Source organism: Rhamphochromis longiceps, linkage group LG7, assembly GCF_057381845.1.
Source record: "Rhamphochromis longiceps isolate RC_006_pf linkage group LG7, R_longiceps_female_GT1.1, whole genome shotgun sequence".
NCBI lineage: Eukaryota > Metazoa > Chordata > Actinopteri > Cichliformes > Cichlidae > Rhamphochromis > Rhamphochromis longiceps.
The window spans coordinates 68,662,425-68,723,372 of record NC_140563.1 but is presented as its reverse complement, the minus strand read 5'-3'; the positions used below and the strand labels follow the sequence as shown (position 1 = coordinate 68,723,372).

Here is a 60,948-nt window from a genome sequence, read left to right as displayed (position 1 = left end):
TAACATACATATATATACGTGTATGTATATATATATACAAGGAGTGCAGAATTATTAGGCAAATGAGTATTTTGTCCACATCATCCTCTTCATGCATGTTGTCTTACTCCAAGCTGTATAGGCTCGAAAGCCTACTACCAATTAAGCATATTAGGTGATGTGCATCTCTGTAATGAGAAGGGGTGTGGTCTAATGACATCAACACCCTATATCAGGTGTGCATAATTATTAGGCAACGTCCTTTCCTTTGGCAAAATGGGTCAAAAGAAGGACTTGACAGGCTCAGAAAAGTCAAAAATAGTGAGATATCTTGCAGAGGGATGCAGCAGTCTCAAAATTGCAAAGCTTCTGAAGCGTGATCATCGAACAATCAAGCGTTTCATTCAAAATAGTCAACAGGGTCGCAAGAAGCGTGTGGAAAAACCAAGGCGCAAAATAACTGCCCATGAACTGAGAAAAGTCAAGCGTGCAGCTGCCAAGATGCCACTTGCCACCAGTTTGGCCATATTTCAGAGCTGCAACATCACTGGAGTGCCCAAAAGCACAAGGTGTGCAATACTCAGAGACATGGCCAAGGTAAGAAAGGCTGAAAGACGACCACCACTGAACAAGACACACAAGCTGAAACGTCAAGACTGGGCCAAGAAATATCTCAAGACTGGTTTTTCTAAGGTTTTATGGACTGATGAAATGAGAGTGAGTCTTGATGGGCCAGATGGATGGGCCCGTGGCTGGATTGGTAAAGGGCAGAGAGCTCCAGTCCGACTCAGACGCCAGCAAGGTGGAGGTGGAGTACTGGTTTGGGCTGGTATTCAATTCAATTCAATTCAATTCAATTTTATTTATATAGCGCCAAATCACAACAAAAGTCGCCTCAAGGCGCTTCATAGATACAGAGAAAAACCCAACAATCATATGACCCCCTATGAGCAGCACTTTGGCGACAGTGGGAAGGAAAAACTCCCTTTTAACAGGAAGAAACCTCCTGCAGAACCAGGCTCAGGGAGGGGCGGGGCCATCTGCTGTGATTGGTTGGGGTGAGAGAAGGAAGACAGGATAAAGACATGCTGTGGAAGAGAGACGGAGATTAATAACAGATATGATTCAATGCAGAGAGGTCTGTTAATACATAGTGAGTGAGAAAAGTGACTGGAAAGGAAAAACTCAATGCATCATGGGAATCCCCCGGCAGCCTATGTCTATTGCAGCATAACTAAGGGAGGATTCAGGGTCACCTGGTCCAGCCCTAACTATATGCTTTAGCAAAAAGGAAAGTTTGAAGCCTAATCTTGAAAGTAGAGATAGTGTCTGTCTCCTGAATCCAAACTGGAAGCTGGTTCCACAGAAGAGGGGCCTGAAAACTGAAGGCTCTGCCTCCCATTCTACTTTTAAATACTCTAGGAACAACAAGTAGGCCTGCAGAGCGAGAGCGGAGCGCTCTAATAGGGTGATATGGTACTACAAGGTCATTAAGATAAGATGGGGCCTGATTATTTAAGACCTTGTATGTGAGGAGCAGGATTTTGAATTCAATTCTGGATTTAACAGGAAGCCAATGAAGGGAAGCCAAAACAGGAGAAATATGCTCTCTCTTTCTAGTCCCTGTCAGGACTCTTGCTGCAGCATTTTGGATTAGTTGAAGGCTTTTCAGCGAGTTTTTTGGACTTCCTGATAATAATGAATTACAGTCGTCCAGCCTGGAAGTAATAAATGCATGAACTAGTTTTTCAGCGTCACTCTGAGACAGGATATTTCTAATTTTAGAGATGTTGCACAAATGGAAGAAAGCAGTCTTACATATTTGTTTAATATGTGCGTTGAAGGACATGTCCTGGTCAAAAATAATGGATTGGATTTATATAGCGCTTTTCAAGGCACCCAAAGCGCTTTACAATACCACTATTCATTCACTCTCACATTCATACACTGGTGGAAGCAAGCTACAGTTGTAGCCACAGCTGCCCTGGGGCAGACTGACAGAAGCGAGGCTGCCATATCGCGCCATCGGCCCCTCTGGCCAACACCAGTAGGCAAGTAGGGTAAAGTGTCTTGCCCAGGGACACAACGACCAGGACAGAGAGCCCAGGGATCGAACCGACTCCAAGGTTCCTCACAGTGTTACTGGAGGCCAAGGTAATGCCATCCAGGGTAAGAATCTGGTTAGATACCATATTTCTAAGATTTTCAGGGCCGAGTATCAGCAAAGATGAGCTTGTGGGGCCTTTTCGGGTTGAGGATGGAGTCAAGCTCAACTCCCAGTCCTACTGCCAGTTTCTGGAAGACACCTTCTTCAAGCAGTGGTACAGGAAGAAGTCTGCATCCTTCAAGAAAAACATGATTGTCATGCAGGACAATGCTCCATCACACGCGTCCAAGTACTCCACAGCATGGCTGGCAAGAAAGGGTATAAAAGAAGAAAAACTAATGACATGGCCTCCTTGTTCACCTGATCTGAACCCCATTGAGAACCTGTGGTCCATCATCAAATGTGAGATTTAAAGGAGGGAAAACAGTACACCTCTCTGAACAGTGTCTGGGAGGCTGTGGTTGCTGCTGCACGCAATGTTGATGGTGAACAGATCAAAACACTGACAGAATCCATGGATGGCAGGCTTTTGAGTGTCCTTGCAAAGAAAGGTGGCTATATTGGTCGCTGATTTGTTTTTGTTTTTGAATGTCAGAAATGTATATTTGTGAATGTGGAGATGTTATATTGGTTTCACTGGTAAAAAGAAATCATTGAAATGGGTATATATTTGTTTTATATATATATATATATATATATATATATATATATATATATATATATATATATATATATATGTACCATAGTGTACAGGAACATCTGTGCTGAGTATAACCTGGAAGTCCCGAGGTCAAAATGGGAGATGCCCCCAAGGGTGGTAGAGAATGACCGAGCTAAGATCCTGTGGGACTTCCAGATACAGACGGACAAAATGGTGGTGGCTAACCAACCGGACATAGTGGTGGTAGACAAACAGAAGCAGACGGCCGTAGTGATCCATGTAGCGGTTCCGAATGACAGCAATATCAGGAAGAAGGAACACGAGAAGCTGGAGAAATACCAAGGGCTCAGAGAAGAGCTCGAGAGGATGTGGAGGGTGAAGGTAACGGTGGTCCCCGTGGTAATCGGAGCACTAGGTGCGGTGACTCCCAAGCTAGGCGAGTGGCTCCAGCAGATCCCGGGAACAACATCGGAGATCTCTGTCCAGAAGAGCGCAGTCCTGGGAACAGCTAAGATACTGCGCAGGACCCTCAAGCTCCCAGGCCTCTGGTAGAGGACCCGAGCTTCAAGGACAAACCGCCCGCAGGGGCGTGCTGGGTGTTTTATATATATATATATATATATATATATATATATATATATGTATATATAAATAAAAGAATTGGGAGAATTGAACAATACATACATACATGCACACACAGACATACATATATATATATGTATGTCTGTGTGTGCATGTATGTATGTATTGTTCAATTCTCCCAATTCTTTTGATCTTTGGGCTGAAGGAAGGACAATACTCGGTGTATAAATGCTCAATCAACAATCCTTTATTCCATACAATTCAACACTTTAAGAGCACAAACCCTCCGGATGGGGAGACATGCATGCAGAGTGACACAGCAAATCTCAAACTGGTGGAGGGTTACTCAAGCTCTTATAGCCTCTAATGGGCAACACCTAGTCGTAAAGGCCTAAACATTCACATTCTTTCTCTCACACGGCGCCAAAGTTATGACCTCGGCTCATTGTTTTTCCTGCTCCCAACAAGGTGGTGGGGTGAACCTCCTGTGGAATGTGCTCTGTCTCCTCTGCTATCAGAACAGCAAGGCCCTGACTCTCTGCACACAATATTCTCTTCTTAACTCAGCAGTATAGTGCATCATAAAACAATATCATCCATTCACAATAAATCAGCAGTCTAATGTTCTAATATATGGTATACATATACATATGTGTATGTATGTGTATATATATGTATGTTTGTCATTGTTAACGTCACACCTAAAAACATAGCTTTTACTTTACGGTACAACAGGTATCATTTACTGTAATACCTGTTATATGCACGCGTGATACACAATAATAACACATAATAACCAATCAGACAGATTCATCAGGTAACATGAGAACATTCACTGCCTGGAACAGCGTATGGATGCTAGGGCTCCGGTGCACCGTCAGCCTCAGAATCTCCAGCTACTGGCTACTGTGCTGCTGTAGATGGAGGGCAACCAGCTATGTGATGGTGATTAACTTATTCACCACAAGGTGTCACTGCTGTGCTTCCCAACAACACTCACGCTACAAGGTGAGAGTCCCCTTTGTTGTGTCAGTTAGTGATGGAGACATATACAGGTATTTGCAGCAAACTATAATTGATTGTTCTTCTCTCCTAACTTCAGTGCAGCTTGTAGAATAAAAATATAAATGAAACTGTTAACATTAAAGCTAACAGCTGGCTGCTTTCACCTTTACTTTGTGCTACATTCCTGTTCATCAAAACATCATTGCAGACAAATAAGGTCTCCATGTACCTGACCTGAGTGCATCTCTTAGAAACAAAATATCACCTCTCATTCTATTGGCTGTACCTTCCAGTGTTGGGTAAGTTACTTTAAATTAGTAACTTAGTTACATTACTAGTTACTTCTATCAAAAGTAACTCAGTTACTTCAAGTTACTCGTTACTTTCAGAGTAACTAGTTACTAGGGAAAGTAACTTTGGTTTTACTCAGAATTCTCTTGTTAATGTGTTGCTTCCGTAACTGGATACCCAGCCAGACTGTCAGTCTTCTAGCTTGCTTACTTGCCACAGTGCACTGTGCCACCTACCAATAGAAAGGAAAAAAATAATGTGCACATTTCCACGAGAGAAATCCCACGCCTGATTCTATCCTATCCTGCTTTTTACATCCAACACAAAAACTGCAGTCGTGGTGCTTTCGATTGTACTCAGAACTCGGAAATTCTGCCTTCTGAATAGGAAGATGTAGGTAACACCAGACTGCAGATGAGCTGCTTACAGGGCTGGACTGGGACAAAAAATCGGCCCGGGGAATTTGACTAGAGACCGGCCGCCATTATAGGAAAAATCATAAAGCCTTTGAATGAAAATAAACCCTGTTGTGACAGTGATGTTCACTGTTCTGATGGTATATATGCATCAATCTATCAATCGTTTGTTGTAAGACTCAGATAATTATTTTTTTAAAAGCGAGACATTTTAAATGATAATAAGAAAGAAAAGTATTTCTTTGTGCCCCCCTCTCCCTGTTAATGCCCTACATGGCCCCCTGGCAGCACTTTGCTAGACCCGCCCCTGCACAGTTACCAGCTGTCAGCTACTTAGAAAAGGATCCTGGTGTTATTTGTCTCTCAGAAACAGTTCATAACTTCAACTCATTCATGTCACCTAAAAGGTAAACCTGTTTCTCCATCACCTGTTCAGCTCTGATGGTTCAGTAAGGACATCTCCTGGTTTCATCTTCATGTTTCCCTCTCACCACATATCCAAACCCACATCATGACCAGCAGCTTTACAGCTGTGGCTCCAGCAAACATCAGCTGATACTAGAAAGTAATATTAAATAAATTCTAACAACAGCTGATCAAGCTTGAACGTGCTGCTGTTGTTTATCCGCTGGTTTCCTCTTTCTGGCACAAAGTGGGCGATAAACAAACAACAGAGAAAAGCCGATCAGCTGATCATTGATCAGTTTCATGATTGAAGTAGAAACAGGAGAGGGAGGGGGGAGAATGAAAGAAGAAGAGGCAGCTGTGCAGCAAAGACACAGAATAACTGCAGCTTTGTCTTTTTCATTGTAGCTGAATTATGGGACAAACTGTTCCTTTTCACCTCAATAAGAAACGCGTAATATTTTCTCTGAATACCAGACGGGACGGTTGGCAACTCTAATAATTAATCTTATGAACAAAATAAAGTTCAACATCAGTAACATAGCACCCACCCAGCTGTATAGAAACTCCGTCATGCTAGCTAGCACGCAGTACGAAAAAGTCAGAATAACAAAAATAAACTCCACCTAAACTTGGTTCATATCTGACCCAGAGAGACTGCAGGTCATAACCTCTTACCTGAAGTTCAGTTCACACTCGGACCGGCGGCCGCCTCGGGTCTCTCCTCCTGTCTCCCCTTTCCCTCCTCCACCTGCTGCCTCCACCACTTGCTAATGTTATTGAATCTGTGGAAGCTCCGCGATGCCTCCACACGAAGTAACGAATAACCAGCATATTTAAATCCCAGTAACGAGTAACGCGTTCCTGGTTTTGGCATAATAACTAGTTACCGTGCTACTTACCACAATAATAACGTAGTTACTGTAACGCGTTACTTAATAACGCGTTAGTCCCAACACTGGTACCTTCATGATGTAAACAATGACGTGCATGCAGCGCAGGTATCGCCTCCAACTGTGCAGCCTTACTGGGTTTGCTGTGAAATATTTAAAGAGATCAAATATTTGCCGCTCACATCAAACTGGACTCTATGAACTAGAATTAGTTCAAAAACAATTGGTTAACATTTCTGTTTTTACATTTACGATTACCAACACACACCACAGAAACGTCTTTTCACAGAGGGCCACTTCCTGTGTGGATGAAGCAAACCGACAGCAGGCAGTTGTGATTCGCTGGCTGTGACTCACCTGAAGCGTTACAGGCCTCTCTGCTTGGACTGTTGGGCTGAGGCTCACCTGGGTCAGGATTGGACCGTCTGTGCTCAGAACATCGGCTCACTCTGATTCAATTCATGTCAGAACAAAACCAAGAACAGCTGGGTGGTAACTAAGTACAAAATACTTAAGCATTCCAGGTATCCGTGCTTTACTTTGAAGTATTCTGCTGATAATAAACGGGGCTAACGCAGATCGTTGTGTCTGTTGCTGTACGTCAGCACAGAGATGTTTCAGATAAATCACCTAAAAAACTCACAAGAATGAAATTGACATTCATTTTCCTCAACACCTGAGCAGCAACACTTGTGACCTCCACTGACTGGTAAATACCCAAACTCTTTACTCCTCTGCTCCTGTACGATGGGAGATTTTACCCTGGAGTCATCTTTGTTAAAACCAGCAGCAGTTTAATATTTTTAACTATGCTTTGAAAGTGTTTTCTTCAAATGGGAATTTAGAGTTGAAACGTGTTGTATTCAGCAGCCAGAGGCTAAATCCTGCCCTTCACTAACTTTAATACATTTTGACCTGCCAGGTTGTAGCTGTGGTCCGGTGCACAGAAGAGTGCACCTCTGCTGCATTTGCAATAAAAAGCTGACCAACGCAGAATGAAACTTAAAGGGAAGTTGGTGCCGGAGACAAAGAGAAACCTGTGCATGGATCTTCTCTCTTGATTTGTTGCAGGGAGGCTGCAGGGAGTCACTGAGCTCAAAGGAGTGTGTAGCTACGGCACAACAAGCAGTTTCTTTGAGCCGAATATAAAAGTGACGGAGCTTTATGTGCAGGTAAGTTGTAAGACTACGCCCGTTGTCCAGCGTGCTGTTGCCTAAATAACAAAGAAAACAATGACCCTGTCATGTCTGCGTCAGTCTTGAAAGGACAAACAGCATAATTATGCAGTTGCCACTTTAAAATAATCCTTCTTGTCAGTGGAAATTCTTTGTCATTTCCCAACGCGGACACTTGCAGCATGCTCTCATTTATGAGAAACTGGTGGAGTTTCTACGCCCAAAGATAACGATCTTTCCTCAAATGCATTCTTTTGTAAAAACAAACTCACAGTGAAGAATGTGAAGGTGGACACGTATCAGTGCCACTCTGTTAACCTGCTTAACCTGCAGTAACCGAACATTCAAGAGATTCCCCACCCCACCCCCGAATGCACAGACCGAGTGGATAGCTCACAAAATGTGTCTTTTTTCACAACAAATTCTCTCTTAATGTCCATGAAAGAACTAGAAAAGCTGATCGCGTCCTTGATTGTTAACGTGAGCTTGTCCATTGCTCAAATGAGCTGAGCTTTAAATCAGCAGAAATAAAAAGCTAAGTGTTTCTTTAATACAGCAGTCAAATGTGGAATCAGCTGCTGCCACTGGGTCCAGTTTTACACGTTTGTATGAAAGTATATTTAAAGCTCCAGAAAAGTTTCATTTACCCCTAAAGATGCAAAATGCTCTTCATGCTTCGTTAGAAACTGCATTACTTATAAATGTGGAAATTATATATTTATTATTATTTATTTTTAAAAAAGGAGAACACTGAGGTCGATTAGCTCAGAACTTTGTTTTATATCTTCTCTTTGAACAAGATAGAAATTTAGGGGTAACATGGCCTTACAAACCTATTACACACAGCCTATTCAGTTCATAGGCTGTGTCTATGAACTAAAATTAGTTGAAACAATTGGTTAACATTTCTGTTTTTACGTTTGACTACGCACGTTTAGCTTCATTTCTGCAGTTCCACAATAGTATGTGTGTTTTATCCCTGGTATGAAAAATGTTCAGCTGCTGACGGGACAGAGTTCTTTGGAGTCGTGATGCAAAAACAACCTTTATCTTCACGGCGATGTCACACAGACACACTGAACACTGATTCTGAGGAATGCTTGACTTAACAAACACTGGTTGTTGCACAATCACAAAGCAGAACATGAACATATTTCAGTCTTCTTCTTCCTCCTGCTCCCTTCAGGGGGCGCCACAGCAGATCATCAGCCGCCATCTCCTCCTATCCCAGCATCCTCCTCTGTCACACCAACCCTCTGCATGTCCTCCGTCACTGCGTCCTTTGAGGTCTTCCTCTTTTCCTCCTGCCTGGCAGCTCCATCTTCATCACTCTGTCCAGTATATCCACTGTCCTTCATTCCCTGCTTGGTCATCTCTTTTCACTTCCTGTGTCATTGTCTTTTATTTTCTTATCTCTAGTCTATGTCAGAGCGCCTGTTTCCAGGCCCCGTCTGCGGTCTCCAGTTCCTTGTGCCTTTGGATTTTCTCCCTTTTGGACTTTTCACTTTTGCCCATTGGGACTTTGTTTTGTTTTCTCATTGTTTGTTAAATCTCACCTGTTTTCCATGTCTGCATTTTCACATCTCAAAGTGATATTTGAGTCAATTTCAGGGCCTGTAAAGAAGTTTAATCAGTAATTCAGCTTCTACCAGGTTCTGACTGTGAGCCTCAATTACACATACAGTCGGGGAAGATGGCCCCGCCCCTCCCTGAGCCTGGTTCTGCTGGAGGTTTCTTCCTGTTAAAAGGGAGTTTTTCCTTCCCACTGTCGCCAAAGTGCTGCTCATAGGGGGTCACATGATTGTTGGATTTTTCTCTGTATGTAGTATTGGATTGTCTACCTTAGAAGAGGAAAGCAGGTATTTGTTAGACCTTTCTCAACTTCAACACATTCTGTATACATGTTCTTCTACATGAGGTGTATATGTACAGTGGCAAGTGTTCATATTTTCTGCTTGTGAAGTTGTGTCTCATTGTTGTTTTTTAAATTCTTCAAATGCAGTCATCACTTCAAACTATTCACAGTAAATGATTTTTTGTTTCTATGGGCGGAGTCTCCAACTTTGTGATTGCAGCCTTTTCTTAGAACATAAATCTGTGTGTAATCCACCAGTTTAACGTATCCTTCCAGTTACTTTGGAAGCTCTCACACTCAGACCTCTGAGCCGAATCTGAAACTTCCTTTTTGAGAGATTTCAGGTTCAGCTCATCAGAGCTTCCAGATGAAGTTCATCCCAGTTTAATTCTGATACCACTTACAGGGACGCTTCCCCTGCTCTTTGTGATAAATCCTTAAAGTATTTTTCTGGAAAGATCTCAGCTTTAAGGGCTTCTCATCCATCTCATTCATCATCAGTTTTAGACCCAGTTCCAGCCTCTGAATGCTTGACTGTCTTTCAACAGTTTGAGCCAGTGTCTTATTCTGCTTTAAAAGATATAATTGATCATCTCAAAATCTCTGGTTCCCCGCATGATATTCTTCCTTCTCGTTTCTTTAAGGAAGCTTTACATGTTATTGGTCCTTGTATCTTATCTCTGCTGAATGCATCATTGTCATCAGGTTGTGTACCGTCTGTCTTTAAGCATGCTGTTGTGCAACCTATTATGAAAAAGAAAAATCTTGACCCTAATGCTCTCACTAACTACAGGCCGATCTCCAAACTCCCTTTTATTTCCAAAATATTGGAAAAGGTAGTTCTAAAACAACTTCAGGCCTTTTTAGATGTAAATGGTATTAATGAAAAGTTTCAGTCTGGTTTTAAACCTCGCCACAGCACAGAGACAGCCTTACTTAGAGTTTTTAATGATCTTCTTTTAACTGCTGACTCTGGATATTCTGTGGTCTTAGTTTTACTTGACTTGACTGCTGCTTTGGTTAACCACAACATTCTTCTATCAAGAGTGGAACATGTTGTTGGTCTCAAAGGTTTTATCTTGGTTTAAATCTTATCTCTCAGAGAGGTCGTTCTCTGTTGCTATGGGGCAACACTCCTCGGCTTCTGCCCCTATTTATTGTGGTGTGCCTCAAGGGTCCGTGCTCGGTCCTGCTCTCTTCTCTTTGTACATGTTGCCCTTGGGATTAATTTTTAGTAAATACAACATCTCCTTTCACTGTTATGCTGATGATATCCAGATTTATTCACCTTTGAAATCTGATGTGACTGCTTCTTTGCAACCTCTGTTCAACTGCTTGCATGAAGTTAAAATTTGGTTATCACATAATTTTCTTACATTGAACGAGACCGAAATCATAGTCTTTGGTAGTCACACTCCGCTAAACCAGTTAGCTGATGCCCTAGGCCCTCTCGCTAGCCATCTCTCGCCCACTGTAAGAAACCTGTGAGTGTTCCTGGAGGGCTCTTTTAAACTTGAGAAACAGGTCTCCACTGTGGTAAAAAACAGCTTTTACCAGTTGCGTCAGATATCCAAAGCAAAGCCGTTCCTTCCTTTAAAGGACCTTGAAAAGCTTGTCCACGCATTTATTACATCCAGATCGGACTACTGTAACTCCCTCTACTCGGGCCTCCAACACTCCTCTCTTTGCCGGCTTCAGTTAATTCAAAATGCAGCTGCGCGTCTTTTAACAGGTACGAGAATTCATGAACACATAACTCCAATGTTAGCCAAATTACATTGGCTCCCTGTTAAATATCGCAAAGATTTTAAAATTCTTTTGTTCACTTTTAATATTCTGAATAATTTAGCGCCCAGCTATCTGAACTACTCCACTCATACAATCCCAACAGAGCAGATCGTCCAATCACAGGCTCCTAGCACAACCTAGGTCTCGAATGAAGTCGAGAGGTGACCGGGCCTTTGCATCCGTGGCACCCAGACTCTGGAATAACCTCCCTGTTCATGTTCGTACTGCCGAGTCGATCCAGTCTTTTAAATCACGTCTTAAAACTTATCTTTTTACTTTGGCTTTTGATTCTAACTAGTTGGTCTAGCTTGTTGTGTTGTTACCTATTGTTTGTTGTCCTGTTTTATTGTTTGTTTTAATTGTCTCATGCTTATACTGACTGTGAAGCACTATGGTCAACACTGTTGTTTTAATATGTGCTATATAAATAAATTTCGATTTGATTTTGATTTGAATTCAGTCTAGTTAAGTTTACTTCTCCATGGCACCGTTACAGTTCTGTTACCTTTCTTTCCTTACAGTTCACCATGGATAAGCTGGTCTCCGAACTTTTCGGCCTCTGCCCAACCATCATCGAGATGTATGACAATATGAAGGACAATGACGAACGCTGCAGGCGGATTGCTGACAGGGTCAGAGCTTTGGAGGGACTGGTTTTAACCGTCAAAGAAAGGGGATCAGGCAGAAACTCTGGCGCTGTGGAGAAAGCGCTGAAGGAACTCCACACCATCTTGAAACATGCTGAGAAACTGGTGTCAAAATTCTCAAAAAATAATCGGCTTAAGCAGTTCATGATGTCAGGCAGCATTGGAGCAAAGTTCAGCGAGGTGAACCAAAGACTCACTGAGAACTTCCAGATGCTTTCTGGAGCTCTGCAGGTTGAGCAGAGCGACATACTGCACAAGGTGTATGAAACTGTTTTAGGGCGCCCCTACACACCGCTGCCTAACCCCCCATGTCCTACGTTTTCCCCAGCAGCACCGCCTATCCCCTCTCCTCCCGTGTCTGCCGCCTACATCATGGCACCCATGCGGGCTTCGACGCCTGTTCTGGCCCAGCCTTTCTGCAAAACTACAACAGTTCGCGTTCTTGTCTCCAATAACATGCCCCCGATGCCCGTCATTAGGACCATCAGCCCTGTTTCTGTCGTCAGAACTGTTTCACCGATGGGTTTTCGGCTCTACTAGTTTGGCCAGTCGCTTTGCATGATTTGTGATCAATAATAATCCCTATTTAATCCTCATGGGCCTTCATTCCTCCTGGAAGGTCTTCTTGACTGGGAAGCTGTGAAGGTAACTTTCATTCTCGAGAAATTCTTTTGTAAAAGAAATACTACTTTTTTTCACGATTAAATAGATTTGAGAGGGATTCAAAAACAAACAATTTTAATAAAGTTTTGTGAAACAATGAAATTATTCCTTGCTGAAATGAGTGCACACATATTTATTCTCTTTCACATTGTTATGTAATTTGTGTCCTCTTGTCCTAGTGCTAAATGAATCTCTAATAAATCAAGGAGCCTATGTGTGTCTGTGTGGTTTTCATCTAATTTAACAATCGTTCATCTGATCTGCTTCAAACTGTGCAGTCTGAGGATGCAGCGTGGTGATCAACAGTCATGTCATGGTCCTGCGGCCATGACTCAGTGACTTTGTGTTTATGTTCTTTATTTTTATTATTCTCTTTATTATTCTTGGGCTGTTTTGGGATGGTTTGTGTTTTGGGACTTTAGATACTGGGTTTTGGGTTTGTGCTCCCTCTATTGGTCCCTGGTGTTAGTGTTCCCCTGTCTCGTCAGGTTAATCAGGTCCAGCTGTGTCTCCCACCTGTGTGTGATTTCCCAGTGTCTCTTTGTGTACTTATAGTGTGTGTTTTCCTCTGCTCCTCGTCGCGTCGTCTGTGTTCATACCCTGTGAAATCCCCTGCGTGCTCTCCCTGCTGTTCTCCCTTCATGTTCAGGTTTGCCACTCCTTTGTGTAGTTTCACCCAGTTTAGTTCATCCTTAGTTCTGTTTTGCCATCTCCACTTTATGTTTGATATTGTCAATAAATCGCCTTCACATCTGAGTAAGTGCTGCATTTGAGTCCTCCTTTCCACTCTTCACACGGCTGCTGCCCCGGACCGTGACAAGTCATTGGCTAATAACGTAGCACTACACCCTCTCGTCCAATCGCATAAGCCCATGAAATGTCCCCTGGCTTCACGGACAGGGTTTACGTTGGAATAAGTTGGACAAATCTTTTAAAAGTTGCCAAGAAATATCTCCCACTAATGTTTCTGTCGCATCGGTGAGCTGAAACGCCAAACTAGTCGGATCGAGTGTTCAGCTGTTGCAGAGAAACACTGAGCCGGATGAAAAACCTTTCCTGCGTTTCTGTTTTCTTCTTCTTTTCTGGAATTAAAATTCACAGTGAAAACACCACAAAGATCAAGAATAATACATTCGTAGGACTTTTATACTTTTACACATCACATATAAATCAAGTTGAAGAATGAAGCACATCATGAGCTAGTTAATTATAATAATCTCAAATATTTTAAACTTTGTGATTTCAGAGGTTTAACAAAGTTTCCTATAATGTGTGGTCTGATCTTCATTGCAGGACACAGTAGAACGTGTTATTTTCTTGGGCTGAATTTGATGCCACTCCTTTCTGTGTCTCCTCCAGTGTCTCCTCCTGCTCTGCTAATTTTGCCTCCAGCTTGGACATTTTTTTCTCGTTTATCCAGCTTCATCTCCCGATCGATGTGTAGAGCCCCAGACAGCGATATGTAGTCATCAGTGAGGCTCTTGTTCAGATTTTCAAACTCTTCCACATCTGATTCATCTTGTGAGCCTCTGTGAATTTGATGTTCAGTAGTTCAGCTTTCTGCAAAGTCTCTAGGAAATTCTCCAGAGCTTTTTTCACATCAGACAGCTGAACTTCCTTCCTCTGGTCGAGGAAAAACACCAGTTTCCACAGAGCTTCAAGTCTTTTCACGACGAGGGGAGCCTGGATCTCCAACTTCCTAACTGGCAGACCACAGGCAGTAAGGATGGGTGGACATGTCTCAGCCTCCACCACTCTCAGCACTGGAGCCCCCCAGGGGTGTGTTCTGAGCCCCCTGCTGTACTCTTTGTACACATATGACTGTGTGGCCACTACCAGCTCCACCACCATCATCAAGTTTGCTGACGACACCGTCGTGGTGGGCCTGATCTCTGATAACAACGAGACGGCCTACCTGAAGGAGATTAGGAATCTGGAGAACTGGTGCCAGAGGAACAACCTCCTTCTAAACGTCAGTAAGACAAAGGAGCTGATAGTGGACTTCAGCACTAAGCAGGAGAGGAACTACCAGACCCCCGTCATCAACGAGTGCCCAGTGGAGAGAGTGGACAGCTTCAAATACCTCGGAGTTCACATCACGCAGGACCTGTCATGGTCCTGTCACATCAACACCGTGGTGAAAAAGGCCCGACAGCGTCTCTACCACCTCAGACGCTTGAGAGACTTCCAACTGCCCTCCAAGGTGCTCAGGAACTTTTACTCCTGCACCATAGAGAGCATCCTGGCGGGAAACATCTTAACCTGGTTCGGGAACAGCACCATGCAGGACAGACGAGCTCTACAGAGGGTTGTGCGGTCAGCTGAGCGCACCATCCGCTCCGAGCTCCCTGACCTGCACTCAATCTACAGCAGGCGGTGCTGGACCAAGGCCAGGAAGATGGTGAAGGACCTCAGCCATCCCAACAACAGACTGTTCTCTCTGCTGAGGTCAGGAAAGCGATTCCGCTCCCTGAAGACCAACACAGAGAGACTGAGGAGGAGCTTCTTCCCGCAGGCGATACGGTCTCTCAATCACGCCACCACACAGTACTGACCCACACATACAGTTCTTACACACACACTGGACTTTCTGGACTTTGTTTTCACTTCATTACTTAAATCACGCTGCTGTTATTGTGTATATGCTGCTGTTATTGTGTATATATTTATTTATATTTCTTCATACATTCTTATATAGTTCTATATTGTGTATTTTGTTGTACAGTTATTTTATTTTCAACTTTAATTTATATATTTTATCTTATTCTCCCAGTTAAATTTACCCTTCATTCTAATTTGTGTTGTACAGTTATTTCATTTTTAACCTTAATTTATATTTTATTCCTTCTTAGTTAAATTTACCCTTTTTAATCTTTCATATTTATTTCCTATCTTATTCATAGCCTTTTCCTTTTTTGTTTTCTTTCGGTCACGAGCAGTTGTCCAAGCATTTCACTACATATCGTACTGTGTATGACTGTGTACGTGACAAATAAAATTTGAATTTGCTGGACATTATCCTTCATCTTCTCAATTGTTCTGTGAACATCCTTGAATGTCGTCATTATTTCCTTGTTCAGCTGAAGAGACATGTGCCAGGGAACAAAATGTTTTTATTCAGCCCTCAATGAGTCACATTCAAATTATAATGACTAGGATTGCTGAATCTCTGAACCTCACGTTGAGCGCACATGGACTCCTCAGCGACCACTTTCACAAAGAAAACAGTTTCCTGCTCTGCTTTTGAACGTCTGGTGTCCTGGTGCAGCCACAACAACCTGGTGCTGAATGCCCAGAAGACAGTGGAGATTATTGTGGACTTCAGGAAGCACACAGCTCCACTCCCCCCCATCATCCTGACTGACACCCCCATCACCTCTGTGGACTCATTCCGCTTCCTGGGTACCACCATCACTCAGGACCTGAAGTGGGAGCCCACCATCACCTCCGTCATCAAGAAAGCCCAGCAGAGGATGTACTTCCTGAGGCAGCTGAAGAAATTCAACCTGCCAACACGGACGATGATGCAATTCTACACCGCAATCATCGAGTCCATCCTCACCTCCTCCATCACCGTGTGGTACGCTGGAGCCACTATCAGGGACAAACAGAGACTGCAGCGTGTTGTGCGCTCTGCTGAGAAGATGATTGGCTGTCACTCTAAAAAGTAATTAATGGGATCTTTAGTCATTACTTACATATATATGTTGTTGTGAAATGAAAAATCAAGTTCATAAATACTGTTAGACTTCCTAATTAAAATTTTTATTTTATTGAGTTCGGGTGACACATAAATTATGCCTCTTTACTCAATATATAATCGTGATTTGTCTGAATTTAAAATCTTCTTTTAATCAAAAAACAATATAATTTTAAGTTCTGTCGATGTAAAATACAACTTGATGACGTGTAAACAGCTCACAGTTCCCTTCTTCTACACAAGCGGACATATTCAACAGCACGTGTTCAAGGTTTATCAAGAGCTGTGTTCATCGCGAACGGTGAGTAATTTTATGCGAAATTACACATATCTGCAGTCGCTCTGGATTTTGTTAGTTTACTTTAAAACAACGACGTAACATACATAACATACATCTTAGCTTGCCCCCGCGTTTGTGTGTTTTAATATACACACAGCAGCTAATTCCGCGATAGCATAAATTGTTGGGCTCTTTTTGGAAAATTTAACACTGACGTTACTCTAATGCAGACCACTGTAATTGTCTTATAATTTTTAAAAGATAGCGGACGTTGTTAGCCCCGGCGCAAACTACTATGCTAACGTAGCTAGCCAAGCTAAGTTGTGTTCACTGTGATTTTATTTTTGAAATGTGAAATTTATTTTTTGAAGGGAAGCATTTTATGTTAGTAATTGTTAAGAAACGCTTCTAAATTTTCGTAACGTTATGGGGTGAAGTTCAACCCCATTGGCTTCTGCGCAGGAAGTGCGGTCGCCATTAGTCCGGTGTGTCTGTTGACTGCTAAGAGCGGTTCTTCACCGGCTGCTCGGCCTATTTTCACAGGTAAAAGACCAGACTTAAGTGCACTGTGCCGCATATGGTAGGCTAGTTAGCTGTCCCTAATTTTTGGGTACTTTCCGTGTTTTGTAGAGACGTAGAGGCGACGTGCATTGGCACTGGCTGTAACATTGATATGCCTCAATAAAGGTTGAAAGTAAGAAAAAAATCAATAGCGGGCCGCCATCTTGGTTGGGTCCCCATTCGCCACCAGTGCATTTTTTCTACTGAGGAATGTATTCACCCATGGTAAATAAGGAAAATGTTTAAATATTTTTCCAAACAGATAAGGCAAGAAAGGTCAATAATCCCACATATGGTTTCAGTAGTATGCCAGTTTTTGCAACACTAGAGTGCACAAAAATGACCATAGCTGCTGACTCAGCATTGATTCCAATTTGGTTTTGGAGAATGAAATGAAAACAGATCAAGTGGGATTATTGACATTGTAGCTTGTGTATAAAAAAGTTTGGGTTTTTTTTCGTATTTACTTTCAGAAATGATTCTGTCCTGTCATGCCACACCTTATGTTTGCTTTTGTTGATAAAAAAAAAACAAAAAAACTAATATATATATATATATATATATATATATATATATATATATATATATATATATATATATATATATATATACACATATATATATTACGGAAGCGTAGAGCTGCCACCCAGGCAAAAGAAAAATACAAGTGTATCACGTTATAACGTGAAAGGTTTATTGTTCTAACAAGATACTTTTCACGTTTGAACAACATAATATCACGTTATTACAATATACATAATTATCACGTTCGTACAATATAATTATCACGTTCGTACAATATAATTATCACGTTCGTACAATATAAATATTATATTGTACGAACGTGATCATATATTGTACAAACGTAAAAAAAAAATACCATTACAATAACATTTTTTATTGTAAGAACGTAAAACGTGTTGCATTCGGAAACCCAAATCCATGGTAGTTGTGGAGAGTGCACGCTCGTCAGAACTGGCACTTAACTTTGAATGCCCTGCTTTCAACATGGACACAAACACTGATAGCCCACTTCTGAGATTTCTTCGGAATCGTGGTGTACCTGAGGACTGTCTCTTACGAATGCTACAAGAACACGTAAGTGCACTCTTGAGGGGGAAACTTGTAAAACTCGCTTTTTACGAAGTTACAGCGTCTAAAAATGTGACATATTGCTAAGTTAGCAACCACAGCGGTTTTCGCTTCTCTCGCTTTGACTGCGTAAGGACGTAACGGTAGGCTGCATTGGTGTGGATCTTTAATATGGAATGGAGAATGTAAAACAAATTAACCCGCTGTATAAAACTGGGTCGTTGTATGACCACATGTTACTACTTAACCCGTATGCAGATTCCAGGTTTCTTAAATATATCGCTATATTATGTGATGCACAATGTTTCCTTGTTTATCTAAAAACAAATGAATTAAACTGTGTTTATATTGATATTTGTCTTCAATTAAAAAAAAACAGTGAGTTCAACCCTTTGTGCACTGTGCAACTGAAAGATACGTGAATACTAATTTACTTTTTCAAAGGTGGGCGTTGTATATACTGTAATATTTCTATTAATAACATGTTAGAGAATCTCATTAATGTTGCTGCCATAGAGAGAGGAAAAGAATAAATGCTAAATATTGATGGCTGCCACTAAAATAATAACAGACAATTATCAAAACACATGTGAAATGTACATACATTTTTTTAGTGAGGTACCTCATGTGGTGTGGCAGCAGGTATACCTTGTACTTCTGTATAGTAATAAATATCCCTGTTATTACAGATTGATGCCACAGTGATTGATTTCATGGATGACAAGACCCTGTCTGATTACATCCCAACATATGGTGACCGGATAGCTGCCAGACGGTTCTGCTTGGAAAAATTGAAGGAAAAGATGGGAATCAATGAAAATGAGAAGAAACCTGATCATGAGGAGGCATTTGTTTCTAAGAGAAAAAGAACATATGCAAAAAACAACAAATGGGCTGAGAAAAAGACTCGAAAAATTGAGTTAGGGTGAATCCATGAAGGTAAGCAAGTGAGAAAGCGCAGAGGAGGAGGAACAAGGACCTTTGATGTGCCCAAAGACTCCAAAAAAGCTGACATATTACAGTATGCTAAAGATCTTTTCTTTCCAAGTGGAAAAAGCAAATTTGGAAGAAGGGAGGTGTTCAGTCATGACATATTAGACTATCAGGAAGAGGCCGTATTTGATGAAGATGTCACAGTTGGAGAACTCTACTCAGCACTTAAAATGGGAATGTTGAGATTTTACTTGTGCACAAGAAGATTTTCCAATGATGAAGATGATGAAGAAGTTTATGATAGAGGGAAAACACATGTAAACAATGTTACACAACTGACTGACTCACATCAAGGAGATGAAGAAGCTTCTCACACTGTTGTGATCTCATCATCAGAATCTAGGAATGCTGATGAAGATGTATTATTAGACACATCTGAGGTAATGATTGGACCCTACCTTGGAGAGCCTCTGCCTTGTCAACTTGATGACACTGTAATAGATGAACCATTCCTGCAGTTTGAGGAAGATGATCTGGTCATCACATCCATTACACTTCCTCCAACAAACACAGCAGTCAGTAGTCCAGAAACATCTATAAGCAATGAAGCAATAAGCTCTGCAGGATCATATGATGTTGTCTGTGTTACCATCAAACTTCACAGGGTTACTATTCTGGAGGAGATGATCAGCCAGTTCAAAGATCCAACACTCCTCATACACCCTCTAAAATACACCTACATTGATGAAAAAGGAGCTGACGCAGATGGCGTATCAAGAGATGTGTATGCTGCATTTTGGTCAGAGTTTGTGGACAACACAGCTGAAGGAGAGGAGTTCAGAGTGCCATCACTGTCTCCTAAATGGCAGGAAGAAGAGTGGAAATCCATGGGTAGAATTTTACTGAAGGGATTTCAAGACCATGGATATTTCCCTTGTCGCCTTGCTCCTGTTTTCACAGTGGCACTCATCTTTGGTGAGAATCAAGTATCAGATGATCTGCTGTTTGAAAGTCTTCTCTTTTACCTAAGTCAATCAGATAGGGATCTGATAACAAGGGCACTAAAAGAAGAGCTTTCAGATGAAGACAGGGATGAAGTGCTGGATCTCATGGATCGCCTGGATGTATCAGTGCTTCCAACCAAAGAGAACTTAAAAGGCCTTCTTCTGAAAGTCGCACACAAACAATTAATCCAAAAACCAGCATATGCCGCAGAGAAAATGTCCTTAGTTGCAAGCTACTTCCTAAAAGAAGCTTTTCAAAGCCCACAAGATGTCCTACAAATGTATGAGGATAAAAAGCCAACAACGAGAAAGCTTTTGAAGTTGCTTACTGCCTCTCCCACCACTCAAGCAGAGAAGCAGAGCTTCAGATTTCTGCACCAGTACATCAGAGGACTTGACGATACAGGGCTCAGAAGGATGTTCAGGTTTCTTACTGGGTCAGATGTCATCTGTGTTGACAAGGTTGAGGTACTGTTCACGCCTGTGGATGGACTGGCACGACGACCTGTGGCACACACATGCGGCCCTCTTCTGGAACTACCATGGACATACACGTCCTACCCAGAACTACGAAATGAACTGGACAATGTTTTGGCTGCTAAAAGCTCTTATGAGTTCAGCATAGCTTGATTAAAGTCCATCATGTTTAAACCAAAGAATGAAAGGTTTGCACTAACAATGACTGGCTATGAAGCTCTAAAGTTTGTTAAACCCACAAACAGGGAACACATCATTGTATAAAAAAAGAAAGAGCTTAAATTTCAGGGAAGTGTTTTATTTCATATTTGAATTTATTTTCAAAAATTGTGGATAACATCAATTTGTTTCCACCATGAAAAATGTAAATTTCAGTTTAAATTTTCATACTTAAAAGTTTTACTAGTTTAAATGTTAACTAATTATGTTTAATAAGTTCATATGGTTAGCAGCAAGTGGTGAACTATGCTTATTATTAGTTCTTATCATGTGTCAAGGTCCTTTTCCACAGGTCTGTGGTGCAGTTTTGTAGGATACAAGATGTCTGCTAGAGGGGATGTTTTGTTTAGTAATAATTCAAAAGACTTAATATTAATTATTTTCAAGTATATTTTTTTTACCTTTCCACCAGTCATTTGTTCAGAACATATTTTAAGGGAATAACTTTGGAAGGCAATGTGTTTGATGCAATAGTTGACTGGAATAAAAGACAGAAAATTGGCACATAAGTTAAGTTTTGTAGTGTTTATCAAGAGTCCGTGTTTTCTTCTCCTTGAACACAAATAAAAGGGAGGTTAACATCTAACACTATTTGTTAATTATTAAATAATGCAGAATTTGTACATTTACCAGTTTACAAGAAACTGTTCGTGGATGAATAGCAGTTGCACAATGTGTTCAGTAAAATTGAAAACAATATTTCATGAATGATAATGTATAGGATCAGCAGTTTAAAAAATGTTTTTTTGACAGTCTTAAAACAGAAATCAGATATAATAGAAATTCCGTTAAAAAATAATTGGAAATGCCAAAAGGTTGGAGTACGCAGATTTGGTTAAATATATTTAGACATGCTTGCTTGCTACTATCTTGAACCGAAAATCCAAACAAAATAATGATTGTCTTTTCTATTGTTTATTGCACAAATAAAACATTGTACCCAAAAATATATGCGTAAAAATTCCCAAAGCCCAATTATATTTAGGTTTATAAGTCCTTCAGTATATAGGCTCTCAGGAAGAGATACAGTTCAATGGATTCATCTGCTGTGCTTGGTGGAAGTAAGAAGTTCTCTGACATTATAAGGCAACACAAGCTGAAAACGGTTTCATCACAGGTATAAGGTCCTCTCTGTTGACATTCTTGCTTACAAGCATCCACTGCCTCCCAAGAAACCTCTTTCAGATGATCCTGTCCTCCAAAGAGATGAGGGATGGTGTACATGAGAATCGGACGTCCACTTGGAGCAACTGCATTTCTGCTTCTGCGTATTATGTGGGTGTTCCACATATGTGCAACTTGCTGCAGCTCTTCCTATTCAATATTAAAAATTAAAAAATCTCATATCAGTAAAAGAACACATTTCTCTTGGCTCAACATGTTACCCAAAACGGCGCTGGCACGGCTGGCAGCCTTAACCCAATTTCCCTCGGGATGAATAAAGTACGATAAATCAATCAATCAATCAATCAATCAATCAATCAATCAATCAAAAGCACCACACAATGACAGTCGGAAAAACAGAGTTTATCAAAAATACTCAACAACAAGAATAACAGTGGTAGACACGTGATACTTTGGAAAATTTTAAGTAATTATTAAACGTGAATTGTTTTAGACAGTGCGATTTTATGTTTCTGGCCAGTGAAATATGCATTTTTTTTCATATCCTCAACGGAGTGATAATAGGGATGGTGCATGGTAGGTGTTAAAGCAAACTTTTTATTCTCTCTCCGTGTCTCTCTTTCTCTCTAACACACACACACACACACACACACACACACACACACACACACACACACACACACACACACACACACACACACACACACACACACAATGACTCATTAAAAGAATATAAACATGGTTACATACCTCGATGACGTTCAGGCACGTAAACAATATGAGCTGCTTGTCCAAAAAACATCCAGAAAAGCAGTCATGATCTTTTAGTTCCTGGAGACGATTTATCCAGTGCTGAGCATGATGTCGTCTCAGAAAGGCCCACCAGCCTTCAATACGCTGATTGTGATTGCTGGATCCAGTAATAAAACAGTTTCTGACGTTCGGATCCATAGTCCAGCGCAAGAATCGTTGCATCTCGGCCATTATGACATTTTCTGTTCCCAAATCAGAGCGAATCCTAGCAGGTGTTCCCATCCTCTTTTCAACTTCTGCTATGAAATAGCCAGCAATGACTTTGGGATCATTGTTTGTTGAATAGGCATGAAGCCAAATCATAACTCTCGAAAACCCATCAATAGCTCCATTTATACAGATTCCAAAAGGCTTCAGTTTGTCATAGGAGTCAACATGCCACATGAAATTTGGTCCAGGATTTACATACGTGCGTCGCATTAGGCGATTTCTGCGTCGTTGCTCAACACCGTAAGGGTCAAGATATTTCAGTAAATGTCTCACAGTACTCTGCGTGACAACATAACCTGCCTGAATGCAGTTCAGGTGGTTTAGTTTGTATCCATGGAGCCTCCCATGTCCCTCCAGTTGATCAATAAGAAATCGTGCCACCTCAATCGGATCGGACTCATTCTTTCTCCTGTACAGTCCCATGCGTTTTAGGTTTCTTCTAAGTGTCCGCATGCTTATCACAATACTGTCCAAACTGCTCAATAACAGCAAAATCTCCCCATGCCTCAATCCAAGCATAAAATAGAACTTAATTAATTCCAATAAACGAGCCATTTTCTCGCACTCTGATCTGCACTGTCACCCACTTCACTATGTTTTACACTTCCGTATCTTTACGGCAATATATCATGCTCGAACAATAAAATATATGTTATAACGTGAAAATTTTATTGTTCAAACAATATAATTATCACGTTCGTACAATATAATATTTATATTGTACGAACGTGATAATTATGTATATTGTAATAACGTGATATTATGTTGTTCAAACGTGAAAAGTATCTTGTTAGAACAATAAACCTTTCACGTTATAACGTGATACACTTGTATTTTTCTTTTGCCTGGGTGGCAGCTCTACGCTTCCGTAATATATATATATATATATATATATATATATATATATATATATATATATATATATATATATATATATATATATATATATACACACATATACACATATACACACACACACTGTATGAAATACACAATGTTGACAGCATGTGATGGAGGAGTCGTTCTGCTGAATATAAAATAGTGGAACAGTTTAGAAAAAACACCTTTATTGCTGGTGGAAAACTGTCTAGCGAGTTTCCAAAACTATCAAAAAAATAACCGCGTCTGTCTCTCAAAATAAACAGCCAGCCAGTGTTCCCCGGGCACTGTAGAAGGGTGAGTGTTTACAATAGCCATAGCTGGGAGTCTTTGAAGCTGCGCATTGGGTACCTGATCGCAGGCTAACACGCCAAGAAAATGTGTTTTTATTGATAATCATGCCCATCACAGATGTTGGTTCTATAGTGTTCATGACCGTCTTTGTCGTCTCAATAGTAATCCAAGAGCACCTGTCTCATGTTAGATATTTCAATGACTGAATCAAACACAGAATAACACAACACAAGCTCTTGGCCAACGCCCTCAGCGACTTTAACTGCCGTTTTGATGAGCCATCAAGAAGCCTTCACACAATAGAGACACTTTGGACACTCACCCCCCCAGAGCCATCACCTTCACCCTGCACCCCCCTTCTTCACCCTAGACCACCTTCTCCCACTACAACCCTTCATATTCATGAAGCAGATGTGAGGAAGCAGTGTAGCAACTCTTTACCCTATTCAGGATACATCTCACTGTCAATCTGATGTCGGGGATTGTGACGACAGACAAAAGTACATGCTTGTGGAAGAGCGCGTGTCATAGATGCCTAAAAGGAGCAGATAGAAATTTGTCAGGTGAGATGCCAAAACCTTTTTAAAAATCTACAGCAGCATAACAAAGATGTGAAACTTAAAGGTTTGTTATGCATCAGTTTGCTTATATGCAACTTCATTTGTTCAAGATTTGTAAATTCCAGAGGATACATTTCAGGCCAGTCTTAACCTTGTAACAAATCAAAGCCAACCAACCACACGGATTTAATATTTACGTTGTTGCACCTCCTGAGTTGGTACTGATCAGCCTGGCCATGCCCACACTGTAAACTATTCCCCTGCTAAGATAATTTTTCAAACCAGACTGGCTGCATAGATTTCCTTGTTGTTCTTGCAGGTTTCAAAACTACATTCTCTGGGCTGCCAGCCTATTCTCTTTCTTGGCCAGAATAACCATAAGGGTCATATTGTATGAGACCTGATCACCCACATCGAGCCAGTGGAAGATGCTGCGCATGAGATCCTCATGAAGATGAGGAAACTTTATGAACACCTGCTGAGGAGATGTCCTCTGTCCATCATTTCCTTATCAGGTAGCCTATCCTAGCGGACTCAGGGTACACCCTAGATAAGTTGGCAGTTCATCATGGGTTACCAACCACCATTTTCAACACTGCAGTGACTGCTCACACCCTCACCAGAGTCCTGACACCCCTCCCCACCCATCACTTTCACTCAAGACCAGGTACAGTTGCAGATTAGGAGACTCCAATCAGGCGAGTCTGCTGGATCAGACGAGTGGGTCCCTGTGTCCTCAAGTCCTGTGCCCCCAGCTTTTTTTGAGTCTTCCATAAACTGTTCATGCCGAGTCTGCAGAGGGTCCCAGTGCTGTGGAAGACATCACATCCCAGTGGCCCCCAGGATTACAGGCCTGTGGCACTGACCTCCCACATCATGAAGACCCTGGAGAGACTCATCCTGGACCAGCTCCGACTCATAGTCAGACCACATCAGGATCCCCTTCAATTTGCTTACCAGCCATGTCTTGGAGCTGAGGACGCCATCATCCATCTGCTCAATCATGACTACGCCCATCTGGACCAGCCGGCGAGCACTGTGAGGGTCATGCTCTTTGACTTTTCCAGTGCTTTCAACAACATCAGGCCGACTCTCCTGGGTGATAAGCGAACAGCGATGCAGGTGGATGCTTCTTTAGTGTCCTGGATTATTGATTACCTGACAGGAAGACCACAATGTACGTCTTCACCTTGTCAGACAATGTTGATCAGCAACACAGGAGCACCACAGGGGACTGTCCCCTCGCCCCCCTACACCAGACTTCAGCCACTGAACAGAGACCTCCATCTGCAGAAGTTTTCTGATGACTCTGCGGTGGTTGGATGCATCAGCAGGGGCGATGAGTCGACTCCTTTGCCACGTTGAGTTGCAAAGGAGACTTGACCCCTGTTTCAATCCACGGGGTCAACGTGGACCTTTGAGTACACAGACAAACTGGACTGGGTTAAAAAACACCACTGCACTTTACAGGAAGGGCCAGAGTCGTCCCTGAGGTCCTTCAACATCTGTCAGACAATCTCAAAGTGAGACAGGTATGTGCCAACTCCACGTGAGCTGATTGTTCAGAGTGAGTATCACAATAGTCTGAGCAAAATGACAAAAAAAAAAAAAAGTTTAAAAATCGAGGTAGCGCTACTCTTTACTGGACAAAAAGTGTCCTCAATGGTAGAGGCAAGAGCACAAATAATGAAATAGCTGACTTTAGATACATTTTTAAGTCTGTGTATATAGTCCTTCCCCGGCCTTGTTAGCCTTTGTCAGTTATGCAGATGGTAGTTTTTAAAACAGTTAATGAACAAGAACTGCTTTAGACAAGTTCCTTTGATCCTTTACCCCGAGTCCTAAAGTGTACATTTATTTTCTTACTCATTTTATATTTATTGTTTGTTTACTTGCACTGCTGTAGCCTCGTCGTCTCGTCTCTATATGCTGGACTGTCTGTAGCGGAGATGACAATAAAGTTTACTTTGACTTCAGCAGCGAGCACGCGCACCGAGGGCTCTCGCTCACTTTTCGTGTACAGAATTTCAAAAAAAACATCGATGCAAATTATAAGTCTGTATCATGATGTCTGGTGTTTTCGTGTTTGTTTTTATTTTGTTTTATTTTGCGAGTTGGTTATTAGATGCTGCTCCAGCCACCAGAGAATCCCCCGCCGCCCCGCCCTCTCCTCCCTGCCGCAAGCAGCAGGCGCAGGGCGCCCTTACTCCCAGCAAATGGGCGATAGAAAACCGATCGGTGCCTGTGACATTCCCACTATGCGCTGGCATGACGTCGGGGCAGCATGAGTAGGAGGATTTTTTTTTTGCAGATGCCCATGATGCCGCCCCGGGCAACTGCCCGTATGAAAATCCGCTACTGCATGTCGCACATGGGGCGATTAGGAACCAGTGACACCAACGAGATGAGGCCTTCTGGCACGCCTTAGATTTGCCACCTCAACATGCAGTTAAGGTCTAGAGTCTGGCTTATGAGCTACTAAAGTTTAAATTCAGGTGTGTTGCAGCAGGGACACGTAAGGGTTTCAGGAAACTGGCCCTCGAAGTAGAGGGAAGGGTCTACCATTGCACTGGCTTTGAAATGCTTGTATTTGAGGGGAAAGCACCAGAGTTTGTGGCCCTGCATGGAGCGCAGACGCAAAGTTAACAATGTTTGATGGGAAGATCTGGAGTAGATGCTATCAGCTTTAAATTTTATCAAAAATGGGAGTCCCTAATAAAACATGCAACTTGTTTTAATGTTGTGAAGTGGCTGAGTTAGCGTTGGATTATTTTTATCTTTACGGCTAATATCTCAGCACCTCACATTTGTGTTTTGTCTTTTACTGCATGGTGTATTGTAAAACAGTCTTGATTCACTCTGATGCTGGAAGACAAACTTTAGGACGCAGTATGAGTCTTTATGTCCCTGCTAATGATGGACGGGCAGATTTATTTTGTTTGGGAGAAACACAGCTGTCAGCTTGCAGATTGGCCGTGGGTAAGCCTTTAGAAATTAAAACCTCTATATAAACACTGCAGAACACAAACTTATATACTGCCTAAAAGGCCCAAAGCAACAGCAAGACCCAACAGACACAACAACCTGCTGAAGACTGACAGAGAGAGAAGCCACACTAAATACACCGGCTCCAGGAGGCGGGATAACAACGCACAGGTGAACCCAACCAAGACAATAACGAGGGTCTTCCTGCAAAAGAGGGAAGGAAAAATCACAGAAAGCCACACGAGAAACTCACTTTGGAAAAAAACCAACAAAACTAAACAGAAAGGAAATCTGAAAGAAACGAACAAAGAAGAGGAAGCTGCTGCGAGGGGAAACACTGGTTACCTGGTGTAGATACATCACAGCAAGTTACAACACAGATGCAAAAACATCCACAAGTCTTTATCCTTGCTATCATAAGCTTATGTTTTTGACTCACACTGAGGATAACAAGGCTCAGGTGCTCCGACGAGACAGTAACGAGGAGGGAAAAGGAACAAAGGAGGGAAAGTCCAAAAAGCCACTTCAGGATAAAAAAGAGGGAAAACATGCAAGGTTCAGAATCAATTCATAAAAATGTATTAATAAATGATTTCTGCTGCTTTTTCATTGTGTGTACATGAAAACTGGGTGTTGGAGTTTGTTTGTCTTCACATCTTTTTTTAGTGGGTTCAAATCTGAGAGCCTGAAGTGATCGGTGGGCAGATTTTCAGGGAGCTTCAATACTTTAGTTTCTGTTGAATATTCTTAATGCTCTGCTGGACAATAAAATGTCCTTTTAATATTTATGTATTTATTAATTTTTCCTTTTGTTTCTACTTATTTTTTTCTATTGTGGCTTTGTTTACATTTTCACATGGTCTTACTGAGGTGATGCAAAGTGAAACATGCTTTCTGTTCGCTTGTTTTTTCGGTCATGTACTCGAAAAGCTTGAACATGGACCTTGAAAGATCTTAAAAAGTGCTTGAATTGGAGCCAGATAAAGGAACCCTGTTTAAAGTTGATTGGGAGGTGATGGAGTCTGAAACCATGTGATCACTGTAAGCTCTGTGATTTATTACCCGATGGACCAGCAACGCCTTCACTGTGTTTAAATGAGAATGAATCCAGCTTTACTTTAATATAGTCGGTACTGTGCAAAAGTCTTGAGCCCTCGTTTCACTCGTTTCTTTACATTTTGCAGGAGAATTGGAAACAGATGCAGCGATTCACTGAAATGTGCAAATATTCATTAAAAATACAGAATATGAGGCAAAAATCTAGTCTTTACAGTTCTAACGAGCTTGAACGTGAATGTTTGGTCTGGCCTTCATCCTTCAGCTCTCTCTGAACTCTCTGAGCAGCTCTCTGGCGTCTCTGTGAGGACCTGCAGGAACACTTCTCCAGACTTCTTGAAGGACATTCAAAGCTCTTCTGCCTTCTGTTGATGATGTTGATGACTCCACGCTGTTTATGTCCTGCTGAGCTTTGTGCTCTGGGACTGCCAGACCATGACTGATAGTGTTATTGTCTTATAGCTCACGTCACTGCTTATATCTGAAGTCCTGCTGGCAGAAATGCCCTTCAGTCAGAAAGGTTGATGGTCAGGATGAACCTGGACACTTCTTTGCACACATGTGTGTCGTATCTTTTGCATGATAAGTACTGATAGAGACAGACGTGAGTCTGTATTTATATTTCTTGCAGCCTGTTAGCACTGTACCTCCTGCCTTTCCAAATGGCTCTTCTGTGTTTCTGTCTCATCGTTCTGCTGATGAACATTTGTCGCCCACCGTGATCTCAGCACGTCGTCCTGGTTCTGGACAGCAGACGTGTGTTGATCTGAGTCCTGTGATTTCCAGTAGTGATTTATTCCCAAGACCAAATCAAACCGTCCTCTGCTGCCGTGTTGTTGCACAATAAAAATGATGCAGCTGTCAGAAACGGTCCGGCCCTGGTTATTGTCTCAGATATGACGCTCGTCTTATCCTGTCGGCTTCTGTCGCTTTCCTTCATTTACTTCTTGTTATTTTCCTGAAATGTGCTCCAGAGTGACAAAAATATGTGCTGGAGTTTATGCTGCACTAAAACCTCTGTGACATCGATGCACTCACTGCTAACAGGAAAGCCAGAGGAGCAGATGCATCCCAGCAAAACACTGATGCAGCTTTTTCACATTAAACTGAAGTGATATCAGATACAGTCCTGATTAAAGCTTTAAGACCACTTGAAAAATGGCAAAAATCATAGTTTGCATGGTTGGATCTAAATAAATGTTGTTACTAAGAGAATGTTTTATTCACAAATGCAGACATTTCAAAGCTAAACGACATGATTTTGAAAATGAGAAGTGATATGAAGTGTATGTTAATCACAGAATCATAATTCATACATGATTTCATTGATAGTTAATTATGTTTAACTGCTCAGCACTGATCAGGATATAACCAGGAATACGTTTAAGCTGTTTGATAGATCAGCAAAGATAATATAGACGAGCTTCACACAGAGTCTGTGTGTCTGCGTGTGTGTGTCTGTGTGTGTGTGGCAGCTCCAATTATAGAGCCAGCATTCCTCACTAGTTTGTCTCCTCTCCTTGCATCCTTGTTCCTGATGATGCCCCCCAGCAGACTGCAGCAGCACGCTTCCTGAAGCAGACTGAGTGCTGCAGATGACAAGTGACATTTCTTAAAGAGAGGCTCGACCCTTTTGAATTCTACTCTCTACCTGACAGTCCTGAATGTCTGACCATCAGTTTGTGCCCTGAAGTTCAAAAGCACTCCAGTTATGCAGCAGCACCACGATCAGCAGCACGTCCACCTCTCAATGAGTCCAAAAACAGATGAAGTGTTTGGAGTGCCCGAGTCAAAGTCTGGACTGAAATCAGACTGAGGTGCTTCAGCGTGACCTTAAATATGTGTCTGAATTCCAACAATCCTCCAAATAAGAGTGGACCAAGATTCCTCCACAGTGATGTGAAAGACTCACTGCAGGACCACAAACACGTGACTGCACTTCCTGCTGCAGAGGGTGGAACAACCAGTGATCAGGTTTAGGGGGCAGTTACTTTTGCACACAGGGCAGGTTTGGGGAAAGTTTTTCGCTTTATAAATGAAACCATCATTTAAACAATACTGTTTGTATTCTCTTTATGATCTTTGTCTAGAATGGAAACAAGTTTTATCATGTAAAACATCAATCAGACCATCTTCTCAGCACTACACCCACTCTCCTGTTGGCATATGTCTGCTGTTTCCTGTTCACCAGTGGATCAATGGATTCATGTAAATGTTGAAATGACGGCCATGAGAATAATCTAAATGTACATCCACCACATGGTCAAATATTACTGAACCGGTGGTCCAAACCTCCACAGGATGTCGGGATCTGTCTGTGGAAGTTTCAAGGTTCATTTGTTTGGATCACCTGGAGAGTTTCCCTCCTGCAGGGTTTTCCTCTCTATCAGCAGTGCTTCCATCTGTGCAGCCTGTCCAGTTTTCCCAGCAGAGGAGGAAACATTTCAGGGCTGGTTAATCATTTTTGATCTAACTGCAGCACAGACTCTACTCTCACCCTTCCATGTTTTAGACATGCTGTGCTGGATTCCCTGCTTCTTTCTGGGCTTTTTATTTTGGGGCTCAGCTCATGGGGTTCCCCAGACAAACGCCCGCCCCGACGTCACAGACCAGGAGCTGTTCTGGGGTTCTGACCAGTATGACTTTGCTATAGTGCTTCCTGCTGCTGGGTTGGAGTGTTTCTGGCACTTTGCTCACCGTGGAGAGAGATTTTACTTGAACTTCATGGTAAGAAGAAAACTCTGTGTCAAGCTAAGTGACGCCACCTGACATGTAGTCTGTTTTCCCACAAATGTCAGATTAGCATGGACACCAGCATCGGTACCATCTGTTGAAAAGAGCTCACAGTGGTAACATCAAACAGGATATTTTACACTGACAGAGCTGCTGCTGCTCGTTCCTGCAGTGTGTGGACGCTCTGTATGGTTTTTAACTCTGTATTGGTTTTGTAGGTCCAGTGGGTGATGGGAGTCGGCCATGACAGACACCTGTCTGTCACCGTCAACACTCCGAGTGATCTGTTGCTGTCTACTGTTGATGATGCGAAGGGCCAGATCAACTTTGAGGCTGCAGAATCAGGTAGCTGTCTGTCTGATGGATAGCTCTTCCATGCTGTTATTTCACTTCAGCTGAATGCGATGAACAGATTGTAGGAAATTATGTCTAGATATTCACTTTAACATTAAATGTTGATACAACACAAACTCTCGTAGAGGATGTAAAGTCAGAGAGATACATGTTTTAAAGGTGAGCAGCCAAATAATTATTAAAACACAAAAACACCTTGTTAGCGTTAGCTGGTAGATTAGCATTTGAGATTTCCATTGAGATTTCATCTTTTATTCTCATGATACAGGTCGTCCCACTGCATCTCACCCTGCAGGAGTTTTACAGAAATGTTCAATAAAATCTTCTAATTTTCATCATGTTTTTCTGTAATGGTGCCTGGGTGGTGCCAGTGTTTTAAGTTTGGACATTTTGTTAGTGTTTAGTTTTCCTGTGTCTGTTTCCTGTTTTATTATGATAGTCTTTTGTCCTGTGCTCGTTATGTGGAGTGTACTTCCTGTTTCTTTAGTTTCTTCCAGCCATGTTTTCACCTGTTTCTCATCCTGTCATTATTTATTTGTCTCTGCTCATTGTCACGTCATCGTCAATGCCTCGTGCGTGCACCCTGTAGATCAGCGGTCTCCAACCTTTTTTGCGCCACGGACCGGTTTATGCTCGACAATATTTTCACGGACCGGCCTTTAAGGTGTCATGGATAAATACAACAAAATAAAACTAGTACCGGTACCGAAAAAAAGAAAATTTATTCATAACACACGTGGAAAGACCCAGGAAAACCGAGTAAACGATAAAAACGATAACAAAATAACACTGAAAACCGATAAAAACCCTGAAAACCAGACATTTCACACCTGAGCCTCAACTCTCGCGGCCCGGTACCACACGACTCACGGACCGGTACCGGTCCGAGGCCCGGGGGTTGGGGACCGCTTCTGTAGATGTTATTAGTCTCATCATTGAGACTCAACTCTTCAGTCGGTTTCGGCACCGTTCTCTGAAGGTCCCACCACAGCTTCTCCGTCAGGCTGAGGTCTGGACTGGCTGGAGCATTGCACCACTTTGATTCTTTTTCTTTTGGAGGTTTGGCACTCTTCTTGGTATCATCGTCCTGTGGCTGATGGCCTCACATCTGACTCTAGAATACATTTGTATACAGAGGAGTTCATGGTTTACTGAGTCACTGCACGGAGCCCAGATCATCATCCCTCCACCACAGTGCTGACAGCTGGTCTGACATGTTTCGTTTTCTCCTTTATGGACAAACATGTCCACTTTGGTTTTGTCTGTCCAAAGGAACCTGAGCGTTGCTGCAATGTTCAGTTAAAGAGAAGAGGCTTCCTCCTGGTAACCCTTCCAAACAAGTCACACTTGTTCCGTCTGTTTCTATTTGTACTCTCATGAACTTTAACATTTAACATGAGGCCTGTAGAGTCTGAGAATGAGAATTCTTGGGGTTTTGCAGTTTTTCTGAGCGTTTGGATGGTCTTAGGTTGAATTTGCTGGAACATCCACTCCTGAGATGATTGTAGTATTGTGTTAACACACAACTGAATGCTGCAGACCAGCAAACTGCAAAAACGTCTGCATTTGCAAAGGTTCTCACATCTGCCGTTGGATACACCAATCAAATACAACTGATTTTAATTCCTATGGAAACATTAAGGATAAACTCAATTTTCACAGGATTCTGCGATACGTAATAGGTTTGCTTTAACTGGAAAACATTTTGTGTTTGCTGTGTTACTTTTAACTGTGCTATATGGAAAAAAAAAAAGAAAAACATCTTGACTTGTCTACTTCCAGGTTTCTATCAGATGTGCTTCAGCAACTTCCACAACCGTTTCGGCTCGATGCAGGTTTCCCTCAGCTTTGGTGTTTACTATGACACCTACCAAGATCCCTCAAAGAGCGAGGAGGAGGAGAAGAAGAAGGAGGAGATCAGCAAAGAGCTGAACAACACACTGAGCGTCATCGAGGTACACATAGCTACCTGCTGTTACAGTTGTTATAGTGTTGTGGTGTCTGTGGCAGTACTGACAGCAGTTGGTGAGCCAAAACAAGTCAAATGTATTTAAACTTCACACTTAAGTTCAAAGTGTTTCACAAAATGAATTAAAAACAGTAACTGGTAGCAGAGGCGGGATTGTTGGAGTTTGACACATCAAAAGTGAATAAACAGATTTTTATACCTGCGTCTGTTCTGCTGTGTCAGACTACGACCCACAAAGTGGAGACCTACGTCTTTCACATGTTCCGGCACTACGGCTTCAGTCGGATGAGAAAGAGCGTAGACTACTTCCTGCTGCAGTCCAACTCAAAGTACATCACCTGGTGGTCGATGGCCCTCAGCCTCCTCATCGTCACCTCTGGGTACCTGCAGCTACTCTTCCTCAAAAGCCTCTTTGTCAACAATACCGGCACAGAGGGCGAGAAGCCTCGATGCTGATAGACTAAAAATAAAAATGTCTGGATGTTTTGTGGAGGAAAGGCAGACACGAACAAATTGAAAAGCAGTGATGGTTCTTTCTCTTTGAATGAATAAATATTAGAAATAATCATGTTGAGACTTTGTGATGCTTTTCCAAACAGACTCGATCAGTTATCTTAACACGTTTTTTTTTCACAATATACTGCATTGATACAGTTTGATAACAAATAAAAACAATAACATATATGTGATGGTGATTTTAAAAATATGTAAACATATTATACTGATAGCTACCAGTACTCTCCAGAAACCATTCATCAGCTGTTTGCAGAATCTACACGTTGGCATAGCAATGGGCGGTTGGCGAGGGGTTAAGGACCGGTCTCTAGGCCAGCATGACGGGGCAATAGCAGCTAATCACCAAGCACTTACAACGGGTTGGGAATGATTGGTGGTTCAATGGTTTCCTACAGGTCTCTGGGCCTTTGTGACACAATATGAGTAGACTGTGTTGCCAGTAGGTTATGGGGCTTCTGTGTTCACATCTGCTCTGTATGACATTAAACTCCAAGGACCAAATAAACTGCAAATTTGAGTGTTTCGAGCAGCCTGAGCTTTTAGCTTACATGCACTGGCATTATTATTAAAAATGTAAAATAAAAGATGTTAAACCATGTTTCACATGAACATCCACCACCAGAACACAAAATATATGATGGGAAAGACAGAGGAGCAGAACAAGTTCATCTAGAGGCAGATGTTGCTTAAGGAAGTAGACTAGAAGCCAAGTATAATAAAACTGACCGCATGTTTTAAAAATGCAGGGGTGGTTAGTCTTTAAATGTTAACAAAACAAAATTTCAAGGTTGAGGTTTGAAAAACTGTAAAGTCCAGAAATCAGTGGTTAATGTCACTTTGTTGATAAAGTGTGCTGGTAGAACCTGGAATTGTGGTTTCCTGTTAAAATGTTACCAGATCCAGCATTTATGTGTGACTTCAGACTTTATACATAATAATGACCCAGACTGAACACTGCAGTTATAATTGATCTGAATTTCAGGAGTGGGACCACACCTCCATACACGTCACTTCCTCTCCTATGTCTATATATGTCGCCTGCCCTATAACCTATAACAGGCACTATAACCTGTTCATTATTGTTTCCATGCCCCACCCATCTCGCCTTTTCAAGCCTTTCACTTCTCATTAGTATCTGCACAGCCTGGGACCTGCCTCCAGTCCCCTCTGAGGCCTTCCCCAAGCCACAGCCTCAATTCAATCTCAAGCCATTATCTACTAGAAATGCTGTCAAACCTAAAATGAGGACGATAGTATTTTGCAGGCATCTGTATTCAATTCAATTTAATCTTATTTATATAGCACCAAATCACAACAACAGTCACCTCAAGGTGCTTTATATTGTAAATGGTAAATGGCCTGTATTTATATAGCGCTTTACTAGTCCCTAAGGACCCCAAAGCACTTTACACATCCAGTCATCCACCCATTCACACACTGGTGATGGCAGCTACGTTGTAGCCTGGGGCGCACTGATAGAGGCGAGGCTGCCGAACACTGGCGCCAGCGGTAGGCAGAGGGCCCGGTGGGTGAAGTGTCCCAAGGACACAACGACCGAGACTGTCCGAGCCGGGGCTCAAACCGGTTACAAGGCGAATTCCCAACTCTTGAGCCACGATCGCCCCCAGGATATTGTAAGGTAAAATCATATGACCCTGTGAGCAAGCACTTTGGCGACAGTGGGAAGAAAAACTCCCTTTTAACAGGAAGAAACCTCCGGCAGAACCAGGCTCAGGGAGGGGCGGGGCCATCTGCTGCGACCTGTTGGGGAGAGAGAAGGAAGACAGGATAAAGACATGCTGTGGAAGAGAGACAGAGATTAATAACAAGTATGATTCCTACGGTGGCTGGGAAGTGCAAATCACATTTACAACATCAACAACAAAATAATATTTCCGAAAACACTTTTACATTAAAAAAAGGTTTTGACCTTGACTTCCAGGTGTTCTGAGTGTGGTGTTCAGAGCTGCCCACCAGCAGGTTGAGGATTGAAGCCAGAAACTTGGAGATGTTATAGGTGACTGAGTTGATCATGCAGACAATTGGTCTTAAAGGTGCACCCTGTTTATGTATTTTTGGTAAACCATAGTGGTTGGTGTAGATTCCCCTGGGTACAGCCTGTGGTATGAGGTCCGGTCAATAGCCTTGTCTTGTTCTAACTGCTTCAGACAGTCTATCACCCTCTTCCTGTAGCCACTAAAATTTATTTATACAGTAAAACTGTTAATTTTCATTTGTTGCCTCAAGACAACACTGTGCAGTTAGCCCAATTTTTTTCAGGCAATATACAGTAATGCATTTGCATTTGCGTGTAGAGATGTGTTTGTGTGCATTTATATGATCATAGTCAATGTTTATTACTTTACAATCTACTCATAATTACAGGACATGGATGTAAAAAACCTTTTATGGAGGGAAACCAAGGGAATGTGCACTTTCTGTCCTCAGAAAGTGAGGACAGTGAAGTAGAGGAGTGGATCCCTGAATCAGGTTTGAGGGACAATTAGGAGCTCAGGAGTAACTGTGTCTGTGTGTCAGATGAAGAAAATGGCGAGGGGGCCAATCTCGAATCTTTGCAAGAGGGCATTAAAAATATCAGCCAACAAATCTTTGACCTCCGGACGGAGATGAAAGCTGACTTCGACGCATTCAAAGAAGACCTCAGGCGTGAGTTGAAAGACGACCTAAAGAAATTCAAAGAAGACACAAACCAACAGCTATCGGCTAACAAGCTAGCGCTCCAAGAACACGGCGAGAAACTCGAGGAAGCCGAAACACGAGTGGCGGGGCTTGAAAGCTGGTCAGCGGTGGCCTATGACGCACTGAGACAATCGCTAATGGAGCAAAGGAAACTAACCGAAAGGCTAGAAGACCTTGAGTCTAGATCGAGAAGGAGAAGGAGAAGAGGGCAGTTCGGTAATGAGCTTTGTTGAAAATGTGATCAGAAGAGAGAGACTAATACCTGATGGCACTGACCCACAAATACAACGGGCTCACCGATCCCTCGGTCCTAAGCCAGGTGCTGATGCCGCTCTCCGTTCCATTGTCGTCTGTTTTCTTCCGTTCAAAACAAAGGAAACCGTCCTCAGAAACGCATGGCAGAAGAAGATCCTCGTCAAAGACAAACCCATCGGTTTTGACCATGATTATACTGCCACGGTAGTACAACAGCGCCGTGCACATAGAGAAGTGAAAAGCGCACTTAAACAAAAGGGCATACGATTCCAATTCTCTCCAGGGTTTAATTAGAGCCCCCGGGCTCGGTGTGAATAATGCAGCACCTGAGCGCACCTGAGCGGCCTGCTCGAGCAGAACGAGGAGCCGCAGGGAGGCCGAGAGAGCACCACCTCCAGAGGGAGAGAGAGGGTGGTGAAAGGGTTTGAAAGAGTAACATCATAACATCTGAAGGTTTTCATGTCACTCTAATGATGTCCTGACAGAACCACGAGGGGCATCAGAAACATCTGTGTCACACCTGTCCATCACTACATCTGTGTTAGTGACACTGCTGGAAGAATCCAGATTGCTTTGATTATTGTTTCCTTCCATTTTGTTTGCACTAACACTGCAAGCATCAGACTAAATCATACTTAGTATGTATGACCCCACAGTACCATATCACCCTATTAGAGCACTTCGCTCTCGCTCTGCAGGCCTACTTGTTGTTCCTAGAGTATTTAAAAGTAGAATGGGAGGCAGAGCCTTCAGTTTTCAGGCCCCTCTTCTGTGGAACCAGCTTCCAGTTTGGATTCAGGAGACAGACACTATCTCTACTTTTAAGATTAGGCTTCAAACTTTCCTTTTTGCTAAAGCATATAGTTAGGGCTGGACCAGGTGACCCTGAATCCTCCCTTAGTTATGTTGCAATAGATGTAGGCTGCCGGGGATTCCCATGATGCACTGGGTGTTTCTTCTTCACTCACTATGTATTAACAGACCTCTCTGCATTGAATCATATCTGTTATTAACCTCTGTCTCTCTTCCACAGCATGTCTTTATCCTGTCTTCCTTCTCTCACCCCAACCAATCACAGCAGATGGCCCCGCCCCTCCCTGAGCCTGGTTCTGCTGGAGGTTTCTTCCTGTTAAAAGGGAGTTTTTCCTTCCCACTGTCGCCAAAGTGCTGCTCACATGTCATTGTTGGAGTTTCTCTTTTGTCTCTTTATTATCATAAGGTTCTTACTCTACAATATAAAGTACCTGGAGGCAACTGTTGTTGTTTTTGCTGTATAAATAAAAGTGAACTGAGTTGAATGTAATTTGGTTGAACAGGAAATTCACATCATGGATCTGGAGCAGCTGTGTGATGATGTCATGTCAACATGGACCAAAACCTCTGAGGGATGTTTCCAGAAACTTTTTAAATTTGTGCCACAAATGACTAAAGCAGAAGAGAGCTCAGACTCAGCTTCACTGTCATTCAGCCATTTGACATGATATGAATGAAAAACAGATTCTCTGTCCAGGACCTGGGTCTGAGCGACCCAGGGTCCATGAGCATTTATGACTCTTGTTATATGATATGTGTTTGTTTCTGCATTGTGCTGCTGTTCCTGTGTCTATGATGTTGGAGACCTCACCTGCTCAACCGCCTGCCATAACCACGCCACCATCACTTTACCTACCTGTTGCTGCTGCATCACCGTCCAATCTACCCCCAGTGGCTGCTACACCACCATCATTTCCACTGCCTGCAGCTGCCACACCAGCACGGCCTGCGTGTCACAAACCACCTGCAGTGCTTCGCCATGGGCCATCGGAGCTCTTACGTGGCTGGACCTACTACAGGGCTGTCATCAGATCACTGGCCGGCCACCAGAACTGCTATGCCACAGCTGCCAGACCTGTGGCAGGCCGCTCGAGCTGTTTTCCTGCCGTCACCGTCCATCGGGCCGGCTGCCAAAACTGTGGCAGAACTGCGGTTGATTTTTTCAGTTTTTTGGGGACTGTTTTGACAGCGCTGCTGGACGTGCGGTCGGACTTTGAAACCGTTGGGATTAGGGGCTCTGTTTGCTAGAGGATTTTGTTTTTGCACGGAGAGTGCGGAGACTCGGGAGCAGAGTACAGACACTTGGGAGAAGGCGCGACACGGGAGTCGTGGGAGCGCACTGGAGATTTGTTGTGTGTTACATTTACTTCACTGTAAATCAACGCACTGTTTACTGCACAGAGTCCAGCATTTAGGTCCTTTCTCCCCCACAGTCTGCCACACAGACCGTGACATTCTCAGGTCTCAGTATTGCAGCATGCTACCAAACAACGAGTAAAACATTACAAATAACTACAATTAATAGAACAAGAAATTCTCAAAAATAAGTACTGAAATATGCAAAAACATAAATAACAATCACAAATATATAATATTTATATTTGGTTCTTCTTTATTTTAATGACTATTTACAGATTTTCACTGGAGGCATCAAAACTATGGATGAACACATGGAATTAAACCCTCGGCCTTCTCTCAGCGAGCTTCATGCTGTAGTCACCTGACATGGTTTCACTTCACAGGTGTGTTAACTCCAAAGCTGGAATCCTGGAATTTCTTGCCTTCTGAATCTGGTTGGGACTAGAAGTCAGGGTGGCACGCAGTAGTGCTGCACGATATCAGGAAACCCTGCGATGTGCGATAACTGCGATCAATATTGCGATAACGATATGACTTACGATAAAATAAATAGCAAAACAAACAAAAAACCCCGAATACATAATTTCCGTTTTACTGCAACAGTTTTATTTAAAGAAAGCTGCCGTATTAGCAGTGTAACAACAAAGTGCACTTTAACATTGAAACATTGCCCCCATAAAAATTTTTGGGTCTTCTTTAAGATCCCAGCTGGCCAGCACCTCACGTAATACACGGGCTATATTTTCACTAGTGTGAGAGTTTGGAAAACACACAGTCTCTAGACACCGTGTTTTCAGTTCAAAGTCTTCGGTGAGGAAGAGCACTGTGAAACTCATATATGGCTCCGTTGTACGACTTGATCATAGGTCTGTAGCGTAGTTTTCAGCTTGGCTCAGTTCAAATGTGACGGTCTTGTGTAGGGCTGGGTATCGTCCATGATTTCTAGAATGGATTCGAATCCGATTCACAAGGTCCTGAATCGATTCGATACACGATTCGATTCAATTTGATTCGATTCGATTTAAATCTGGGAAATTTTGCCTCAGTCAGATTATAATTCAGATCAGTACATTTACATATTTTTGTATCTATAAAAAGGAAGCTGACACTTTCCAGACTTTATCACAGGTGTGAGCGTCACAGCAGAGGCCTTTGTGTCAAAGTAGCTGAAGATAAAACACAGAAACACATGAAGGTGGTTTTCCTGGCCTGGATTTTATAAAAATATTCTGCAGTACATCAAAAAAGAAAGAAAACCATTAACCAGCTTATGAACATTGTCTCTGAAGTTACAGCGGTTTTATTAGAGACAGCGTTTTGCATAATTTTAAAAAGTTTACATTTGTTCAGAAGCCTGTTGAACGGCAGAAATTAGGTTTTCTTTTTGGAAGTAAGTAAAAAAAACATCGGCCGACAGGCTGTAAACAACGGTAGACTTGTGCGTAACAACCAAGCGAATAATGCAGAAAACAGATTTCGGGGACAGACGGGAAACTGTTCTTGAAGTACAGAGAGAGAGAGAGAGCTGTGCATGAAGTGTGATTTTATCCTGGTGGAAGCAAAACAGCAACAGTCAGAGTGAATCCATGACGATGTTTATGTGAAGCGTAGTTTGGATCTTCTTTTGCTGCTGGTTCGGTCAATATTGTTTGGAGAGAGATCAAACTAACAGCTTTAGAATCTGTGCAAAAACGGCGTGAACACAAAGCGCGGACCCGCCGAAACATCAGAATCAGCGAGCTGTCGGCTTTCAGCCCCGAGCGTGTCCGTGCCGTCGGGTGAGAAAGTCATATCTCACTGATCCTGATCCGTCGGCGCTTTGTGTTTACGTCTCTGTGCAGAATCTGTGTTCCTGCTCTCATTCACTGTTTTAAATGTTTGGTGGTTGTCAAAATTTTGTGAAGTTTCACCTGAGATTCTGGAATTTCAGGCAAAATACATTTATATTAAAAAAATCAATTCAGGATTTTAATGAATCGATATCACGTTATCCAAGCCAGAATCGATATTAATCGATGAATCGATTATTAAAACCCACCCTAGTCTTGCGGCATGTTTCGTACATTTGTGGAATGGCGACATGGGAAAAGTAGTTTCCTGAGGGGATGCGGTATCTCCGGTCCACTTTATGTATCAGACTGGTGAAGCCGCCTCTGCTAACTGTATTTATAGGCATCATGTCTTTGTCAAAAAATGTGTAATGGCCTCTGTTATTTCTTTGTAGCGCTTCCACGTTTTCTCATAAGGAGTTCCACTTGAAAAACTCGGATACAGAGACGGCCGTTGGACTGCGGCGCTCTTTGTCTTAACATTAGCAACATTAGCTAGCCCTGTCTTTCTGGAACTCTTCAAACAGTTCTCTGTGGTCGTGTTGAAGATGATGGTGGAGTCGTGTTTCCTCTGGTGGTTGCCACGAGTGTTCGGCAAGTTTTGCAGAGCACCTGTGTTTGGAGAACGTCGTCTTTACCAAATCCAAAGTACCTCCAAATAAGCGAGGTACTATTTTTTAGCCACGAGTTCATAGTCAGTAGCGTTCTCGTCATGCGTCTCGCTCTCAGCCATTACAACTCCGACTCGTCGCTGCAGCGTTGTTCGCTCCCCACCTACATAGGAGGCGGGCCTCTAATCCATTTGATTGGTTAATGCCGTGAAGGGCTCTGTTCGACTGGTCAAATGTGTAAAGGGGTTTCTTTGATTGGCAAATTCTTTAAAGCACGTGCGTAAACATTTTAAGGTACCCAATTATCGCAGTTTGCGCCGTCTTTTGCAATGGGCCCATCGCACAGGCTGATATTGCGATGACAATAAATTTTTTATTTATTGTGCAGGCCTAGTACACAGCTGACAGCTCTATTTGACAACTGTTAGAATTCATATTATGGCAAGAACCAATCAGCGAAGGAAACAACAGTCTGTCATTTCTTTAAGAACTGAAGGTCAGTCAATCCAGGAAATTGCAAAAACTTCACAAAAACCATAAAGCGCTACAAAGAAACTGGCTCACACGAGGACCGCCCCAGGAAAGCAAGAGCCAGAGTCCCCTCTGCTGCTGAGGATACATTCATCCACCAGCCTCAGAAATCACAAGTTAACAGCTACTCAGATCAGAGCGCAGATAAATGCCACATAGAGCTCCAGTAACAGACACACTCTACATCAGCTGTTCAGAGGAGACTGTGTGAATCAGGCCTTTATGGTCAAATAGCAAGCAGAGGAGATTAGTTTGGGCCAAGAAACACAGGGAATGGACATTAGACCATCTGTGCTTTGGTGTGATGAGTCCAAATCTGAGATCTTTGGTTCCACAAAGGTGAACGATGGTCTCTACATGCATGGTTCCCACCATGAAGCATGGAGAAGGAGTGTCTGGTAGTGTGTGCGCCAGTGAACATGAACTTTTAAAACTCAAAATATTTTTTTATATACTGGTTAAAAGTGTTTGTGAAATACTTTGTTCTTTATGCTGGACTAACAAACTGCAGTCACAAAGACTGACTGTGAGCACTTTTCGGTGATTACAGAGTCATAATAACGTGTCATATATGAGATTATCACCATGGCATGACATCACATCATGTATGTATTTGCAATATTTAAAAAAAACAGCTGACAGTGTGTTTTCATATTTTCATTCTGTGCTTAAAGGGAGAAAGGTTTATTATTTCTGCAGTATTGCTGTCATTGCTTTTATCTATAGTTTTTTGGGGGTTTTTTTTGAGAATAACAGAGTGAGTCAGACTGCAGGATGAACACTGAGCTGTTTGTGCCCCCCAGTGGTCTTTGACCACAACGTGCTTCCAGTGAATTCCCGAATCCAAGCTGTGTGTCATCAGCAGCCACTCCACCTTAAAACTGACTTCACGTATAAAACTTGGGTCATTTATTTAAGAATTTGCACCATATCCAGCCTTCTTGTGCCCCCCTGTACAGAAACTCAAATGTTATTTTCAGACTTTTATTTTAGGGAGCCTTACACCTGTACACATGGTACACATTCACAAATAACGTTTCATTTAAAAATTTGTAATAGAGGGGAGGACACATATGCTAATGTAATGTTAATAAATGGGGATTTATGAACACTAAACTTTCATGTTCAGAGAACACGCTCAGGTATATCTTGAGGATCTGAGTGTTCATGTGATTTATATTCTTTGCTATATATATGCAACAACGTCCAACGTTACATGTTAGTCAACTTCATTCACATTAATTAACCTTCAGCTATCGAAACTTGAGTTTTTATATTTCCTTGAACCACTTGAATGCACCTTTTCTAATTCGTGTTTTACCGGGGGTCCGCGAAGGCGCTTCGTTGGCATTTTACGGCCTCCGATTGGTTTGGTTTGTGTTATTTGCACCACGTGACACCAGACATGGCCGCCAGCGAGCCGAGTAAAGACGGTAAGTGTGACCTTTTAAACGTGTCCGCGGCTTTAATGCTGATATCTGGTGGTCTGCGTGCAAAGGTTTGGGTGTCGGTGACTCTCCGAGTCTGTGGGAATCCACAATCAGCAGAAAAAAGGCTAAAAAAAATCAGAAAAGCAGGCGGGAACCCGCCCGGCTAAGCTAGCAGGCTAGGAAATAGCTGGGCTGCTAACTGTGATTATACAGCAATCTCTATATTCAGTCAGTACTCAGTCTGACAGCTGTGAAGTTTATTCAGGATTTAACAGCGTGTAAAGTCTGAGTTCGATTAATGAGTTATTTAATTCATTAATTTATTTATTTTTTTACTTTTAGATCATAGTTTTGTCCCCACGGGTGATGAAAATAATTGTATACAGACAGATTTTTGTAGATCAGAGGGAAATGCTTCTTCATGCCAGGCTGTACATTCTCGCTTCCGCTTGGTTTTGACTCACCTGGTCTGGAGTAGAGTGTGTGTGGTATATAAGGTGTAGTCTCTCTTCTGCTTTCTCAGGTAAGGACAGCATTCTGGAGCCGCTGTGTTTCCCCGATCAGCCGGCTGACACCTCCAGCCCTCCGGTGTTCAATGTCCCGGCTCCGAGCCGCTGGTCTGCCTGTTCTGCTCTGAGTCCGTCCCACCGCCGCGGAAAGACGTCCTCCTCAGACACCTGCTGATGGAGCACAAGCTTGTCATCGCCGACGTCAAACTCATCGCAGACGTCCCAAAGTACGAGCCACACATGCTCCGGCTCACTCGTTTAACTCTCGGGAACACGTTTGGATGTTTTTAGCATTTGGAACTCGATCATTTCACCAAAGACTTCCTGTAATTATTTGGGGTGATGGGGGGAAACCCTTACCTTACAAGTATAAATATATACAACAAGTCCAGCATGTCCACGCCTGTTAGTGTGCTGCTTTTATGAACCGTGACGAAGTGTTTCTGTGCGCCGGTAAACCTGGCTGTGAGTCGGTTTTTACTGACGAGTTTCCTCCATCAGGTACTTGCTGTACTGGAAGGGCAGATTCCTCGAGCAGCCGCTCACAGATTTCTGCAGCGTCATCAAAACCAACTCCACGGGCCCAGTCGGTGAGTTCACTCAAACCCACAGAGGACCTGACCTTTCAAAGTGAACCACGTACACTTCCTCCAGCTCTGATTAATGACTCATTAAAAACTCTTCTTCCTCGCTGACCTGACAGAGAAGCAGGAGGACTACTTCCTGCTGTGTGACGTCCTTCCAGAAGACAGAGTCCTCCGAGAGAAGCTGCAGCAGAAACGACTGGTGAGGAGACGTGACACTCGGAGCATCCTGAGTGAATCTTGTGCTGCTGGAAGTTTCGTTTCTTTTAAACTTTATTTTGAGGCAAAGTCTGAAAATCAGGAAAAATCAGAAAAATTGCAGATTTGAGTGATTTGACACGCTTTGTGTCGTTGTAACCTCTGCACTTTAAATATCTGAGCACTCTGAGGTAGTTTTCTGAAGAATTCCTCTGAGCTCTTCTTCTGTGCTCCCACAGGAGGAGGTCCTGGAGCAGCAGCAGAAGGAGCGAGACGACAGCAGCTTCCATCGTCTCTGCATGTTCTGCAGCGAAGAGTTCACGGGAAACAGGTAAAGCGCCGCGGGATTCCCATCAGTCCTGGAAACCTCACGTGTGTTAGATTAAAGCAGACAGAAGGTAGAGCTTCCTGAAATCATGTGACTAAAAGCTTCTTTGCTTCCTGTAGTCATCTCTTATGATCCAACCCCCAAAAAGCTGCTTTTTACGCATAATTCCATAAACATCATTCAGTGACATGTCTGAGCCTGAACCAAGAAGCTGATCTGAGACCAGTGCAGCTCCTCACCCTTCTTCCTCTCCTGCTAAGGGTCAGGTCTGAGACCTGTGCAGGTGTGCGCTGGTTCATGAATGGCATGAAGGTGTGACTCACTGGTGTTTACCACAGTTCTTGTGTGGATCTGTGTCTTACCTCCAGTTAAGCTTCCATCCATCCATTTTCAGTCACTGTGTTGGTTCGCAGATGCTCGGCCTCCCTCTGAAAAGGGCACCAACTACAGCTTATTGCGGGAGGACGCCGAGAGACATAACCCGCGTCCGCTCCGGGTCTCCTCACATTTGGACATGCAGCGGCCCATGGCGAGAGAGGCTGCTTCCCTCTGTCTGCCACTATGGGCACGCTGCATGGATCTTGAAGTCTTGTCCAAATGGGAACTTCTGGACGAAGCCCAAAGGACTGCAGCGCAGTGCTAACAGTGATGATGTCAGCTGATGTTTTCTTTTGTTTATTAAAAATGGCTCCACGTGCTGTTTCCAGGTCGTCTCTGCTGAACCACATGGCCAGAGAGCATTCCTTCAGCATCGGACTGCCGGACAACATCGTCTACTGCAGCGAGTTCCTCGACACGCTGCAGGACAAACTGGACAGGTATGCTAATCGTTGCTTTTTATTCACAGCGTTAAGTTTTGTTTCGCGCGCCTTTTCATTTTGCTCCCCTCGCTTCAGTCTGCAGTGTCTGTACTGCGAGAAAACGTTTCGAGATAAAACCACGCTGAAGGATCACATGAGGAAAAATTGATCTCCAGCGCTAACCAGGTGCTGAACCAGGTGCTGTGAGCTCGGGGTAGCTGTGGATCAGGAGGTGCAGCGAAAGGTTGGAGGTTTGATCCCCGGCTCGATCCCAGATACTGAACCTTGGATTGTCCCTCCTGATAATATTCTTATTTACTGTGTCAGCCTGGATGCAAAAGTTTCAATCAAGTCCACTTCCTAGTCCTCCTCTGATCCTGTGTAAATGTCTGCTCGTGTCATCTCTGTATCGTCCGCAGTGATTGGTCGGACTGGCAGGCTCATCCGGTCTCTGCAGTGTGTCTGTTCTGTGATCACCAATCGGAGACGTTGGAGCAGATCTACGCGCATATGAAGGTACGGGAACGTAGAAGTTTCAGAGAAGGAAAATATCGTTTTCTGCTTTTCATCCCTGAAACGATTCTGCAAAGGCTTCTGGGAGAACGGAGACAGTGCACACTAACAGGAAACGATCTGCTTCCTGAGGTCTCTGCAAACATATGAATCCATCGTTCGCACAAAACATGGATTTTACTCAGAAAGTGCCCTCACACACAGACGGACCGAAGCTGAAGAGCTTTTAAAATGAAGCGCCTTTTATTTTGAAAAGTTTCCAAATAAATACATGATTGTCAAAACTTTAACGAGCAAATAAAAATGTTTCCTCGTTGTTGGGTCTGTGTTTCCACAGGCCCCGCTAGTTTAGAGACTTATTCATCATGAAGGAAACAAGACATAACAGAACATCTTCAACCGGTTTTTCACTCGCTAACGAGGGAAGTCTTTGGTCAAGAACCAGCTCTTGGAGCCCACGCCCCTGTCCTGTCTCAGGCCCGAAGTCCTTCAAAGAGCAGCTTCCCCCGTAGCTATTTATTGACATGGCAGTTACAATACACAATACAACACAAGCACCTCCCACGTAAAACCCCCCAATGGTTCTAAGACGTGTGTGTGTGTGTGTGTGTGTGTATCATAAAAGCAGGAAGCTCACAACAGATCTGTCAGGATGCATCTGCAATAAAAGCTCCCCCAGCACAGAGTGGCTGGAGAGGTCAGAGACAAAGGAACGTCTTGATCCTATAGGTTGAACTCAGACCGTACAAATTTAAGAAACACGATGACAACATTCAACAATTAGACTTAACACTCGTGAACAATAAATAAATCTAGGATTGGACGTCGACTGCAGTCCGATTTTGTCGTTGATTAAACGTTCTGGTTTAAAGTCAGAACCAGTTTCCCAAACGTGACTCTAAGTTTGTGCTCACGAGTGACGAGTTTACCTGAGAGGCAGAAAAGTTTCTCTCTGCTTTCTGGTTTTGTTATTTATGAAGTCTGTAACGGGCGTCGCGTGCGTGACCCTGACATCTTTCTGTTTTGTGTTTGCAGGAGGCTCACGGCTTCGACCTCCACCTCCTTAAGACCGAGCTCAGTGGGTGAAATCGCCGTGGTAATTCGAGCGCAGTTTGCTTCTATTTCTTCCTTCTGAGTGTTTCTAATGTTCTGTCCTCCCTCAGACCTCAAGTTCTACCAGCAGGTCAAACTGGTGAACTTCATCCGGCGGCAGATCCATCAGAGCCGCTGCTACGGCTGCACGCGGATGTTCGACTGCCGGGCGGACGCCCTGCGTCACATCGCGGCTGAAGGTCACGTGATGAAACTGCCAGAGATGTCCGCCTGGGACCAGCCGCAGTAGGTTTAAGGAAGCGCCTGCAGAATTAACCAATGAGAGCGCGGGCTTTAAAGCTGGCGTACAGCTGCTGATGAACGTGGTCAACGCCACAGATGTTTACACTTCATTTGGAGTATTTTTATCAGCTGAGGAAAATGGCGTCCTTTTTGGGACTAATTTGAGCCTGAGCACTAAACGTCGTCTCGCTCCGCAGGTATTACTTCCCCACGTACGAGAACGACGCTCTCCTGTGCACGCTCTCTGACAGCGAGGAAGGCGACGGTGACGAGGAGCATCGCGGCGAGGAGATCCTGGTCATCGCGGAGGACATCTCTAACCTGAGAGCGCTGAAACAGTCCAGTGTCCTCAAGCAGCTGCTGAAGGAGCGAGGAGGCAGCAGCTAGGACCACAGACGGACACGTGTCATACGTTTGACTCAAAGGCGTCTCTGACGTCGGCTGAGCTCAGCTCATGGTGACCACATCCCACATGGCTGGAACGCAGCGGCACGGGTTTGAGTCCGGCCCTTTCCCTCTCAACTATTTCCTGTACGTCTCTACTTAGTAAAGATAAGAAAGGCAAAAGAAGAGTCCTCTCCACAGCTGGACACGCGGACGCCATGATGTCCGCTGAAACGTAATTGCTCTGCCTCGTGCAATGAAGCTGAAACATGCGTTTTCTTGAATATGAATTTTAGTACTCGAGTAAAAATGATTTTCTTTTGTAACTTGTAACTGAGCTGGATTCAGTGCTGTGGTGGACGAGCTCATCGTCAAGATGAGACGAGAGACTCTTTATTGTCATTGCACAGTCACACTTAGAACAACAGCACTACACAATTGCAAACTGTCCCGCGTCGGCACTACGCACAACACAAACAACACAACACAGGAACTTAATAAATGAAAAGAATGAGTGTATGTTTTACTGCACATTGTTATTATTATTGTTGTTGTTGTCCCCTCAGAAAGCTCAGGGACGTCTCGTGCCTGAAACATCTGTCCTATTTGGCGTTTCTGTTGTTTTTCTGCATCGCTTTGCTGAGCGACACCTGCCGTATGGTGGAGCCGAACTGCAGCGCTCAGAGTTTTCACCGCGTCCTTCGCGTCCAGGCTCACGTTCACGAACATGCAGCACTGAGGAGAGAAACGAGAGGTCGCTGCAGGAACTCACTGCTGTCAAACTTCCTGTTTTATCCTCATTTCGTACTCTGGCAGGCTGTAGGACATTTTGGACAATCTATAATCTTCTAACACAAAAACATACAAGTGTTCACTGAAGTAAACACACAGAGCAGTAGCAGATTTTTTTAAGTGTTTTATTTATTTTCATTTGCTGCTAACTGCCTTGTTTTCATTTGTAGTTTTTGTAGTAGGAAGAACTACAAAATCTACAAATAAACAAAGAGCAGTTAGCAAATGTAGTGCTCTCCACTATGTGAAGCCCTCACATGAATTTTTAGATTTTTCAGTTTAAGCCAATTAAATGAAATCCAAAAATTCAGCCCCAACAATCAAATGATCCCCTATGAGCAAGCACTCTGGCAACGGTGGAGAGGAAAAACTCCCTTTTAACAGGAAGAAACCTCTGGCAGAACCAGGCTCAGGGAGGGGCGGTCTTCTGCCATGACTGGTTGGGGGGTGAGGGGCAAAATTAAATCAAACATAAAGGAGAGCACAGCGTATTTATGACAGGTCGGTGGACTGTGGCTCGAGTTCAAAAGATGCTCGAATCCCGCCTGAGGTGGTATGGACACGTGATTCGAAGCAATGAGAACTCAGCAAAAACGACTATTAAGGATCGACCCAGACGGACGCCGGCCTCGAGGCAGACCCCACAGAGCGGGACATTCGCTTCAGCTGAAAATCTAGAGGCGACCCAGAAAGCTGCAGGAAACGCAACAGTTAAACCTTTACACCACACGAACCAGGCGATTCTCTTTCTGTTGTCTCTTGTTCCCGTACCGCTGGGCGCTGAAGATTTTCCACAGTTTGTCTGAGTTCTGCCATCTCTTGCCTCTGTTGTGCGTTTTCTTGACTGAGTTGTGTGTTTTCTCGACAGAGTCGTGTGTTTTTTTGAATGTCTCGTGTGACATCGTTACTGAGTTCTATGTGTTCTTTACTGAGTTCTATGTAGTTTTCACTGAGTTGTGCGTTTTCTAGATTGAGTTGTGCGTTTTCTAGCTCGAGTTGTGCGTTTTCTTGACCGAGTTGTGTGTTTTCTCGACCGAGTCGTGTGTTTTCTTGAATGTGTCGTGTGACATCGTGACTGAAGTCTATGCACATTTCATTGACTCGTGCGAGTTCTTCGGTGAGTCGTGCGTTTTCTTCCCAGAGCTGTGCGTTTTGATGCCGGAGTTCCTCTCTCGTACGCTCCAGTTGGTCTAACGAATCTCCACTTGCCTGTGACATTTTTGTAAAGGTTTAAGGCTCAAGGGTGTCAAAGGGTAGCTGTGTCTCAAACAACTGGCTCTTTCTGCTGTAAACTGTTGAACGAGCTCCTATTTATAGACTCGGTGGGCGTGGCAGAGAATGCGATGTCGCTGTGACAAAACAATGATCCTTTGATCTTCTCAAAGGATCATTGTGATGTCGCCGTGACGTCACGATGATCGTTCGAGAAGATCAAAGGAGCGCTGTGGAGCATTCTGCGCATGCTCAGATCAATGAACGGGAGAACTATTTGTAAATACTTTGCTAGCTAACAAAGGTGCTTTTAGCAACAGCTGGTGGTGGTTCGTCGCTATCAACCCTTAAACTCGTGAACTGGCTCTCTAGCTTTTCGATTGCTACTGTTGTCTATCACATATGTATTATTTGGAACCCAGCTTACCTGTAAAAACAGACACACAGCAGGTAACAGGAACTACTCGGTGCGCCAGCTCGGCACCACTAGGCTGTGTCCCAATTCAGGGTCTGCACGCTTGAAGTACGCGCACTACGCACGGTGCGTACTATAAGTATGAGAAGTGCGGAAGTGAGAGGCTTGTGAAATAGGACGGTCTTGCCTTCGTCGCGCTGCTCAGGTTGCCTAGCAACCATGATACTAACCGCGAGAAACGTGTCATACAGCTTTGTGTGACAGAAACGAAGGAGAACATGTTTTGTTCATTTGAGACCAAAGGACCGTAAAACATGATTGTTGGGCTTCATTCCTGTGCTGAACAGTCATTTAAGATTAGCTAGTAAATAACAATTAGCTGATGTTGGTCATGAGACTAAAGTCATCTCACTGTGGTAATGTAAATATAATATGGCCAATATTAAAGTTATAGTCAGATTATTATGATATATTACAGCAGTGAGCTTGAACAGTTGTTTATATGTCCTATCACCTTAAATCTTCACTCAAAGACGAGTATCTGTGACAGTGTGTATACAGATGTGTTATATATAAGAGACAAATATTGTTCGTTTAATACGTTGGCATTATTACATTTGGCTCAATGCTTACATATGTGTATAAAGCAAATGTACGAGCTGTGATAACTGTGTCTGATAGAATGAAGAGTAGACTGATATATGAAATATTCCTTTATTGGGTGAGAAAATCAGACCATGTCATAACTGCTGTAAGTCACACAGAATAGACATCAGAGCCTTAAACAGGCTGACGTCTGCTAAATGGGTCAAACTGGGCAGAAAGTCTACAAACACATAACATCCTTATAGAATATGATGTAACACTATAGATCAACTTAGCTCAGAATATATAAAGCATATAAACAGTTACAGCAATATGATGCAACAAACACAGCAGCTACTGATCCAAAATCCTCAAAGCTTCATAGAACTGAAACCAACATTTATTTTAGCTCCATTCTGCTGCTGATACATACTTTAGGTTTCTGAACATTAAACTTGTTGCTGCCTTTCATGGTGTGTAACTTGAAGGCCCTGAGTACTCTGAGTACTTTCTCCCACACTGGAAACACTGGGATGATCACATTATTTGAACATTACCTAATAAGACTGATTCAGCACAGACAGTTCTGTTAAACTTTCCTAGCAGTCCTTCACAAACAGGGAACAGTCTGTCTATTCTCTCCATCTGTCAGCTGCTGCTGGCTCTTCCTCCTCCTCTTCCTCACACACTGCTGAGTTTGTCCTGGTGGATCATCAGGGCTGCAAAGCCTCACAGATGATGTGCAGCAGTGGGTCCCTCAGTCTGTCCTCACTCTGGACACTTGCAGTCGTCACACATGGACATCAAATGTGTGATAAGCTGCAGGATTCAAACACAAGTGTAACTTATAAACACACGTTCATACTTTTATTCCACAATCAGAGAGAAAGAAACAGAGAGAGAGTGCAGGACAGACAGACAGGTGACAGTCTCAGGTGTACACACTGCTACACAACAGCACAGAGAAGCAGGATTTAGTGTTTGTGTTATTACGAGTGTAAACAAGAAGAGTTCCAGATGGTGCAGTGGACACATGTGTGACTGCTGTGATTAAAGCATCTTTCTTTCAGCTTAACGAGTGAACCGTCAGCTCGTTCAAACACACGTTAAAGTCCGTTTGGCTCGACACCACCGAACAGAGGCAGCAATATAACACAGCTCACATTAACAGTGCAGTGGATCCTGCTTGTGCCGTGATATTCAGGACTGCAAACCGAGCAGCATCACTGACTTTCAGCTTGTTGTGTTTGTGGATATATGACTGACTTTAATTATCCACAAAATCATCACATTCTCTGCAAGATTAAGGTCGACTATATATATATTTATATATGGGGCGATCGTGGCTCGACCCTATATTATCACGCCCAAACCTCGCAATAATAGCGGTGTAACAACTTGTTCTTTGTGACAAGATAAACATGTCTCCTATACAAGATAAACACACCTTTACAATATTGACCACAGAAATGTACAATCAAGAACATTTTAACTGCTGGAACCATCTATTAAACTTCTTTATACACAAGCCATTTCTGTGACACTTACAGTATGTCTCTACCAGCTTTGCACATCTACAGACTGAAATCCTTGCGCATTCTTCTTTGCAAAACAGCTCCACAACTGCTCTGTGATGGCCTCAGAGGAGAATATTGGGAGCAACAACACCATGAAGTCCAAAGAACACCCCAGACAGGTCAAGGATAAAATTATTGAGAAATTTAAAGCAGGCTTAGGCTACAAAAAGATTTCCCAAGCCTTGAACATCCCACGGAGCACTGTTCAAGCCATCATTCAGAAATGGAAGGAGTATGGCACAACTGTAAACCTACCAAGACAAGGCCGTCCACCTAAACTCACAGGCCGAACAAGGAGAGCGCTGATCAGAAATGCAGCCAAGAGGCCCATGGTGACCCTGGACGAGCTGCAGAGATCTACAGCTCAGGTGGGGGAATCTGTCCATAGGACAACTATTAGTCGTGCACTGCACAAAGTTGGCCTTTATGGAAGAGTGGCAAGAAGAAAGCCATTGTTAACAGAAAACCAGAAGAAGTCCCGTTTGCAGTTTGCCCCAAGCCATGTGGGGACACAGCAAACATGTGGAAGAAGCTGCTCTGGTCAGATGAGACCAAAATGCAAAACGCTATGTGTGGAAAACTAACACTGCACATCACTCTGAACACACCATCCCCACTGTCAGATATGGTGGTGGCAGCATCATGCTCTGGGGGGGCTTCTCTTCAGCAGGGACAGGGAAGCTGGTCAGAGTTGATGGGAAGATGGATGGAGCCAAATACAGGGCGATCTTGGAAGAAAACCTCTTGGAGTCTGCAAAAGACTTGAGACTGGGGCGGAGGTTCAGCTTCCAGCAGGACAACGACCCTGAACATAAAGCCAGGAAACAATGGGATGGTTTAAAACAAAACACATCCATGTGTTAGACTGGCCCAGTCAAAGTCCAGATCTAAATCCAATCCAGAATCTGTGGCAAGATCTGAAAACTGCTGTTCACAAACGCTGTCCATCTAATCTGACTGAGCTGGAGCTGTTTTACAAAGAAGAATGGGCAAAGATTTCAGTCTGTAGATGTGCAAAGCTGGTAGAGACAGACCCTAAAAGACTGGCAGCTGTAACTGCAGCAAAAGCTGGTTCTACAAAGTATCGACTCAGGGGCTGAATAATTATGCACACCCCACTTTGCAGTTATTTATTTGTAAAAAATGTTTGGAATCATGTATGATTTTCGTTCCACTTCTCACGTGTGCACCACTTTGTGTTGGTCTTTCACCTGGAATTCCAATAACATTGATTCATGTTTGTGGCTGTAATGTGACAAAATGTGGGAAAGTTCAAGGGGGCCAAATACTTTTGCAAGCCACTGTACATGCCAGCCGAGCAGCCTCAGGTAGTTCTCTAAAACATTTTAAATTATAAAGCTGGGTTTCACTACACCCTGAGAGGTCAGTGAAGGCAGCAGCGAGCTCATTTACCATCTTACAGTCTTCCAGTTTGATCTTCAGACACTCTGTCACCTGTCCCGACTGCTCCTGAGCTGCTGCCTCTTCTGGACAGAGCCCGCTGATCTACACACACACACACACACACACACACACACACACACACACACACACACACACACACACACACACACACACACAGGTGAAATCTCTGGTATCTGAGGCACACAGTTGATGTAAAGGTAGGTTGGCTGTAAAAGGGGAGGAGCTAAAACATATATTTGAACTGTGATTCATGCAAAGCTACTCTAGTGGAGCAGAAGTAGAAACCCTTGATGTAATTCCTGTCTTCATGCGAACGTGCTATAATTCAGTCCGCACACAAATGTCCCCATGTCTGCTGACCTTGCAGACTTTTGTAAAAACTTGTGCTGTCAGCGTTAATCTCGTTAAAATGATGCTAACGCCATAACCGCATTAACACGGCAAATCTGCCTTAGCGAGTTATCGCGGATCGCCCCGTGCGTGGGGCTACATGGCACTAACGCGTTAATGAGCTAACCGTGCTAACGCATTGCAGCCCACGCTAACATACATATATACATATATATACGTGTATGTATATATATTGTTAAGGTTCAAAATATTGGGGATGGAGACAAGAGAAAAACCACAATAACAACACTGGTCCGGTCGGGTTGAGTCAAACGATGATTTAATGATCACACACGTGGGAGATGGACACTGATGCAGACAGCCTCAAAATCTCAAAATGGTGGAGCATTGCTCAAACTTTTATAGCCTCTGGTGCCTCCACCTTATCATACAAAGCCTAAACATTCACATGCTTTCTCTTACACAGCGCCTAAGCTACGACCTTGGCTCCCTGTTTATCTGCTCCTGCTGAAATAGGGCAGAAAACTCCAGCACACTCTGTTCTCTTCTACTCAGACAAATTAGATTTCTTATAACTCAGCAGTATAATGCATCATAAAACAATATCATTCATTCACAACAAGTCAGCAGTTTAATGTAATGCAAATCAGTTTAACTAATGCAATAGTTATCAGCTTCTTCTAATTCAGGAGAATAATGCAAACTAAAACTACATAATAATTCACAATCTTTAATTAGGGGTATAACATGGCATAAAATAATATTATAATCTAACAATATATACAGGGAGTGCAGAATTATTAGGCAAATGAGTATTTTGTCCACATCATCCTCTTCATGCATGTTGTCTTACTCCAAGCTGTATAGGCTCGAAAGCCTACTACCAATTAAGCATATTAGGTGATGTGCATTTCTGTAATGAGAAGGGGTGTGGTCTAATGACATCAACACCCTATATCAGGTGTGCATAATTATTAGGCAACGTCCTTTCCTTTGGCAAAATGGGTCAAAAGAAGGACTTGACAGGCTCAGAAAAGTCAAAAATAGTGAGATATCTTGCAGAGGGATGCAGCAGTCTCAAAATTGCAAAGCTTCTGAAGCGTGATCATCGAACAATCAAGCGTTTCATTCAAAATAGTCAACAGGGTCGCAAGAAGCGTGTGGAAAAACCAAGGCGCAAAATAACTGCCCATGAACTGAGAAAAGTCAAGCGTGCAGCTGCCAAGATGCCACTTGCCACCAGTTTGGCCATATTTCAGAGCTGCAACATCACTGGAGTGCCCAAAAGCACAAGGTGTGCAATACTCAGAGACATGGCCAAGGTAAGAAAGGCTGAAAGACGACCACCACTGAACAAGACACACAAGCTGAAACGTCAAGACTGGGCCAAGAAATATCTCAAGACTGGTTTTTCTAAGGTTTTATGGACTGATGAAATGAGAGTGAGTCTTGATGGGCCAGATGGATGGGCCCGTGGCTGGATTGGTAAAGGGCAGAGAGCTCCAGTCCCACTCAGACGCCAGCAAGGTGGAGGTGGAGTACTGGTTTGGGCTGGTATTCAATTCAATTCAATTCAATTCAATTCAATTTTATTTATATAGCGCCAAATCACAACAAAAGTCGCCTCAAGGCGCTTCATAGATACAGAGAAAAACCCAACAATCATATGACCCCCTATGAGCAGCACTTTGGCGACAGTGGGAAGGAAAAACTCCCTTTTAACAGGAAGAAACCTCCTGCAGAACCAGGCTCAGGGAGGGGCGGGGCCATCTGCTGCGACCGGTGGGGGTGAGAGAAGGAAGACAGGATAAAGACATGCTGTGGAAGAGAGACAGAGATTAATAACAGATATGATTCAATGCAGAGAGGTCTGTTAATACATAGTGAGTGAGAAAGGTGACTGGAAAGGAAAAACTCAATGCATCATGGGAATCCCCCGGCAGCCTACGTCTATTGCAGCATAACTAAGGGAGGATTCAGGGTCACCTGGTCCAGCCCTAACTATATGCTTTAGCAAAAAGGAAAGTTTGAAGCCTAATCTTGAAAGTAGAGATAGTGTCTGTCTCCTGAATCCAAACTGGAAGCTGGTTCCACAGAAGAGGGGCCTGAAAACTGAAGGCTCTGCCTCCCATTCTACTTTTAAATACTCTAGGAACAACAAGTAGGCCTGCAGAGCGAGAGCGGAGCGCTCTAATAGGGTGATATGGTACTACAAGGTCATTAAGATAAGATGGGGCCTGATTATTTAAGACCTTGTATGTGAGGAGCAGGATTTTGAATTCAATTCTGGATTTAACAGGAAGCCAATGAAGGAGAAATATGCTCTCTCTTTCTAGTCCCTGTCAGGACTCTTGCTGCAGCATTTTGGATTAGTTGAAGGCTTTTCAGCGAGTTTTTTGGACTTCCTGATAATAATGAATTACAGTCGTCCAGCCTGGAAGTAATAAATGCATGAACTAGTTTTTCAGCGTCACTCTGAGACAGGATATTTCTAATTTTAGAGATGTTGCACAAATGGAAGAAAGCAGTCTTACATATTTGTTTAATATGTGCGTTGAAGGACATGTCCTGGTCAAAAATAATGGATTGGATTTATATAGCGCTTTTCAAGGCACCCAAAGCGCTTTACAATACCACTATTCATTCACTCTCACATTCATACACTGGTGGAGGCAGCTACAGTTGTAGCCACAGCTGCCCTGGGGCAGGCTGACAGAAGCGAGGCTGCCATATCGCGCCATCGGCCCCTCTGGCCAACACCAGTAGGCAAGTAGGGTAAAGTGTCTTGCCCAGGGACACAACGACCAGGACAGAGAGCCCAGGGATCGAACCGGCGACCTTCCGGTTACAGATGCGATTCCCAACCCCCTGAGCCACGGTCGCCCAATAAAAAAATGACTCCAAGGTTCCTCACAGTGTTACTGGAGGCCAAGGTAATGCCATCCAGGGTAAGAATCTGGTTAGATACCATATTTCTAAGATTTTCAGGGCCGAGTATCAGCAAAGATGAGCTTGTGGGGCCTTTTCGGGTTGAGGATGGAGTCAAGCTCAACTCCCAGTCCTACTGCCAGTTTCTGGAAGACACCTTCTTCAAGCAGTGGTACAGGAAGAAGTCTGCATCCTTCAAGAAAAACATGATTGTCATGCAGGACAATGCTCCATCACACGCGTCCAAGTACTCCACAGCATGGCTGGCAAGAAAGGGTATAAAAGAAGAAAAACTAATGACATGGCCTCCTTGTTCACCTGATCTGAACCCCATTGAGAACCTGTGGTCCATCATCAAATGTGAGATTTAAAGGAGGGAAAACAGTACACCTCTCTGAACAGTGTCTGGGAGGCTGTGGTTGCTGCTGCACGCAATGTTGATGGTGAACAGATCAAAACACTGACAGAATCCATGGATGGCAGGCTTTTGAGTGTCCTTGCAAAGAAAGGTGGCTATATTGGTCGCTGATTTGTTTTTGTTTTGTTTTTGAATGTCAGAAATGTATATTTGTGAATGTGGAGATGTTATATTGGTTTCACTGGTAAAAAGAAATCATTGAAATGGGTATATATTTGTTTTATATATATATATATATATATATATATATATATATATATATATATATATATATATATATATATATATATATATATATATATATATATATATTTGTTTTTGATAAGTTGCCTAATAATTATGCACAGCAATAGTCACCTGCACACACAGATATCCCCCTAAAATAGCTCAAACTAAAAACAAACTAAAAACTACTTCCAAAAACATTCAGCTTTGATATTAATGAGTTTTTTGGGTTCATTGAGAACATGGTTGTTGTTCAATAATAAAATTATTCCTCAAAAATACAACTTGCCTAATAATTCTGCACTCCCTGTATATACACACACACACACACACACACACACACACACACACACACACACACACATATATATATATATATATATATATATATATATATATATATATATATATATATATATATATATATATATATATATATATATATATATATATATATATATATGCCCGTGATCAGGTACCCTGCTGGGGTAATAGGCTGGCCAAAGGAGGAGATAGAAGCCACTGACATAAAGACAAGAAAGCTCCTTACCATGCATGGAGGGTTTCACCCCAAGTCCAGCACCCTGAGGCTGTACGCTAAGCGGAAGGAAGGGGGCCGGGGACTGGTGAGTGTCAGCACCACAGTCCAGGATGAGACAACGAACATCCAAGAATACATTGGGAAGATGGCCCCAACTGACCGAGTGCTCAGTGAATACCTCAGGCAGCAGAAACCCAGGAAAGAGGAGGGAGACGAGGAACCATCATGGAAGGACAGGCCCCTGCACGGTATGTACCACCGGCAGATAGAGGAGGTGGCTGATATCCAGAAATCCTACCAGTGGCTGGACAAAGCTGGACTGAAAGACAGCACAGAGGCACTAATCATGGCAGCACAAGAACAAGCTCTGAGCACAAGATCCATAGAGGCTGGGGTCTATCACACCAGGCAAGACCCCAGGTGCAGGCTGTGTAAAGATGCCCCAGAGACAATCCAGCACATAACAGCAGGGTGCAAGATGCTAGCAGGCAAGGCATACATGGAACGCCATAACCAAGTGGCCGGCATAGTGTACAGGAACATCTGTGCTGAGTATAACCTGGAAGTCCCGAGGTCAAAATGGGAGATGCCCCCAAGGGTGGTAGAGAATGACCGAGCTAAGATCCTGTGGGACTTCCAGATACAGACGGACAAAATGGTGGTGGCTAACCAACCGGACAAAGTGGTGGTAGACAAACAGAAGCAGACGGCCGTAGTGATCCATGTAGCGGTTCCGAATGACAGCAATATCAGGAAGAAGGAACACGAGAAGCTGGAGAAATACCAAGGGCTCAGAGAAGAGCTCGAGAGGATGTGGAGGGTGAAGGTAACGGTGGTCCCCGTGGTAATCGGAGCACTAGGTGCGGTGACTCCCAAGCTAGGCGAGTGGCTCCAGCAGATCCCGGGAATAACATCGGAGATCTCTGTCCAGAAGAGCGCAGTCCTGGGAACAGCTAAGATACTGCGCAGGACCCTCAAGCTCCCAGGCCTCTGGTAGAGGACCCGAGCTTCAAGGACAAACCGCCCGCAGGGGCGTGCTGGGTGTTTTATATATATATATATATATATATATATATATATATATATATATAAAAGAATTGGGAGAATTGAACAATACATACATACATGCACACACAGACATACATATATATATATGTATGTCTGTGTGTGCATGTATGTATGTATTGTTCAATTCTCCCAATTCTTTTGATCTTTGGGCTGAAGGAAGGACAATACTCGGTGTATAAATGCTCAATCAACAATCCTTTATTCCATACAATTCAACACTTTAAGAGCACAAACCCTCCGGATGGGGAGACATGCATGCAGAGTGACACAGCAAATCTCAAACTGGTGGAGGGTTACTCAAGCTCTTATAGCCTCTAATGGGCAACACCTAGTCGTAAAGGCCTAAACATTCACATTCTTTCTCTCACACGGCGCCAAAGTTATGACCTCGGCTCATTGTTTTTCCTGCTCCCAACAAGGTGGTGGGGTGAACCTCCTGTGGAATGTGCTCTGTCTCCTCTGCTATCAGAACAGCAAGGCCCTGACTCTCTGCACACAATATTCTCTTCTTAACTCAGCAGTATAGTGCATCATAAAACAATATCATCCATTCACAATAAATCAGCAGTCTAATGTTCTAATATATGGTATACATATACATATGTGTATGTATGTGTATATATATGTATGTTTGTCATTGTTAACGTCACACCTAAAAACATAGCTTTTACTTTACGGTACAACAGGTATCATTTACCGTAATACCTGTTATATGCACGCGTGATACACAATAATAACACATAATAACCAATCAGACAGATTCATCAGGTAACATGAGAACATTCACTGCCTGGAACAGCGTATGGATGCTAGGGCTCCGGTGCACCGTCAGCCTCAGAATCTCCAGCTACTGGCTACTGTGCTGCTGTAGATGGAGGGCAACCAGCTATGTGATGGTGATTAACTTATTCACCACAAGGTGTCACTGCTGTGCTTCCCAACAACACTCACGCTACAAGGTAAGAATCAGAATCAGAATCAGAATTAGAATACTTTATTGATCCC

The 60,948-nt window shown here is 43.1% G+C and overlaps 3 protein-coding genes and 1 pseudogene across 7 annotated transcripts; all 4 read left to right on the top strand.

Moving 5' to 3' along the window:
* Positions 1 to 3,843: 3,843 nt before the first annotated feature.
* LOC146666872 (mixed lineage kinase domain-like protein) lies at positions 3,844 to 13,248 on the top strand. Of its 4 annotated transcripts, none has more exons than XM_085411438.1 (2): positions 3,844 to 7,511; positions 11,679 to 13,248. In XM_085411438.1, the coding sequence occupies exon 2, from the start codon at positions 11,685 to 11,687 to the stop codon at positions 12,342 to 12,344; it is 660 nt and encodes a 219-aa protein (XP_085267564.1). In that variant the 5' UTR covers positions 3,844 to 7,511; positions 11,679 to 11,684; the 3' UTR covers positions 12,345 to 13,248. The 4 variants fall into 4 exon arrangements, with proteins under 4 accessions (XP_085267564.1, XP_085267563.1, XP_085267562.1 ...); XM_085411437.1 differs by lacking the exon at positions 3,844 to 7,511 and adding an exon at positions 9,265 to 9,373; XM_085411436.1 differs by lacking the exon at positions 3,844 to 7,511 and adding an exon at positions 10,962 to 11,101.
* Positions 13,249 to 17,895: 4,647 nt separating this feature from the next.
* On the top strand, positions 17,896 to 21,130 carry LOC146666871 (uncharacterized; annotated as a pseudogene).
* Positions 21,131 to 30,956: 9,826 nt separating this feature from the next.
* LOC146666870 (transmembrane emp24 domain-containing protein 6-like) lies at positions 30,957 to 35,978 on the top strand. Its single transcript, XM_085415000.1, has 4 exons — positions 30,957 to 31,382; positions 31,607 to 31,733; positions 33,525 to 33,697; positions 33,934 to 35,978. Exons 1-4 carry the CDS (start codon positions 30,957 to 30,959, stop codon positions 34,165 to 34,167), a joined length of 960 nt encoding a protein of 319 aa, XP_085271126.1. The 3' UTR covers positions 34,168 to 35,978.
* An 8,313-nt stretch (positions 35,979 to 44,291) lies between these two features.
* Positions 44,292 to 48,925, top strand: LOC146666869 (zinc finger protein 277-like). Of its 2 annotated transcripts, XM_085415001.1 has the most exons (9): positions 44,292 to 44,491; positions 44,766 to 44,854; positions 44,968 to 45,050; positions 45,286 to 45,377; positions 46,082 to 46,192; positions 46,594 to 46,690; positions 47,723 to 47,765; positions 47,851 to 48,025; positions 48,220 to 48,925. In XM_085415001.1, the coding sequence occupies exons 1-9, from the start codon at positions 44,439 to 44,441 to the stop codon at positions 48,407 to 48,409; spliced, it is 933 nt and encodes a 310-aa protein (XP_085271127.1). In that variant the 5' UTR covers positions 44,292 to 44,438; the 3' UTR covers positions 48,410 to 48,925. The 2 variants fall into 2 exon arrangements, with proteins under 2 accessions (XP_085271127.1, XP_085271128.1); XM_085415002.1 differs by lacking the exon at positions 46,082 to 46,192 and having other exon boundaries at positions 44,361 to 44,491.
* Positions 48,926 to 60,948: the final 12,023 nt, after the last annotated feature.

What these genes read in the sequence shown, in the direction of transcription:
- LOC146666870 (XM_085415000.1), top strand. Translation starts at nt 30,957, where the DNA reads ATGTCGGGATCTGTCTGTGGAAGTTTCAAGGTTCATTTGTTTGGATCA. An exon ending in GATTTTACTTGAACTTCATG is followed by an intron (nt 31,383 to 31,606) that starts GTAAGAAGAAAA and finishes TTGGTTTTGTAG; the next exon opens with GTCCAGTGGGTGATGGGAGT. An exon ending in ACACACTGAGCGTCATCGAG is followed by an intron (nt 33,698 to 33,933) that starts GTACACATAGCT and finishes CTGCTGTGTCAG; the next exon opens with ACTACGACCCACAAAGTGGA.
- LOC146666872 (XM_085411439.1), top strand. Translation starts at nt 11,306, where the DNA reads ATGAAGTCGAGAGGTGACCGGGCCTTTGCATCCGTGGCACCCAGACTC. An exon ending in GGAATAACCTCCCTGTTCAT is followed by an intron (nt 11,375 to 11,678) that starts GTTCGTACTGCC and finishes CTTTCCTTACAG; the next exon opens with TTCACCATGGATAAGCTGGT.
- LOC146666869 (XM_085415001.1), top strand. Translation starts at nt 44,439, where the DNA reads ATGGAGCACAAGCTTGTCATCGCCGACGTCAAACTCATCGCAGACGTC. An exon ending in AGCTGCAGCAGAAACGACTG is followed by an intron (nt 45,051 to 45,285) that starts GTGAGGAGACGT and finishes GTGCTCCCACAG; the next exon opens with GAGGAGGTCCTGGAGCAGCA. An exon ending in CCTCCTTAAGACCGAGCTCA is followed by an intron (nt 47,766 to 47,850) that starts GTGGGTGAAATC and finishes GTCCTCCCTCAG; the next exon opens with ACCTCAAGTTCTACCAGCAG.